This window comes from Amblyraja radiata, chromosome 39 (assembly GCF_010909765.2).
Source record: "Amblyraja radiata isolate CabotCenter1 chromosome 39, sAmbRad1.1.pri, whole genome shotgun sequence".
NCBI lineage: Eukaryota > Metazoa > Chordata > Chondrichthyes > Rajiformes > Rajidae > Amblyraja > Amblyraja radiata.
Window position 1 is genome coordinate 17,563,461 of NC_045994.1, and position 71,040 is coordinate 17,634,500.

At 43.2% G+C, this 71,040-nt stretch overlaps 4 protein-coding genes across 7 annotated transcripts; 3 read left to right on the top strand and 1 right to left on the bottom strand.

Annotated features, from left to right (window-relative positions):
- The first annotated feature begins 4,264 nt into the window (after nt 1–4,264).
- LOC116967464 (peptidyl-prolyl cis-trans isomerase-like) lies at nt 4,265–12,061 on the top strand. Its single transcript, XM_033014052.1, has 6 exons — nt 4,265–4,443; nt 5,085–5,115; nt 6,321–6,409; nt 10,420–10,516; nt 10,917–10,992; nt 11,657–12,061. The coding sequence occupies exons 1-6, from the start codon at nt 4,369–4,371 to the stop codon at nt 11,787–11,789; spliced, it is 501 nt and encodes a 166-aa protein (XP_032869943.1). The 5' UTR covers nt 4,265–4,368; the 3' UTR covers nt 11,790–12,061.
- A 5,334-nt stretch (nt 12,062–17,395) lies between these two features.
- tmem150a (transmembrane protein 150A) lies at nt 17,396–40,497 on the top strand. 2 transcript variants are annotated; one of them, XM_033014050.1, is made up of 7 exons: nt 17,396–17,590; nt 21,484–21,531; nt 22,677–22,763; nt 24,176–24,243; nt 25,988–26,115; nt 29,819–29,996; nt 36,336–40,497. In XM_033014050.1, the coding sequence occupies exons 1-7, from the start codon at nt 17,526–17,528 to the stop codon at nt 36,572–36,574; spliced, it is 813 nt and encodes a 270-aa protein (XP_032869941.1). In that variant the 5' UTR covers nt 17,396–17,525; the 3' UTR covers nt 36,575–40,497. The 2 variants fall into 2 exon arrangements, with proteins under 2 accessions (XP_032869941.1, XP_032869942.1); XM_033014051.1 differs by lacking the exon at nt 36,336–40,497 and adding an exon at nt 32,431–33,544 and having other exon boundaries at nt 17,412–17,590.
- A 5,311-nt stretch (nt 40,498–45,808) lies between these two features.
- On the top strand, nt 45,809–53,767 carry rnf181 (ring finger protein 181). The gene is made up of 5 exons (XM_033013833.1): nt 45,809–46,012; nt 49,052–49,185; nt 49,668–49,783; nt 50,624–50,698; nt 52,969–53,767. Exons 1-5 carry the CDS (start codon nt 45,927–45,929, stop codon nt 53,026–53,028), a joined length of 471 nt encoding a protein of 156 aa, XP_032869724.1. The 5' UTR covers nt 45,809–45,926; the 3' UTR covers nt 53,029–53,767.
- An 11,996-nt stretch (nt 53,768–65,763) lies between these two features.
- LOC116967393 (vesicle-associated membrane protein 3-like) lies at nt 65,764–70,796 on the bottom strand. 3 transcript variants are annotated; one of them, XM_033013902.1, is made up of 4 exons: nt 70,673–70,796; nt 70,024–70,025; nt 67,822–67,968; nt 65,764–66,174 (listed from the first exon to the last, which is right to left on the bottom strand). In XM_033013902.1, coding segments are annotated over exons 1-4 (357 nt in total). In that variant the 5' UTR covers nt 70,674–70,796; the 3' UTR covers nt 65,764–65,967. The 3 variants fall into 3 exon arrangements, with proteins under 3 accessions (XP_032869793.1, XP_032869795.1, XP_032869796.1); XM_033013904.1 differs by lacking the exon at nt 70,024–70,025 and having other exon boundaries at nt 70,680–70,782; XM_033013905.1 differs by lacking the exon at nt 70,024–70,025 and having other exon boundaries at nt 70,661–70,777.
- Nucleotides 70,797–71,040: the final 244 nt, after the last annotated feature.

Here is a 71,040-nt window from a genome sequence, read left to right on the forward strand (position 1 = left end):
GTTACTCCAGTACTTTGTGTCTTGTTTTGTAAACCAGCATCTGCGGTTCTTTGGGAATAAACCAATATTGCTAGTGTTATACGCAGTAGTACCAACATCTCCTTTTTTCCCTGAACTCATGTTGCCCCCTGGGAGAGTGGACCTTCCCTTGTGCGAGGGGTCACCCTCGGGAGTTGGCCCCTCATCCCCTAAATGTCCCTAAATCCCTCAGCATCGTCTGTCCCGCAGTTCCTCGATGCCCCTCATCACCTCAGCACGCCTCATTCCCTCAGCATCCACCAGACACTCAATGAGCAGCGGTCCCTCACCCCCTCAATGTCCTTCAGTCCCTCAACTTCGGTCAGTGTCCGGTGCTCCCTCAATGACCCTTACGTGGATCTTGGACAACCAGCAATCAAAGAGAAGCAGGGAGAAGAGCTTATTGGCTGAAACCCATGGGAAAGGTGAGTAAGTCACAGGGGAAAAACAGTTTAAAACTGAGGCATTTGTTTTGTAAATTGGTAAATTAGGCAATTATCAGTCAATATAAGCAAGGCTGCTCAGGGAGGGAAGTGCCTTGTGAGTAAAGTGTGAGTCTGGCGAGGAGGCTGAGGAGAGGAGGCTATGCAAAAAGCTGGAGAGGACGGGACGCAGTGAACACATATCAGGACAGATGAGACAGTGCGAGTCTTGCAAAATGTGGGAGCCCAGGGACACGGATGGAGCCTCTGGCTGCTACAACTGTGGCAAGTATGTCCAGCTTTACTTCCTGAAGGACCGTGTTGGGGCACTGGAAAAACAGCTGGATGACTTCAGGGCCATCCGGGAAAATGAGAGTTTACTGGACAGGACCTACAGTGAGGTAGTCACGCCGAGGTTACGGGAAGAACCAAGGTGTGTGACGGAGAGAAAGGGTGGTAACCGTGGAGTGCAGGATACCCAGGTGGCTGTGCCTAATGAAAACAGGTACGCCCCCTTGGGAACTGTCCAGGGAGACTATGTTTCCAGTCTGAGCAGCGGACACATCGGTGGCTCCAATCCTAGGGATGGGACTCGACCGGCGAGACCAACGTCGGGCAGAGCCATAGTGGTGGGTGACTCCATTGTCCGAGGAGCAGACTGGAGATTCTCTGGCGGCAGACGAGACGCGAGGATGTTCTGTTGCCTCCCGGGTGCCAGGGTTCAGGATGTCACGAGCCTGAACAGCCGGCACTGGTTGTGCATGTAGGCACAAACGACATTGGGAAGAAGAAGGAGGTTCTCCAACGTGAGTTCAGAGAGTTAGGAAGAAGACTGAAAGGCAGGACTTCTAAGGTGTTATCTCTGGATTGCTTCCAGTAGGTCGTGCTAGTGAGGACAACGTAGCAAAGATGAGCGGGAAGCAAGAGGATTGGGTAATGTTTAAAGAGCAACAGAAGATAACTAAAAAGACAATACGGGGAGAAAAGATGAGGTACGTAGGTAAGCTAGCCAAGAATATAAAGGATAGTAAAAGCTTCTTTAGGTATGTGAAGAGAAAAAAATTAGTTAAGACCAAAGTTGGACCCTTGAAGACTAAAAAAGGTGAATTTATTATGGGGAACAAGGAAATGGCAGATGAGTTGAACAGGTACTTTGGATCCGTCTTCACTAAGGAGGACACAAACAATCTTCCTGATATAGTAGTGGCCAGAGGATCTGGGGTGATGGAGGAACTGAAGGAAATCCACATTAGGCAGGAAATGGTGTTGGGTAGACTGGTGGGACTGAAGCAAAGATTATAGAGGAGCTGCTCCTCTATAATCTTTGCACCTCCATTTTAAATTCCATTTGGAATAATTTGGAGGACCAAGAAACCAAGACTGAAGGCTGATAAATCCCCAGGGCCTGATGGTCTGCATCCCAGGGTAGAGATGCTGCCTGACTTACTCCAGCACTTGGTGTCCTTTCAGGCTCTATCCTGTCCTGTTTTTTTTCTTATCGGGTCGGAAGGAACTGCAGATGCTGGTTTAGAAACATAGAAAATAGGTGCAGGAGTAGGCCATTCGGCCCTTTGAGCCTGCACCGCCATTCAATATGATCATGGCTGATCATCCAACTCAGTATCCTGTACCTGCCTTCTCTCCATACCCCCTGATCCCTTTAGCCACAAGGACCACATCTAACTCCCTCTTCAATATAGCCAATGAACTGGCCTCAACTACCTTCTGCGGGAGAGAATTCCAGAGATTCACCACTCTCTGTGTGAAAAAAGTTTTCCTCATCTCGGTCCTAAAAGGTTTCCCCCTTATCCTTAAACTGTGACCCCTTGTTCTGGACTTCCCCAACATCGGGAACAATCTTCCTGCATCTAGCCTGTCCAACCCCTCAGTCTGAAGAAGGGTTTCGGCCCGAAATGTCGCCTATTTCCTTCGCTCCATAGATGCTGCTGCACCCGCTGAGTTTCTCCAGCATTTTTGTGTACCTTCGATCTTCCAGCATCTGCAGTTCCTTCTTGAACCCTTAAGAATTTTGTAAGTTTCTATAAGATCCCCCCCTCAATCTTCTAAATTCTAGCGAGTACAAACCGAGTCTATCCAGTCTTTCTTCATATGAAAGTCCTGACATCCCAGGAATCAGTCTGGTGAACCTTCTCTGTACTCCCTCTATGGCAAGAATGTCTTTCCTCAGATTAGGAGACCAAAGCTGTACGCAATACTCCAGGTGTGGTCTCACCAAGACCCTGTACAACTGCAGTAGAACCTCCCTGCTCCTATACTCAAATCCTTTTGCTATGAATGCTAACATACCATTCGCCTTCTTCACTGCCTGCTGCACCTGCATGCCTACTTTTAATGACTGGTGTACCATGACACCCAGGTCTCGTTGCATCTCCCCTTTTCCTAATCAGCCACCATTCAGATAATAGTCTACTTTCCTGTTTTTGCCACCAAAGTGGATAACCTCACATTTATCCACATTATACTGCATCTGCCATGCATTTGCCCACTCACCCAGCCTATCCAAGTCACCTTGCAGCCTCCTAGCAGCTAATACTGCCCCCGCAGATAGACATAAAAAGCTGAAGTAACTCAGCGGGTCAGGCAGTATCTCTGGAGAGAATGAATGGGTTCTTCTTTTGTTCGTGTTTAAAATGATGAGCCTTTGGATCCGTTAGATCCCAAGTTTTACACCCTGAAGCAAGGTTTTGCTGCAACCATCTCAAGTTATTTGCAGCAAAAGTGCCTTGCATTTGTTTTTCCAAAGATAGCTTTAGATGCATCGATTTTTTAGAACAATAGTTCACCGTAGGTTTGTAATCTGGCTTCTTTTTCTTCAGTTCTATCGCGGTGAATCGAATCCGAGGTTCCAAAACGCAATGCATCTTGACGAGAGGGGTTGTGTAGCTCCGTTGTTTAGTTGAACTGGAGAATATCCCTGAGGGAGATGGTGTTTGTAAAACTTGGCGAGGACACAAAGGCCGGCATCGCGGCCATGACGGACCGGGCCGGGCCGGGCCGGGCGGAGAAGCTTCTGGAAGCCGCCAGAGCCGAGCGGCGTCCGCGGTAACGCAATGCCGCACTTTTTCACAGCCCCGCTCCTCGACGGTGACTCCGACAAACTAGCTCTCTTACAAAATAAAATATATATATTTAAAAAAGCCGCATGCATTAAAGTCACTATTCTGCCCTTCCCCCATACACTGTGATGCAAAGATCCGCTATAGGATCTTTGCTGTAAAGTGGATCCTTTTATATAAATACGAAGCATTATTTATTCATTCATCTTTACATCTTTATTCATTCATTCATTTTTAATTTGCAACTTTGGCACACTACATATACATATATATATATAACGTTTATCCATTATATACACATACAAATATATTTAAATTTATTTGCAGGGATTTCCAGCCGATTTTGTGATAAAAATGTAAGGAAATGTCCACTGTACGCAAATTGGTGACGACGTCCCTGTTTTTTTGTTTAAATTTAATTTTCAATTGGGCAAGGAATTGGGATATAGAATAACGGGGGGTTTTAGGCGCGTGAAATGTGCACATTTATGTAATTTTGGTTAAAGAGCAGACACTGGTTACTGCGGGCCTCTAGGACCACCCTCCCCCCCCTCTCTCCCTCCAGCGGGAATGGGGCGTCACGTCGAGCGCTGGCACCGTTATGCCGCCGTGAGCCCGCCCCCGCGTGGTCTACCGCGCATCATTGGTTGACCTGTCTGTCCATCATCAGCTTCTAGCGAGGCGACTGGTTCAGGTGGCCGCCTGTCAGGCCGGGGGGGGCGGGACGTGCACCCGGTATATAAGCGGAGCGGGCGGGCTGGTCTTTCTCGCGGATTTCACCCGGTCCACAACGCGGCAATTGTTGATCGGTCGCCACCAGAGAAATCTCAATTAAGAAGAAAAATATACAGATGGGCAACCCTCGGCCTCGCGTCTTCTTCGACGTCGGGTTTAATAACCAGCCCGCGGGCCGCGTCATTTTCGAGGTAATTGTCCCCGAGATGTGGGTGGTTGCGAATGGCCGGATGGCCGCAGGATGTGGGGTGCGGTCATGCAGTATCGGGCCCTCCCTTTACCCCCCGTTCTCCGGTGATCCAGGCTGTTGTACCCGCGGTCTGGACATCAATGCTAAGTTTGAATGGACCCACATCAATCGGCCGGCGAGCGGGCGGGAGCGGGACTCATGGCGCCCCATCGGCGACGGATCGAGGCCCGCGGCCGGCCACGTGTCGGGCGGCGTTCCCTGCCGCTCCTTTCCCACGCCCTCGGCTTGTTGCACCGGTCTAACCACTTGCGGGGGAAAAAAATCCCGTTAGAAAAAGAAAACGGGCTTTTAAAATAAAAGACGGATGGTGATGGCGTTTGGTGATCGGGCGCCCAGGCTGGTGCCCGCCATTTTACAAATGGGTCTGTCTGTGTGCAAATGGCTCGCCGCCACCATGTCCGCTCGCCCGAAGGCAGGTGCCGCAGCAGCTGTCGAATAAACCAGCGATCAATGCAACCAAATAATTTCTCTACCCGCTTAAAAAAAAAATCCGCAGTACTGTTATTTAACCGACTTTGCAGTTCTTGCAAGGCTGTAAATCTGTGTTACCTTAATAACTTTTCTTTTATTTCCACCCATTAGCTAAGGAGCGATGTAGTTCCAAAGACTGCAGGTGAGGATGATATTTATATATTTCTATTTTTCTTTAAAAGTGTCCCTGAAGTATGTCTTCAATTGCTTCACTGCGGACGAATGATTCGTTTGCCGCAACTTATCCGTGCATGACATCTGCATTTTGCTCGCATGGCTAGGAATTGCTTCTCATTGTGATTGCCCTACATAGGCGGTGAGCTGCTGCTGCTGCATTGAGGGGTTGTAGGAAATTGAGTTTTGCGGATTTTTTAATAAATGTGATTATTATTTTAACGACTTGGAGTAAAAATATAAATTAGCTGTTGAAATTGGGACAATATACAATGCCCTCCAAAATGTTTGGGACATAGACCCATCATTTATTTATTTGCCTCTGCACTGCACAATTTGAGATTTGTAATATAAAAAAATTCACGTGGTTAGTAGAAATTACAGCAGTGTTTATATACATACACACAGTTTTCCCTTCAGCATATAAAAGGCATGCTCAATTGGGTTCAGATTGGGTGATTGACTTGGCCACTCAAGAATTTACTTTTTTTTAAGCTTTGGGGCAATTGCTTTTAAACTATTCTGAATGTAGAGTTTGGGGCAGATTGAATTGAACTAAAGCATGGTAATATGCATTATAGTATTGTCTGAAATTTAAATCTAAAGCTTGAGTCTGGAAGTGGGGTGCAGTGTTGGGATAAGTCATTCAAGGTAGACAAAAATGCTGGAGAAACTCGAAGGTACACAAAAATGCTGGAGAAACTCAGCAGGTGCAGCAGAAACTATTGAGCGAAGGAAATAGGCAACGTTTCAGGCCGAAACCCTTCTTCAGACTGATGGAGGGAGGGGGGGGGGAGAAGAAAGGAAAAAGGAGGAGGAGCCCGAGGGCTGAGGGAGAGCTAGGAAGGGGAGGAGACAGCAAGGGCTACCGGAATTGGGAAAATCAGTCATTCAATTGTGTCTTAAATAATAATAATACATTTTATTTATGGGCGCCTTTCAAAAGTCTCAAGGACACCTTACAGAATTTAACAAGAGTAAAAAAACATATAATCGGAGTAAAATAAATAATAAAGACATCACCAATACATAAATTAAAGACAGAATTCGATCCAAAGACAAAAAACACAATGTGAAGAGAGAGCAGCGGCAGCTAAACCGCGCCAGCGTACACGCTCCCTTCCGTCTTGAGGGTGGAAGCTTGCTCATTCTGTTACTTGTCTATTTAAATAGAGAACTTCCGTGTACTTTGCACCAAGCCAAAGGGTGAAGGGTTTAAGGGATCAGTATTCCACCGAATAATTCCTGATTTTATGTGCCAGGTATGTACAAGCCTTTACTAATTGATAACTTTTTTCTTGTACTGAATTCAAGCATATTTCTAATTCCAGTATGCTGGGATCTTTTATTAAAAAATTGCTGTAATGTCATTCATCGCGTTTTAAACAGTTGGAGCATGTTTATCAAACATCCAGAGATATTTCATAAACTAAAAGCTGGCCTCTTGGGGAGCAGGTGGTGGCAACTTTGTGTAGTTGATGACTTGGACTAGGGTGGCATCTGGGTTAATTAATTCCAATGAAATGAATATCTTAAAAATAGGTGTTGCCCTCTTGTGTTTCAGCCCAACCATCTTAGCATCTACCCTACCATCTTTTCTAGACCATCCAGTATCTCTCATGAGATGATGCTATTGACTCCCAGACCTCTTCTGTACCCATCCATGGCTGCTTCATATGGGGCCAAAAGAGTACATGACATTACGTCAGTAAATGCAGTTATATCAGGTCTTCCCCATTTTCGTACTATTTATCGTATTAAAGACTGGTATTTTACTTTGCCTTTAATTGCATGGTAACTTTGTTCCCTGTGGTAGCCAAGAGCCTTCTTTAAGGAAAAAAACATTATTCTTGGATAACTAAATTGACCAATACTTTTCTGATTTGGTGTGCTGTCCTTGACACCACACCTTCACAAAATCTTGTGTGGTTTGTGTATGTACGATGAATGCATCCATGTTGACTTGGCTCTTTCATCTGCGGTCCCATAACCATCAATTGTGGCTTTATCACTTCCTTAATAAAGCTCTCATTTATTCAACACATTTGGTTTACTGCCATGTGATTTCCTACTATTTCTAGGGGGCCAACATGTGATTTTGATGCTTTTAATATACTCACAAAGACTGCTATCATTTCTTGCTGGTTTCTCTTGCATCTAAAATGTTCCCATTTGTCAATAACATAGCCTTTTTTCACTTTTATAATGCAACAAGTGACCCCATACCATATGACTAACAATCGCCTGTACCGTATTTGCAAAGTCTGAAGAAAGGCTTTGACCCCAAACGTCATCCATTCTTTCTCTAGAGATGCTGTCTGTCCTGCTGTTACTCCAGCATTTTGTGTATTTGCAAATTTGAGATATGGAATAAAAGTTTCTCATGGATTAATTGATGGGTTTATTAGCCCTTCTCACTTTTCACCTCCTGTAGCTCTATCTAACAATGAGCTCATTGATGGTAAGGTTTCCCTTTTGACAGGGATAATAAGACGATTTGTTGAAGATTTTAGATTTATTTTGGATGAGTTGGTTCATTGAGTAAGGTCTGGTCAGTTCTTTAATTGGACTTTACTTTGCACTGTACATTCATCCTATATCTGCATTGTGGATTGTAATCATGTACACTCTTCATTGTGTGCTATTCTGACATGGAAAAAGCTTTGAAAAAGTACAGGTGACAATAAACTAAACTGGAAAGCAGTTAACTTTGTAGGTCGGCGTTGATTACATTGTATTCCAGTTATCAAATAAGATAGTTTCCAGCAGAGTGATCGTGACGTGGTTATGAAGGGTTGAATGGTTGAAGTAGACTTCAGAGATATGTTGGCAAATTGAACTGTAGAGTTTGTTTTTGCAGCAAAAAACACTGACCGACCAGATCTCCCAGGCACGAGAGCGTTGGTGATAGGCCATGGAGCTGCATTCACTTGGAATTATTCCTTGCTGAAAAATGGTGTATCTTTCTGAAGAGTAGAAGGCAGTGATGGCAAGGCTGATGTGTGCTGTATTATCCAGTACAATTGTATTGGGGCTACTACTGGTGCTTGTTTCTGAATAGCTCAAATATCAGAATAGTAAGCAAATATTAATACAGGTGCACAACCTTTTATCCGAAAGCCTTGGGACCAAACACTTCTCGGATTTCGGAATTTTTCGGATTTCCGAATGGAAGATTTTTAGCGTAGATTAGGTAGGTAGCGCGGGCGGCTTGAAAAGTCTGGAGCGGCTGCCTCCTCCCCGGAGAATCATTGTAAATCATTGCTTAAATGTTAGTCAGTTAGTTTGGAGGGATTTTATGTGGTGGGGGGGGTAAAGGGGGAAACTTTAATTCTTAGTCCCCTACCTGGTCGTAGAGGCGGGGAGCGGGCAATGCCTTACCGGGTCGCCGTGCAGTAAGCTCTGGAGCGCTGTGGCTGCTGACTCTCAACATCGCGGAGCTGGGGGCTGCGAGCGGCGCCGGTTGGAGCTCCGACCCCGGCGAACTCTACCCCTGGCTGCGCGGCGCTCCAAATCCAGTGCCGCCCGTGGCCAGAAGCCCGCAGCCCCAGCTCCGCGATGTTGGGAGTTGGCTGCGTCGCAGCGCTGAGATACCAGCGGGGAGCGGGCAATGCCTTACCGGGTCGCCGTGCGGTAAGCTCCGGAGTGCTGTGGCCGCCGACACACAACATCGCGGAGCTGGGGCTGCGGGCCGCGCTGGATTTGGAGCGCAGCCAGGGGTAGAGTTGCCGGGATCGGAGCTACAACCGGCGACGCCCGCAGCCCCAGCTCCGCGATGTTGGGAGTCGGCGGCCACAGCGCTCCGGAGCTTACTGCACGGCGACCCGGTAAGGCATTGCCCGCTCCCCGCCTCTCCGACCAGGTAGGGGACTAAGAATTAAAGTTTCCCCCTTCACCCCCGTCCCCCCCTTCACATAAAAGCCCTCCAAACTAACTGACTAACAGTAGTACAGAGTGTTCAAAAAGGAACTGCAGATGCTGGAATATCGAAGGTACACAAAATTGCTGGGGAAACTCAGCGGGTGCAGCAGCATCTATGGAGCGAAGGAAATAGGCGACGTTTCGGGCCAAAACCCTTCTTCAGACTGACAGTAGTACAGACCTGGGTTGACCGTGGGTCGTTTCGGGTCAAGTTTGTCGCCAAACGCGAGCTTTGGTGTGCAGACGACATCCTGGAAAAAATGTCCGGTTTTCGGAGCTTTTCGGTTTCCGGAACTCCGGATAAAAGGTTGTGCACCTGTACTTCATGTGGAAATAATGGTTTGTGTGTTCAACTATATGTGATAACAAGGTTAACGTTTGAGGCTTTGGTTAAGATGCTAGGAATGTTATGGACAAAGCTAGGATTAGTGAAATTGAATAGGATAACTAGTACTTGGGGAATGGGGCATAAAGTTGTGCGTTGAAGCCATTTTGGGAAGTTGAATGTTGTATAGTTGTCAAACTCCGAATATTGGGTGGTTTAGATGAGTTAGGCCAATTTCTGTGGAGTAAGACTCCATAATGAAGGCAGTTTGAATTATTTAGAATCTTTGTGACTGAAACATACAGCGCGCACACAGGCCGTTTGAGTTAACCTCTCCTTTGCAATCAAGATGCTCACCTAAACTAGCCCCATTTGCCTTTGTTTGACCCATTTTTTTGCACTTGGATCTGCCATTTTGATACTGCTGAATTCCAGTACCATTTTCTTCCAGATTCTAGCATCCATAGATTCTTGTGTATTCTTCATCTTCTGCATTGTTCAGCTTCATGGGATTTTTTCAATAGCAGAGCGACCAAAACTACAGACCACTCATGTGGTCTTGCCGATGTCTTGTACAACTGCAATATAACATCCCAGATTCTATACAGAATGCTCTGAGTGAAGGCCAGCGTGTAAAACCCGACTTTGCATCCTGTCTGCCTGTGGTGGTACTTTCATGGGATTGTGTTCTTGTACTCCAAGGTCTCTTCTACAAAACTTCCCACGGTCCACACAGGAAAACCCAAGTCTGTTTTATGCTATGACTTATCTTTTCATTTGTTTACTATTATGATTTTTTGGGGGAGCTATTTCCCTTCTCTGCAATTGCTAATGTTGATTTGGAATTAAGATTTGCTGTTCAACTCTTCAAGAAGATTGGCACTGGGATTCAGATGAACAAGTAGCTTGAATCCTAGTTTCATCTCAACCTTGGTTCATCTAATGTTACATGGTTTAAAATTAGAAAAATTGTTCCTAATGGCATTTTTGAGTCATTTACAAGTCGGGCTGTCTTGATTTTTACAGGGTGGAGATTTCACAAAAGGCAACGGCACTGGTGGCAAATCAATCTATGGTAACAAATTTCCAGATGAGAACTTCATACTTAAACATGAACATCCAGGTGAGTGGGTAAACTACAATTTTTGGTTTTCATGTAACAGATTTTTTGGGTGGGCATCTACTATTGTAACATTGAGTTGCAATTCATTTAAATTTGCATATAAATTGCCCGATTGGGGCTACATTTTCTAACTCTACTTGGAATACAGTTCAGGAGTAAAAGAATGGATGTAGTCTTATGATTCCCAAATGGGGAGTTGGTTGAAAATAACGGAGGTGGGATATCCAGTGAATACTAATGTCTAATACCAATACCAGGGATCAACCCAAAGGTTGTCGTATCCCGGGGTACTAAATAATGTTTATTTTATTGGGGTGGGGGGGTGTGAAGAAAATAATGTTTTATGTTGTTCATTCTGACCTATGCATTTAAAAAATATTTGATATGCTGTTTTTCCCAGGAACATTGTCAATGGCAAATGCTGGGCCCAATACAAATGGATCACAATTTTTTATCTGTACTTCAAAAACTGCCTGGTAAGTTATTTCTGGTGCTATAGAGGGATTTATGTTGTAGTATTGACTGAGGTGTGAATTGATTGTCCTTTAGTGGTGTGTGCTCCAGGGTGTACGACGTCCAGTTTTGAAATATCAAACGTAGACATGGATAAGTGCAATCATGGAATTACTTAAATGTTTCACCCCCTGTACTTTAGTCCAGTCCTGTGTGTGTTTGTAAGACTTGTACATGAGCCAGGGCTACATCAGTCCAGCAGTTGCAAATACAACTTACACTGAACTCTCATTTTACTTCTCTCGTGCTCATCTAATGGAATTTCTATTTACAATGTGCAAATGGCTACTAAACTGAAGTAAACAATGATAGTTTGCAACAGTGTACTGTATTTCAGCAGGAATGTTAAAATGGAAAGCTACTGATTATCCTGGGGCATAAATCCACTTCTGTTAGTTCGTGTGAAAATAAACATTTGGCTGACATGGTGTTAACTCTTTATGGGGCTAATGCTTTAAATCCCTTTACTTGTAGATTTTTTTTCCTTTCGAATTTTAATTCTGTCTATTTACATCAGTCTTGCCTCCAGGTGAATTTCAGATCATGACCATTCTAGCTAATGTGAGATTTTTAAATATGTGTCTTGCTATATCAACAGAATATTAATCCACCTTTTGTATTTTTCAGGTTGGATGGAAAGCATGTTGTGTTTGGGAACGTCGTAGAAGGCATGGATGTTGTGAAACTAATGGAATCAAAGGGATCTCAGAGTGGAAAGACGAGTGTTGTTGTTAGTATTATGGACTGTGGTGAGGCATGACGGAACCATTACTAGTAGCTGTTCAAGGAAAGTCTCTACCCAATGGTATTGTCATAAAGATGACACAATTCAAATTGTCAAGTTAATTATGTGATTTGTACATTTCCAAACAACCGGAGGCTTTTGACCAGGTTGGTCTAACCCATCAATTTAGTGATCTGTAGTAGTGCTTGGCTTCATTTAACTTTCTGGTGTATAATGGAACTATTCATTAATTTTAGCCTCGTGTTAAAACACTTCATTCAAATAAAAGTATACACTTGCTCACCAAACTTGCTCTTAATTGTTTAAATTGATTCCAACATTATATGAGAGAGAAAACGGGGAATTACTGACCAGTTAGTCTAACATCGGTGGTGGGGAAAATTCTGGAGTCGGTTATTAAAGATGGGATAGCAGCACATTTGGAAAGTGGTGAATTCATTGGACAAAGTCAGCATGGATTTATGAAAGGTAAATCATGTCTGACGAATCTTATAGAATTTTTCGAGGATGTAACTAGTAAAGTGGATAAGGGAGAACCAGTGGATGTGTTGTATGTGGACTTTCAGAAGACTTTCGACAAGGTCCCACATAAGAGATTAGTATACAAACTTAAAGCACACAGTATTGGGGGTTCAGTATTGATGTGGATAGAGAACTGGCTGGCAGACAGGAAGCAAAGAGTAGGCGTAAACGGGTCTTTTCAGAATGGCAGGCAGTGACTAGTGGGGTACCGCAAGGCTCAGTGCTGGGACCCCAGCTATTTACAATATATATTAATGATCTGGATGAGAGAATTGAATGCAACATCTTCAAGTTTGCGGATGACACGAAGCTGGGGGGGCAGTGTTAGCTGCTAGGAGGCTGTAAGGTGTGCAGTTTTGCGTACAGTTTTGGTCTCCCAATCTGAGGAAAGACATTCTTGCCATAGAGGGAGTACAGAGAAGGTTCACCAGACTGATTCCTGGAATGGCAGGACTTTCATATGAAGAAAGACTGGATAGACTCGGCTTGTACACGCTAGAATTCAGAAGATTGAGGGGGGGGGGTCTTATAGAAACTTGCAAAATTCTTAAGGGGTTGGACAGGCTAGATGCAGGAAGATTATTCCCGATGTTGGGGAAGTCCAGAACTAGGGGTCACAGTTTAAGGATAAGAGGGAAGTCTTTTAGGACCGAGATGAGAAAATCATTTTTTACAGAGTGGTGAATCTGGAATTATCTGCCACAGAAGGTAGTTGAGGCCAGTTCATTGGCTATATTTAAGAGTGAGTTAGATGTGGCCCTTGTGGCTAAAGGGATCAGGGGATATGGAGAGAAGGCAGGGATGGGATACTGAGTTGGATGATCAGCCATGATCATATCGAATGGCGGTGCAGGCTCGAAGGGCCGAATGGCCTACTCCACCTATTTTCTATGTTTCTATATACTCTTGTACCAAGACACTGAAAAGCTGTGTGTGCTTTCTAGTTAAATCATACCATGAATACAATTGTGTGAGTAAAAGGGTGGAACAATTGTGATGGATTATAGTAGATCATCTTCTGGGACAGCAGGTGGCACAGCAGTAGAGTTGCCTCCTTACAGTGCCAGAAACCCAGTTTTGATCCAAGCTACAGGTGTTGTTTGCACAGAGTTTGTCATGGGTTCTCCAGGTGATCCGATTTCCTCCTACACTCAACAACTACATTTTGTACATTAATTGGCTTTTGTAAATTGTTCCTAGTGTAGGATATTGCCAGTGTACATGGTGATTGTTGGTTAGCAATCTCAAGTCTAAAGTAAATCTTGCAACTTTCAAGTGAAAATACCAAGTCTGGCACTGGATTGATATAGGGGTCAATGTTGGTTTCTTTCACAAACACCACTGGTAACCCATCAGCTGTGTTCTATGTGGCTGTCAAACTGTCCAACCAAAGCTGTGGGTAAGATCCCACAGGTCTTCCACGACAAAGCTACACAAGATGTAAAAAAACAACTTTTGCTTTCTCTGCCTCCTTTTAATACACTCACCTCCAGTTCAGATGTAACAAATCATTAAAAGATCAAATGCAACATATAATTAGGAAGGCAAATTTATTGTCCAAAATTTCCTGGATTTGGGGATGGTTTCATTGGATTGGAAATGTATCTGGATCTATTATACAGCTATTTGCCTAGTACTGCTTCCCTGGTGACTAACTGTGCCCAAATTCCTGATTTGGAACTATTTCTGCAATGTTCATTATATAAGCAGAGACAGTCAAAATAACATTTAATTCTTCAAGTCGCCTAGTACAATGCACACTTTGGTTCTTTTATTTATACATGTATAGGAAAAACTAGCTGATTTTATATTTCTGGTTTGTTTCATCTCATGATCTGCTATTTGCATTACATTCTGTGTTCATATTCTGTCCAAACTTCTGACCAACTAACCATCCTCTTTATTTTTGATTTAATCGTACACACTTTCATTTAACAATGAAATGCTACTACCATCTTACACCACCGCCTCAGGCAGTGATTTTGGATAGTTCTCTCGCTTTCAATTTACACTCAGTTCATCTGTTTTGTTTCTGTGTACATTCTGCCAGAGCATTCTTTCAGCCTCATCTACAAAATGATTCCTGGATATGTATCCTACATCCTATCCTTTCAAAGTCCATGATTTCCCACATTAATAGCTTTTTCTCCACAGTGATATACCACATCTTTGCAACTTATGACATTGTTATTTAAAATTGACAAATTCACATTTCCTCAGTACTGGTCCCAATGCCCAACCAATCAGCCTACATCAGTCTTTGATTTATGTATTAATATTTCTAATCTTATTTGTCTATATCAATTTACATGTAGCCTAGAAATTAATGGGAGATTATACTTAATTTGGTCCCATCTTCTAATACTAACTGTAGAACCTCTTTCTTTGTCCTGTCTCTGTGGTTGGTACTTGGTTTCAACGATGAGTGAAGCCTCCCCCTTCTGCTGTAAGTTCCTTTCCCACTTAATGCAGATATTCAGAAACATAAAAGGTGCACCATCTGTGATGAACTGAAGAAGTGAAGGGTCTGAAGATGAGGTGTAATCCAAAACATCATCTGTCCTTTTCTCCAAGTTAAAGATGGTATCAGATTGAGTGACAAGGGAAATATCAAGGAGAAATAGAGAAATGGCAAAGATTCTAAATATTGGCTGGAAACATTAAAAACAATGATAATTGAAAATCGAGGATTGTATGGAGAAAGGAACATGAGGCAACATGGCATGGAAGTGGTACTGGTAGATGAAATTTAATCCTGAAACGGGCAGAGTGCTTAATTGTCACATGTATCAACAATGGAACAATGAAATTCTTATGGGGCTGCAATAAAATGCATAATATATCTCAAAAATACAATAAATTAATAACTAATACTAGATAACAGTGATAATGCAAAAACAAAAGTCCATAGAAGATCATAGGTGCTGAGATTAACATTTCGTGCTCAAGAGCCTGATGGCTAACGAGAAGAAGCTGTTCTTAACTTGGTGGTCAGTTTTCAGGCCTTTCCAATGGTAGCTACGAAAGGAGAGCATAGCCAGGATAGTGCAGTGGGTCTTTCATGACAATTGCTTTCTTTTTGAGGCAGCATCTATAGCTCCCTTCAATGGTGGGGAAGTCACTTACCTGTGATGATCAGGCAGTGCCTACCACTCTAGGTACAAAGTGTGGTAGGGCTCCAGGGAGTGTTGAGGAATGGCAGGAACTTCAATGTTCAAATCCTAAGATGCCTGAAGGTGGCAGCACAGTTAGATAAGGTGATGAAAATGGCATTACTATGGTAAGAGATTCAGAGGATATGAAGAAGTGTTTTCATTCATAGGGTGGTTGGAATCTGGAACATAGGTCCTATTATTGCACAGGAAAGTACATGAGGTGAGTGGTTGCCCCGGATGAAAGTTCGGACCAAGTTAGTTTATTGTCATGTGTCCCTGTATAGGACAATGAAATTCTTGCTTTGCTTAAGCACACAGAAAATAGTAGGCATTTACTACAAAACAGATAAATGTGTCCATATACCATGATATAAATATATACACACATGAATAAATAAACTGATAGTGCAAATAACAGAAAGTGGTTGGTAATAATCAGAGTTTTGTCCGAGCCAGGTTTAATAGCCTGATGGCTGAGGGGAAGTAACTATTCCTGAACCTGGTTGTTGCAGTCTTCAGGCTCCTGTACCTTCTACCTGAAGGTAGCAGGGAGATGAGTGTGTGGCCCGGATGGTGTGGGTCTTTCATGATACTGCCAGCCTTTTTGAGGCAGCGACTGCGATAGATCCCCTCGATGGAAGGAAGGTCAGAGCCGATGATGGACTGGGCAGTGTTTACTACTTTTTGTAGTCTTTTCCTTTCCAGGGTGCTCAAATTGCCGAACCAAGCCACGATGCAACCGGTCAGCATGCTCTCGACTGTGCACCTGTAGAAATTAGAGAGAGTCTTCCTTGACAATCCGACTCTCCGTAATCTTCTCAGGAAGTAGAGGCGCTGATGTGCTTTTTTGATGATTGCATTAGTGTTCTCGGACCAGGAAAGATCTTCAGAGACCAGGGACTCGTGATAAGGACTGATCCGAATACTAAAAAGGAATGCAAAGATGTGTCTGATGGTGGAATTACACTCAAGGGTGAGAATTACAAAGGGTGAAGCATAGATTGAGAGATATATGGTATTGGTGTATTTATTATCACGTGTAACAAGATGCAATGCCAAACCTGTTATTTGAATTATAAGGGAGCAGAATGCTAAAGGAGATCCTTCTTCCCTGTGGCTATCAAACTGCAACTCCTGCCCCTTCTGTCGTGGGGTAAACTGACACCCCTACCCCTCCCCAATCCTGGACTGTCCACTCGTCACTTTAATTTCATGTATCTTGTTGTGTTTTATGACTGCTGGCGGACCAATTTTCCTCCTGGGATAAATAAAAGTTCTATCGTGTGGGGGGACGTTTGTGTTGAACTCCATAATGTGTTGTGTCCATTTTTTTAACCTTTTTCTATGGTTTGGATGGAAACTTATTATTTATTTTATGTAAAGCACTTGGTGTCATGTGCGAGTTGACTTGAAACGTGCTATATAACTAAAACTCACTTACTTACTTACACAAGGGGAAGAAACATAGAAAATAGGTGCAGGAGTAGGCCATTCGGCCCTTCGAGCCTGCACCGCCATTCAATATGATCATGGCTGATCATCCAACTCAGTATCCTGTACCTGCCTTCTCTCCATACCCCCTGATCCCTTTAGTCACAAGGGCCGCATCTAACTCCCTCTTAAATACAGCCAATGAACTGTGTGGCCTCAACCAAAGATCTTATAGCTATAGGATCTTTGGCCTCAACTACCTTCTGTGGCAGAGAATTCCACAGATTCACCACACTCTGTGTGTGAGAAAAAATGTTTTTCTCATCTCGGTCCTAAAAGACTTCTTCCCCCTTATCCTGAAACTGTGACCCCTTGTTCTGGACTTCCCCAACATCGGGACCCAGGTGCAGGGTGAATCCCCTGGCCGTCGCTCCCAGTACGTCATGTCGCGGTGTACGCCGGGATCTGTAGTCCTGGTGGCGAGGCGCGTGCGCAGTGCGGGCTGGGCTGGGCCAGGCCGCGGGGGCGGGGCCGTGCAGCAGGTGTGGAGTCCGCCGGGCCGGCTCCCAGTCGGTGAGGCGCGCCGTCCGTCCGTCCGTGTGTATGTAGTAAGCCGTGGCCCACCCAGGCTCTGGGCTACCCGATGACTGCCTGGGTCATCCTCCCCGTCAGCCTGGCCGCCTTCTGCATCGCCGGCATCTGGATCGTGTAAGTAACCCGATCTCCATCCACTCCCCGGGGCTGCAGCCTCCCTGCAGGCCTCTCCCTCCGGCCCCGCGGCCCCAGCCTCACCGACCCCCCACCCCCTCCCCATCCCCGGTGGCCGCTTCACATCGCCCTTCCTCTGGTCTCAGCCACCCCGGGTCGATCTCACGCCGCCTTTCTGGCATTGATTTGCCAGCAGTGGGGAAAGTGCTCGCTGCTGGAAGCGATGCACACACACACACACACAGCGCAAAGAGTTTGCTCTAACCAACCATGCCTGAAGTTGTGTAGACTTTCTGACCCTTCTGTATGAACTGTCGATGCAACGCCCCTTAAGAATAAGAGCTTGGACATTTAGAACTGAGTTGAAGAAAACCTTTTTTCACACAGAGTTGTGGATTCGTGGAATTCTCTGCCTCTGAAGGCAGTGGAGGCCGATTCAGTGGATGCATTCAAAAGAGAGACCGGGCTCTTAGGGCTAGCGGAATCGAGGGATATGGGGAGAAGACAGGAACGGGTGTATACTGATTCTTGGTTTCTTGGTCCTCCAAAATATTCCAAATTGAATTTAAATTGGAGGTGGTGAAGGGAGGGAAGGAAGGAAGGAAGATTGTGGATGATCAGCCATGATCACATTGATTGGCGGTGCTGACTCGAAGGGCCGAATGGCCTACTCCTACACCTATTGTCTATGTATCTATGTATGCGACCATAGCCCTATCTATACACCCTCCCCCCCCCCCCCCTCACACTGCATTCACTATATTCACTTTAAAAAAAACTACACATGCTATAAATCGGAAACAAAATCAAAATGTTTGAAAATCTCAGCAGCCTCTGTGGAATTGGATGTTTGTGACCCTTACCTGTCTCTCCTACCAAATACTGTGTTTTCTGTTATGGTCTCATATTTACTTTATTTTGGGAATAGGGTTAATATAGGAAAATAAAGATGCAACAGGAGATCAGCAATGATCACATTAAACGGTAGAATTAGGTGCGAGAGGCCAAATAGCCAATTCTTCATCTTTCTTCATCTTCTTATGACAAAGCATTGTGTATTTTCAAGCAGGGCAGGTTTTAAGCACTGTCTGCGTCAGCCTGGGAGAGTCGTGAATTGTATAGAGATTCTGCTAGGATTTATCCGGCCATAAGTGATAGGAGCAGAATCAGGCCATTCGGCCCATCAAGTCACCATTCGATTATGGCTGATTTATCTCTCTGTCCTAGTCCCATTCTCCTGCCTTTCTCCCCATAACCCCTGACACCCGTATTTTGGAGAAAACTTTTCCAAAAGATGATTCCACTAGTCCATAACTTGATTTAGTTAAGGAATCTGATAATGTACAGCAACTGATATGGAATTAAATGTTAATAATGGAAGAACATAGCTTGGTGTTCGACACTTGTGGAACCTGGCACAGTTAGAAATATTCCTAGAAAGTGCAGAATGTAAACAAACGAAAGGATGAACTTGGGACATTCTGGAAATGATTGCAAGGTGGCGAGAGATACTGTATACTGTACATGGTGTTTAGGTGGGGTTAGTGGGTCAGGCAAACAGAATTGAATTAGTGAAGAAGAAGTAATGTGGCTAATTATGACCCTGCAGTATTGAGGTAAGCTGCTTTTGGTACCTTTCCCAAGAGGATAATCTTCAAGCATGAAACTGGTTGGCAGCTTATTCAAGTAGCTGAACCTGGTATTCAGTGCAATGCCTGAAAATATTTTTTGTAATATTTTTCCACTCCCTAATCCTGGATTATAATATTCAGTTGTACCCCTGATAAGCGTAGTAACCATAATCCAAGAAGCAGGTCTGAGAGATTCCATATGTACAATGATACAATTTATTTGTTGTCATTTGAACCTCATTGAAATTTGGTTTCTGCAGTCATACAAACAAGTAGAAGAACCAAGACACAACACAATTTCAATCTGCCCTCCGCAAAGACCGCTCCCTCCGCAACTCCCTCGTCAATTCTTCCCTTCCCTCCCGCACCACCCCCTCCCCGGGCACTTTCAGTTGCAACCGCAAGAAATGCAACACCTATCCCTTCACCTCCCCCCTCGACTCCATTCAAGGACCCAAGCAGTCGTTCCAGGTGCGACAAAGGTTCACCTGTATCTCCTCCAACCTCATCTACTGCATCCGCTGCTCTAGATGTCAGCTGATTTACATCGGGGAGACCAAGCGTAGGTTGGGCGATCGTTTCGCCGAACACCTCCGCTCAGTCCGCAATAACCTACCTGAACTCCCGGTGGCTCAGCACTTCAACTCCCCCTCCCATTCCCAATCCGACCTCTCTGTCCTGGGTCTCCTCCATTGCCAGAGTGAGCAACAGCGGAAATTGGAGGAACAGCACCTCATATTCCGTCTGGGGACCTTGCGTCCGTATGGCATTAACATTGAATTCTCCCAATTTTGCTAGCCCTTGCTGTCTCCTCCCCTTCCTTAACCCTCTAGCTGTCTCCTCCCACCCTCCCATCCGCCCGCCCTCGGGCTCCTCCTCCTCCTCCCCTTTTCCTTCTTTCTCCCACCCCCCATCAGTCTGAAGAAGGGTTTCGGCCCGAAACGTTGCCTATTTCCTTCGCTCCATAGATGCTGCTGCACCCGCTGAGTTTCCCCAGCAATTTTGTGTACCTACAATTTCAATCAATATTTATTACATGTCTTTTGAACCTCAGTGAGGCTCAAACGAAACTCCGTTTACACAAACATCCATCACAGCGAATCTCCTCCTCACTGCGATGGAAGGCAAAGTCTTATCTCTCCCCTGCACTCCCCATTCTCCTCCCGATGTCAGAGTCAAAGCCCCCGGCGGGCGATGGTAAGCAAGTCCCGCGGCCATTAAAGCCGCGCCGGGCGATGCAAGGCCACGCTCCGGGTCTTGGTGTTGGAGCCCTTGATTTTCTCTGTCACTCGAGTGGCTGCAACTGCAGTATTGTGTCCAGATTTGGGGTCCATACCATAAAATTAAAACACTCTGGAAAGGGTGCGGAGGACATTTACTTGGTCGATTTCAGAGATGGGGAGAAGCTGGTTTATTTTATTTAAAACCATGAAGATTGAATAGTGATTGAATGTGCCCATTGGTGGAAGTGTCAAGGATTAGTTATATAGAATGAAGGTGATTGGCGAGTGAATCAAACATGACATGAAGGATTTTGGGGGGGGATCCAGAATGTAGAGTTGGATTTGATTTTAGCATTGGAAAGGGTGATGGATAGGTATCTGAAAGGAGAGGGCATGGAAGTGAGACTAGCTGGAGCCCTCTTACATGGAGCTTGCAAGGATTTGACGGGATGAATGGTCATCTTCTGAGCTGCGGCTCCATATTCCTGTGGTATGTCATATTTCTCCACACATATCCGCAATTCCACAACCCAGTGAATTTGGGTAGCAGGGCTGTTTAAAGACCCTACGGTGTCACTGGTTACTTCTAGAGTTTGGAATCATAGAATCACTCAGCACAGAAACAGGCCTTTCAGCCCATCAAGTCTGTGCCGACCAAAGAGCACCTATTTGCGCTGTTCCTACAGTAATGCAATTTTTTTTAAATTTCAATATTCCTGTCAACTCTCCCCTTATTGTCCACACACTAGGGGCAAGTGTTGAAGGCCGAGTGACCCAGCAACCTGCACTTGTTTGGGTTGTGAGAGAAAACCTTTAATGTGATCAAACTGAAACTTAACAGCAAGGTTACAACCTTCTGATATCCAGCAGGGCCACTCAACTCTGCAAGCTAATGTTACCAGGTAATATGGTGCCAAGCGGAGAAAATCCCAATCTCCAGTGATAATGATAAGATTAACATAGATGATCTGATGATGTAAATTCCTTTGTAAGCAAACTGCAAACATGAGCCTTCTGACCACACACTTCTTTCTTACAGATATGCCATGGCAGTTATGAATCACCATGTTTGTCCTGTGGAAAACTGGTACAGTACAGTTTATTTGCTTGCTCTCAGTAATTTCATTTTCTTTCACAGTCAAGCCTTTGCTGAATTAGCTAACATTGCCCACAGTGCTTTGTGATTAGGGAAGGTAAGCGCCAGCCATGAAATGTAATTTTTGCTGGAGGATGGAAAGGAATCATGTGTACTGTGTAAATGTCTTGGTCTGATATAATAGTAATATCATTTGTTTGCAAAATACTTTGGAATAAATCCTTGAAACTCTTACGAACATTATTCTTCCTTTTTGTTGGGAATTCTAGCTTATTACTGACAGCACCCAGACATTTATATCAATCTTTTCATCTAATTATGTTCTCAGCTAGAAGTAACATGTTTAAAGAATAAATCAGCATCAAATAATTCAAGGAACACCTTCACATTTGTGCAGCTGGGTAGCAACAGCAGCAGCTGCCACGATGTGTACACAGTTGAGTGTGAGCATATGGATTGAAGTGTCGTTTCTTTAAGTCAAATTTCTCTACTCCAATTGTAGCCTAGATAGCGTGTTGGTGGGCTACATGGAGGGGCATCACAACAGAGACTATAACAGACTCAACCAGGCGTTGATGCACATCTTACAGCAAGCTTTATCGGATAGTGATCAGGAGGGGTTGTGATCTGTTTCTTCCGGTATTGCTGAGGACAACGACTAATCAGCATAGAAATCAAACCACCTTCATTATTTGACTCGTTTTTTAAGCTATGAAAGTATTTGTGGAGTTTATTGAGCCCAAATTATTTGTATTTTTTGAAGCATGCTTTGCCTGCCCTTTAAAAAAATGTATGCAAGTGATTGAAGAATTACATTTTTGTTTTGTTGCTTCCCCTGATTCTGTTGCTATAACATGTTTATGCAATGTATTATTAATGTGAAATGGTCGGAACAAATGACTGGAATTAATTAATTCCCTGGTCCTGCTTATGTGAATGTGTAGTTTTACACTACATGTGGTTGTGTCCTGGCAGTATGTGATTAGAATTTATTACACCTAGCCTCCTAAATGACCTTATCTCATTGAGAACTTTGCTGATTGGTTTTGTGTTCATTTCAATTCCGTCCTTGAAAATTAAAGCAAATGTCTTTCAAATCTATGCATTTTAAAACTGCTTTTGCTTTTATTCCCAAGGTTGTACAATGAGACTTGCTCTGGGGAAACTTCAAAGCGCGGCTACCCTAAAAGTTGCTGCACTATTCAGGATATTCCACTCGTCAGGTACAGATCATTACTTTCAGTGAAGTTGAATGAATAAAGCAAGACTACTCTTGATGTATAACCTGTAGGGGATGGAGAGAGGGGGAAAGCAAGGGCCATTTGAAGTTAGAGAAGTCAATGTTCATACCGCTGGGGTGTAAGCTGCCCAAGCGAAATATGAGGTGCTGTTCCTCCAGTTTGAACTGGGCCTCACTCTGACAATAGAGGAGGCCCAGGACAGAAAGGTCAGATTGGGAAAGGGAGGGGGAGATGCTGCTTGTCCCGCTGAATTACTCCAGCATTTTGTGTCTACCTTAACTAAAATGCTCATATGTTCATTTGCATCAGATTTCAATAACATAAATTATTGTTCTCTGACTTGCCGTGTTCTGACCTTGAATGCTGTTTTAAAAATGCAAATATGTCTACCTTATTTATGCTTTATTGTCAATTTAAAAAAAAAAGATTGTCTAAGCATAACCGCCCTTTTGGAACTCGCATTAATATTCATGATTTCAGTTTATAGATATTTTCCATTTGTGACTGGATAACGATTTCACAATATTTTCTATATACTTACATTTAGCTAATTGATCTGCAGGTTACTGGGACTTTTGTATATCTAAAATTCATGTTTGCAGTCTGCTGGGTTTCTGGCACCATTCCATAACTGTTTATATAAAAAAACAAACCCCCTGTGGATTTTCCTGACACTTACCATAAATTGCAGACTTTGAAGGCAGATCTACCTGTTATATATTCAATTACTCTTATTATAACTAATCTTTCAAGGCTAAGTTTTATTTCAAAGGCATTGAAGTGTACTGTTAAATTATGTTGTCCGAGAGTCCCTAAAAAGATGTACACTGTTTTGCTTTATAAATTATGCTCTCTTTTATAAAAAATCTTGGCAGTTCTATTCCAATTATTCCCCTGCATTTTACACACACACACACACTCACACACACTCACACTCACACGCACACTCTCACACACACACACGCGCACACACACACACACACACGCGCTCTCACACACACACACACACACACGCGCTCTCACACACACACACACACACACACACACACACACGCGCGCTCTCACACACGCACACACACACACACACTTCATCTGTTCACCTGTCTCCCACGGTGCTCCCACCTTTATGCCTGCTTTGACAATAATGAACAGCGACTGTTAGAAAGTGTGCAAGTGAGGTCTCCTAGCAAGATGGAAGCAGGCTTGACACTTTGATGAACTCTAGATTGACTGTTAATTCTGGTCTGACACATTGTTATCGGTGAGGGATAATATACACTGTAGCTCCTTGGGAAGTTAGCCCAGCAAACAAAATGCCTTCAGAGGTAGACAATATTGGCACCTGTCATCAAATCAAACTAAATATTGCTTATTTTTTAATATTTTCTTGACAGTAAATGTGGTTCATATCCTCCTGAAAGCTGCCTCTTCAGTTTAATTGGCAACGTGGGTGCTTTTATGGGTAAGTCACTGGCTTGTTCATTATCAGGAGCTGCTGTTGCATTGTAGGTTTCTGATATAACTGGGGTAACACTTTGTTGCTACCATTTGGATACTTATTTCCATTAATATTGATTACCTGTTTCTGTGGGAAATCATTTTTTTCTCCAGAGGCTGTTCAAAAACAGCTCAGCTGTGGCTAGAATAGAGGCAGTTGCTCGTGTCTCATTCTGCTTTTGAATATTGCCCAGAGGTCTTGTCGTTTCACAGTTTCTTGTCAAATATTCTGCCTCTGTCTTGGACAGAACGTTTTGGGGCCAATTAATAAGAACACTCTACAACCCTCAGCTCCATATCAGTGAAACATTCGAGATTGAGGAGAAATTAATGTCCAAACAAGCCACAGAGGTTAAGCCTGTGCCTGGGTTGAATCCTATCCATGCTCTGGGACTTACTGTACCTAAATCTCCTCCCACTCATAATTACATCCTCCTATCTTCTCCCCATAAATGTCCATTCTCATCTACCGGTGCACAAGGCTCCACTTCACTGCACTAATATTCTTCAGCCACTCCACACTATACCAAATTTATGCTTGTGTCTTTTGATGAACTTGGGCACAAGTGAAAGTAGTATTGGAGTTCTCGACAATCGGGAGATATTGTTACACAAGTCTTCTAGAAAATTGTGGTCATGAGTGTAGTCATCCAGTGCCCCTAATTGGAAAATATCTTCCTCTTCTTCCAATCCCTACATGACATTCCCTTCCATATCTATAACCTTCTGCAGCTTCCTCAACACTGACATTGGTCTCTTTGTAAACACACTTCACCATGCTCCCTCTAATATTATTTACCTGTTCCACCACTGATAACTATTGCTACATTTATCCCCTCTCTGGTATTTTCTCCCAATATCTCTCTGCCTTGCTAGTTCAATGTCCCATATAATGTGGGTGCAGTGGTAGAGTTGCTGCCTTAGACCAGGGTGTCATCCTGACTATGGGTGCTGTCTATATGGAGTTTGTATGTTTTCTCTGTGACTGCATGAGTTTTCTTCAGGTGCTTCTGTTTCCTCCCACATTCCAAAGACATGCAGGTTTGTAGGTTAATTGTCTTCTGTAAATTGTCCCTTGTGCCTAGGTTAGAACTAGTGTCCGGGGGTCACTATTCACCACGGACTCGGTGGGCGGAAAGGCCTGTTTCCAAGTTGTATCTCTAAAACAAAAACTTATGTGCTTCGCCTTCAACAATGCAGCAATTTATCAAAAATAAAACTCAAATTAGGTTTCTTTAAACATACATGAACAGTTGCTTTCAATGAATGGAAGCAATTGTTCTTATTAATGCCTGTGTTCACTTATAGGCAATAGCTAGGGCAGTTCCTCTACCCAGTGATAGGAGTTCCTCTAACTAACGCTGGTGATCACTGATAAGCACTAGTTTGGTTCTTTCCTTTGTCTAGTAATGGGAAGACTCGTGCCATTGAGTCATGGGAATTCCAATCTTAAGGTCATAAGTGATAGGAGTAGAATTAGGCCATTAGGCCCATCAAGTCTACTCCTCCATTCAATCATGGCTGATCTATCTCTCCACCTCCTAACCTCCTGCCTTCTCCCATTAACCTCTGACACCCATACTAATCACAACTCTACCTATCTCTGCCTTAAAAATATCTACCTTTGACTGAAAGGAGCAAGGCCTGAGCTACAGTTATGGGAATAGCTCTAACTGTTGTGTGTCTGGTGTTTTCTTGCATCCATCTAGTGATCTTGATCTGTGGTCTACGCTATGGTCAGATTTTGGAGAAGTGCCGACCAACGTGGATCAACTCTGGAGCTCTGATCGCTGGTTGCATCAACGCAATTGGTCTTGTGATGGTCGGCAATTTCCAAGTAAGATCCTGTTTTATTTTTCCCGTCTTCCAGGAATATCAAAAAATCCTTTTCAATGACTGTCTCAGCCACAAGGACCATTTCCTGAAAAACAGGAGGGTAATTTTGTGAGTTATGGTGACCTTGTAACTGAAGATGCCACGGTGTAGACTGCAGGATTCAACCGTTGCTACGCTAACTGATACAAATAAATTTCAACCCAAGATTGTGAGATTAATGAAGTGTTGTGGTTAAGTTGCGGAGCTAATGGGGAGAGTTCTGAATCCGATATCTGAGGTAGAATTCTACCATTGCATCTGGGGTATTTAAATTAATGTACTTTTTAAAAATCTAGTCTCAATAACAGTATCCATGAAGTTTCCAGATTTCTGTAAATTTGATACAGGTGACAAGTTCATCTCCCTTGCCCTTTGTGCATGAATAGCCAAGCAAAGGACTATTCTGAAAAATAAATTAACTGATTACCTATTGAAACAGTTATTAATGACCTTTGGGGAAAGGAATCTGCCATTCTAACTTGATTTGGTCTCCTTGTAACACCAGGCCAACCATGGTTATTTGGATTAAATACCTGAGAGCTAATGTTGCTTGAAGGGCAGTACCTGTAATTTTCTGCATTTAATCAAAGTTACCCTAAATACTCCAGCCAAAGGCTGTCAAATTAAGTAGCCCTTTGTAGTGACGTGTTGGGAAGACGGAAAAATTAGATAAGGGATATGAAATGATGTATTACAATGTGTAAAGTTTCTAATATCCGATGTGGCAGTCTTAACCTGTTGACTGTAAATTCTGTGGTTAAGTTAATGATTCTGTAGTGTGTTCAGGCCCACACGTGGACAAACTCAATGGTCCTTTATTGTCACCGAGTGTACCGAGGTACAGTGAAATTTAATTTATCATACAGTCATACAAGACACAAAACTACATAAAGATTAAACATAAACTGCCAGCACAGCAGCGTATGAGAGTCCCCAGGGCACACAGTATAAGCGGAGACCCACAGCCATCAGTTCAATGTCCGGGCCACACTTCACCGCGATGTGACCAGGGTTGTACTGACCGCTGTCACTCTCTCTGCAGTCCCTGTTCACCTAAAAAGTCAGAAAGCCGTCCATACTTGCACCAGACTCCGGGATGTCCTCATGGTGCCATGTCCCCACTTACACCAAGATCACTCCGAGTCCTCACCAGCGCAGCACGTCTATCTTGGTTTTCGGCGACCTCGCATTCACCGCTGTGACATAAAGTTTCTTTCCAAACTCTTTCTGCTCGGGATCTTGCTATTTGAGCTGTTATCTTACCAGGTTGAGACAAACTATTTAATAGCTCTCAAAGTAATTGTTAGCATTCTTAAATCATAGTAAAATCTGCAATAAGACAGCGTTTGGGTTAGTGACAAATTGAACAGTGGGTTCAAAAGCAAAATTTAAAAGCTTGAGTGAGAATCTAATTGAAGCCTTTGACAAGTAAGAGTGTTATTACCTCTCCTCTAAAGGAACTAAAGGTCTGAAAAAGGGTCTCGACCCGGAACATCACCCATTCCTTCTCTCCAGAGATGCTGCCTGCCCCGCTGAGTTACTCCAGCTTTTTGTGTTTGTCTTCCCTCTAAAGGAACTATTCATCTCATCAGCAGTGTGTCAATGTGGGCTGAGATAGTTGGTGTGTAGTGGGGAAGAGCATCAGTTCCATAGCGATGCCAACCTGACGTACATTTTCCAATAGAGCTCTGAATGCTGCAATCTGAGAGTAAAGCTTATTAGGCACTTATGATAGAGACAACTAATATCATTCCATAGATTTGGGGCAATGTTACAATTATGTTTGGATTATTACTGAAGAATATTCAATTTCCTTTCTAAAACAGTTAATTTGCTGAATATGGGAACTGTCACGGAGTGATGTAAGGTGCTCATTTAATATTTCAAACTATCCTGCAGTCTGGCATCTGACCAAGGCATTCCATGAGATCAGGTGTGGGGCATGTTTACAACGGTACACTTCCCAAAATATTATTCCATTACATTCCTTTTGTGTTCCATTCCTGTGGTTTGCAGTTACATAAACTTCACACCTGCTCCCTATGTAATGAAAGGAAAGCTACCCCTATCATTTACTGCAAGGGCTTAAGCGCTGGCACTTGGCAGCAAAGGGCTGCTGGGTTTTTCTTTAGCATAGGCTTCCATTGCAGTATACGGTGCTTCAAGCCATTCGAGCCACTCTGGGTCTCCTCCATTGCCAGAGTGAGCAACAGCGGAAATTGGAGGAACAGCACCTCATATTCCGTCTGGGGTCCTTGCGCCCTTATGGCATCAACATTGAATTCCCCCAATTTGGCTAGCCTGTGCTGTCCCCTCCCCTTCCTTCACCCTCTAGCTGTCTCCTCCCACCCTCCCATCCGCCCGCCCTCGGGCTCCTCCTCCTCCCTTTTTCCTTCTTTCTTTCCCCACCCCCCATCAGTCTGAAGAAGGGTTTCGGCCCGAAACGTCGCCTATTTCCTTCGCTCCATAGATGCTGCTGCACCCGCTGAGTTCCTCCAGCAATTTTGTGTACCAGCAAGAAGAGTTCCTGCTATTCAAATACCAAAATATTGCAAATGTTGAAAATCTGAAATAATGGGAATTGTTGGAAATATTCATCGTCAGGTATTAGCTGCAAAGAAAGAAACAGAGTTATTGTTTCAGATTGACCTTGCAAAATAATGATATTGGAAACAGGCCCTTTGGGCCATTCATCTTGTTATCCCTCCTGTTATGTATCTTTGGGACTCATTACCATCTTGTTATATATCTTCGGGAGGAAGCCCAGCGTACCCAGAGGGTCACGAGGAGAATGCAGAATCCACACAGACAGCACTGTAAGATTGAACCCAGGGTTTCTGGGGCTGTGAGGCAGCAGCTCTAACAGATGTGCTAAGATGTGTGTTCATTTTGTGCTAAGAGGTGTTCAAGCTTGGGATCAGCCACAATGCATCCTTGGGATCAGCCTGATAATATTTCCTTGGCTTGTAATTATCAGATGAATTGTCTGATAATATTTCCTTGGCTTGCAAATGAATTGAGAAAGTTACCCGATCGCTCATTGATGCCTACAACTAAGTGAAGGGCCTGTCCCACTGTACGAGGTAATTCAAGAGTTCTCCCGAGTTTCCCCTGAATCGAACTCGGAGAATTACGGTAATAGCCGCTCGTAGGTACTGGGGGCTCTTGTGGACATTTTGCAACATGTTGAAAAGTCTTCCCGAGTCTTCCCGTGCTTACTGCGTTTCCCGAGTACCTGCCGTTAGCGTTACGAGCCGCTAAGAGATGTCCCGAGCTCTGACGTACATTCTACGTGCTTGCCTCGAGTTTGATTTTTTTTTTTTTAACTCGGGAGAGCTCTTGAATTACCTTGTACACTGGGACAGGCCCTTGATGCTATTGGGGAGAAGGTCATGTAATTTCCCACGTCTAATATTTCATTCTCTAACAGAGGTGACCGCTAGCTGCAATGCCTGCTTCACATACAGTGGGCAGGCTCTGACATGGACCCTATACAGCTATTCTTTATTTGTGTCTTCAAATATCTAAAACTGGTGGTGATCTGAAACTCTCCTTTTCTCTACCCAGGCCCTTCAAATGTTGTTTACCTGATCACTAAGCATTTGTAAGTTTGGTATAAAAGTTTATTTGATTACCTTTAAAAGTCTGCATTCCTCTTTCTGCAGGTTGACCATGTTAAAAGCCTACATTATATCGGTGCTGGGGTGGCCTTTCCAGCAGGCATGGTCTTTGTCTGCCTTCAGTGCATTCTGACGTATAAAGTGGCAGTGTCGCTTCTAGATCACTGGACAGGCCACATCAGGGTTATTCTCACCATACTGGCCTTAATATCTCTCGTTCTCAGTATCCTTCCATGCAGTACTCTTCCCAAACATCTAGCAGAAGAGCAGTGTTACCTGTGAAACAGGAATGAGGATAATGTTTGAGAATGTTGCTCCTGAATAAATGCAGGTGGTGAGTACATTGTTTAACATGTCTCCCTCTAATGTACAAAGTCACGTGAAATGTTTTGGCAATTTTAGAAATATAGAAAGTAGGTGCAGGAGTAGGCCTGTCAGCCTACGAGCCAGCACCACCATTCAATATGAGCATGGCTGATCATCCAGAATCAGTACCCTGTTCCTGCTTTTTCCCCATATCCCTTGATTCTGTTCGCCCTAAGAGCTCTAGCTAACTCTCTTAAAAACATCCAGTGAATTGGCCTTACAACTGAAACACTGGAGTAATGCTCACCTCTATGTTAGCAATGTGAGGTGAGCAGAGGCCAAATAAACAATCCTGTCTCCGGACTGTGGATGTATGACTGGTGAACAGGCCTTTCTCTGGGCTGGGGATAACATGCCACAGGGGAATGGATGGAAACCAGAATGAATTTGTACACCGGGTGTTGGAGTGGAACAAGCAGGGTTGCTTTGTGTAAGCATCAGTGCTGACAGTTTTATTCACTTATTTCTTAATTTAAAAGCTGCCAAGCAAGTAACAACATGAAAGGCAAGCAGAACTTTCCACAAAGTATCAGAGTCTTGGATGAAATTAAATGATTTAATGGAAAACAATTTGTATATTTCCCTTAAACTCACTGGTGATCCCAAGCACTTAAAGGAGCTTTGATGCAGGGCCAAACATATTGAGGTTCACTCCAGCTGTAGAACTTGGGCTTGTTTGCTGTAGGATCGGGCCAGGCCAGGCTTGCTTCATTTCATTTCTCTACAGCTATACAGCTACTCCTAGTTCCAGTCGACAGCTTTCAAATATATATTAATTTGTACCGAGGGACAGAGCAGATGGCAAACAACATTTCCTTCTCAACTGCATTGCAGCCATTAAGCTGAGGTTTGGAACAGTTTGAAGGGCCTGTTGTGCATTTGTACATTTGGTATTCAGCCCGGGAGAGTTGAGGGGCGTCTATGGTGCGACTAATGATGGAATTATTAGTTCTAAGTTGCAGCTTGTATTCTTGTCCCTACTAACTCACACTGTCATTATCTAATTTTGGAATATTTGTGGAAAGCCAACAGTTCTGAGCTGGTACACAAAAATGCTGGAAAACTCAGAAATTCAGTCTGAAGAAGGGTTTCAGCCCGAAACGTTGCCTATCTCCTTTGCTCCATAGATGCTGCTGCACCCGCTGAGTTTCTCCAGCATTTTTGTCTACCTTCGATTTTCCAGCATCTGCAGTTCCTTCTTAAACATTTCTGAGCTGGTGTTCATTTATATTCCACATATTTTATATTGTTCTGAACATTTCCTTATGACATTGAAGGTGGCCATTTCGGCCCATTTATGTTAATGTTGGCTCATGGAGCAATCCCATATCCCCAATAGTTCTCCTTCTCTCCAGAGATACTGCCTGTCCCGCTGAGTTACTCCAGCATTTTGTGTGTATCTTCGGTGTAAATTAGCATCTGCAGTTCCTTCCTACACATCCCCTAATAATTTCCTCTGTTACCCAAGATAGACACAAAAAGCTGGAGTAACTCAGTGGGACAGGCAGCATCTCTGGAGAGAAGGAATGGGTGACATTTCGAGTCAAGACTCTTCTTCAGACTGAAAGTCACGGGAAAGGTTCACAAGAGATATAGACGATGATGTAGAGAGATATAGAACAATGAATGCACAGAGAGGGAGCAGCAAGAGAGGATGTTGCCGAACTCTCGTCAGAGAGAGGAGGAGAACTTCTTCAAAGTAGACATACCATGAGGAGATTTTACAGTGGAGCAGATGAAATGTGTAGGAAGGAACTACAGATACTGGTTTAAACCGGATAGACACAAAAAGCTGGAGTTACCTAATCTCATGACATCCCTATCTGCACTCCCAGATTCTACCATTTACTACCTACAAACTAAGGACATGTTGCAGTGACTAATTAACAGAAGCATCAGTGGGAAACCCATGCGGTCAAAAACAGAGACAGCAGCAGACGTCAGACTTAAACCTGGGCGGCTATAGTTGTGCCGGATCTAGAGTTGTCACTAACTGTGCCACAGTTATTTCTGTAATGCTATTTTTGAAGACATTATTTTTATTGTACGCATTCTTGTAAAACTACCAGGGTTTTCCATTGAAAGACATCTCTAACTGAAATGTCAGTTATAATCTGTACTCATTATTATTGTATGGTTTCACTTTTTTTGGACACTTGAATGAAAATTCCGTTTTTGAAGATGGTGGTGCATTAGTTTGCAGCCATTTTAGCATGCACTATTCCAATTGTATAACACAGCAGTAGACAGCTATTATCACCATTTTCCTTAATCATGACATTTTCCTAAAGCATTCCATCACCTAACAACAGATTTCTTAACGGATAAATATAACTCCTTGCGATCGTTTGGTGATCCTGTCCAGTGCTACCTACAGACAGAACAGTCACTGGGCTGTTTATTTGCAGGGAAGAAAATTTGACATCTAGATAAAGCAGTTAATGCAGTTCTTTGCACAAGAAAATGACTGCAGTGTTGGAGCTGGGAACGGCAGGAGAACGCATGCCTTATAAGGAATTGCAGAGAAGATGGCTGATTACAGAATCTCTGTGCTTGCCAGTTACTTACGGTCACACAGCCCGCTGTTTATATTACCTCGCTTCAAACCCATTATATTAACAGAACAAAGGGAGTGTTTTCATAATGAAGATTAAAATATTTTGTCATCTAGGAATGAAATGATGATATTGATGCAGCTGATCATAAGAAATAATAAATTCTGTCAGAGGAGAAGATTGGTGGGCTTATAGTGGGAGCTAATGTTCAGGATGGATAGTAATGTATTGACACACAAACACAGTCCCCTCATCCCCTCTAGGCTCTGGGGAAATGTATGCTTTTTGTTCGGCTAGCAGAGAGGACATTAATCAATTCTATTGTGTAACAGCGCTTAGTAGTGTTTTAGCAACCAGTAAACGAGAGGGAGACGCACTTATTGGCTTTCTAAGTGGTGCTGGCAAAGCATCTTATTCTCAACCACATATTTCACCCTATTGTTAGCAAGTTCAAATTGTTCATTTTGCACAATACCTGTGGCGACCCCTACACGATTTAATTTCGGGCAACCTCAATCAAGATCAACAGTTTTCCACACCTCGGCCAGGATTGATTAAATTTGTCAAACACTTTTTGTCAAGAATTAAGTTGAATTCATAAACGCAGGGATTATTTGATGGGAAGGAAGTGAGCATACTAGTTAATGCCTATTGAGACAATTTTCTCATTTGAGAATGTTCCACACTCCCCTGTGCCTCTGTTCTAGACCTTGGGTTGTGCATTGAGGTGACGTTAATGCATCTAAAAAAGATAGATACAGTATAAAAACATTTATATGGGCGGAAAAGTGGTGTAGTCGTAGAGTTGCTGCCTTACAGCGCCAGAGATCCAGGTTCGATCCCGACTATGGGTACTGCCTGGACAGAGTTTGTACGTTCTCCCTGTGACCCGTGGGTTTTTACCAGGTGCTCCTGTTTCCTCCCACATTGCAAAAACGTGCAGATTTGTAAGTTAATTGGCATATATTAACTATAACTTTATCCATGTGGTGAAATTAAAAGGAACTTTTTACCATATACATTACTTGTGTAGATGGTGAAAATTCAAGCCTCTGCAAGATGAAGATTTGGGCAGCTGGTGAGTAGTGTAGAGTTTGGCCTATTTATCATGGACTTGTGCCTTTTATTCAGCAGGTTGCAGAAATGTATTATTGTCTCAACTTGTATTTAAGAATACTTATCTCTTTGACCAGGTTTTTGCACATCAGATCACCGTGTTTTGGGTAGGTTTTGTCTGATGCCACCCCTATGTAAAGGGATTGGTAGATTAGCTGTGTTTGTGGGTGCTATATTCATGTGAGTTGTTCTGGTGATGTGCAGTACAGAAGCAGGCTCTTCGGCCCATTCTGTCCATGCCGACCATCAAGTCCCATCTGTACTGAGCCTTTTAACTTGTTCTGTTAAGATCAAGCAGAGAAAAGTATGATCAGGCCGCATTATCTCCTTATCATTTAATGTAACTAGTAGGGTGTGATATTAATAAACCCTGTTGTTAGGCCCATATTACAGCACATTAGTAAAGCTGAAAATGGATGGGATAGAAGTTTATGATTTAGTTTAGTTTAGAGATACAGCGCGGAAACAGGCCCTTCGGCCCACCGAGTCAGCGCAGACCAACGGCCCCTGCATATTAACACTATCCTACACACACTAGGGATAATTTTTACATTTACCAAGCCAATTAACCTACAAACCTGTAAGTCTTTGGAGTGTGGGAGGAAACCGAAGATCTCGGAGAAAACCCACAAAGGTCACAGGGAGAACGTACAAACTCCATACAGACAGCACCCGTGGTCGAAATCTAACCCGGGTCTCTGGCGCTGCATTTACTGTAAGGCAGCAACTCTACCGCTGCGCCAATTGGCTAGGGATTAGTTGGAAGTGTGTGGATTTTCAGCAATGGAGAGGTCAAGAGTGATGAGAAATACTTGAATTGCGAAGCCCGTGTCCATAGAGGACTACTCCGATGTTTTAGTTGAAAGGTTGGAGACGTGATGAATGGTGGTTGGTGTAGGTTTTAAAGCAGCTACGTGGCTGGAGGCACAAATCATTTTCAGCCACCAATCTGCCTTAAGGCAGCCAATAAATTCATTTTCATTCACAAATTAGCCCACTGAGTGAGGCACAAGTAGTCCATTTGTTGTGGCAGCAGCATAATGTGGAGGCAGGTGGCTTCCTCTCGCTTGTTGGTAAATAACATTGCCAGATCTAGCTGTCATTTGAATCGCATCACGACAGGCCTCAAATTGTATTCTGTATTGCCCCAGCTAGAGGCTGCTTTATTTTTGGCTGCCATGTTTGTTTATAATGCTGTTTATCAAATCCTCATCCTTCCTATATTAATAACAAGTGAGATCACGATAATCTCCCAAAGGATATATGCCTTACCGGTCCCCTGCGGGGTAATGCAGTGGCAGGACAGATTACAGGATCTCGCTTTCCTGCCACAAATGCCACTTCCAGTATATGGTGGTCGAAATGTCCTGGGTCCTCGTGTTACACAGGTAGGATGACAAGGGTCACCTGTAGGTTGTGCTGGCTCCTCGTGTTACACAGGTGGGGTCACCTGTAGTACCATCAGTAGCGTAATTCAATTAGACAAAAAATGCTGGAGGAACTCAGTGGGTGAGGCAGCATCTGTGGAGAGAACGAATAGGCGACGTTTCGGGTCGAGACCCTTCTTCAGACTTCAGTAACAGTAGTGTAATTCAAGTGATGTCACATCAATTTCCTATTTTACTCCCAAACAATCTAGTTGAATCTCCACGTCCCGTGTTTGGGCTTTGCAATACACCTACTAGTCTTGTCTCAAAAGCAGTTTCTAAATCTAATAATTTAGGAGGAGACCATTTGGCCCCAGAATTCTGTTCACTCTCAGACCAATCCCATCCCTCCGGTAATTTCCTTGAAATTGCCCCTCTTCTGTGTCTATTAATACTCTCCTGATTCTCTCCCCAATCATAGTCATACAATGCAGAAGCAGGCCCTTCGGCCCAACTTGTCCACGCTAACCAATAAGCCCAATCTAAGCTAGTCCCATTTGCCTTTGTTTGGCCCATTTTCCTCTAAAGCTTTCCTATCCAAGTGGAATGTTGTTATAATATCTGTCACAATTACCCCCTCTGGCAGCTTGCTCCATACACCCCTCACGTTCCACAACCCTGCCAAACTCCATTGGTCACAGACCTCCAACCTGAGTATTTTCCTCCCACCACAACCTTCTCTTCTATCAGTAAGACACGACCAAGACACTGTTAATCCCATGCATTTTAATCTTCTGGATCAGGAGATTAATATATATTTCAGTGATTGTCAAGTCTGGTTTAATCACCAAAGAATCTGGGATGCTTGCACACTACACTACAGACCAGCCTGAGTTGTATATAGTTCTGCACTGTACTGGGTTGAGGTTGGCTGTAAAGCTCTTCATTGTAAAATATCCTAATATTTGCAGTCTGAATGACCAGCCAATTGAGCCAGAGAGAACAGTGTATCCAGTGGCTGTGCAAGAAGTTGCTGTTCCAAGGAGCTGGGGGAGTGTGCAGAGAAAGGCATGAAGGCTTATCCGAGGGTCTGAAACTAATTACTACTTGCTCCCAAATAATTTTCCTCCAAGCAATTTCCTTAACAGCTGCATCCAGGCGGTATATTTTTTATTCACGAGAGTTCCCTGCTCCAACACGCTGCTGCTGTATGTGAGTGGATTTTTACTGTTGATGTCTTGGTTTTCTACGGCACCTTCTCCCTTGAGTTCGGCTCAATCACCAAAGAAACGGTTCTGGCCATTCTGAGTAGTGGACGCAGCAAGACCTCTAAATCCCCGGGCAGCAACGCCTCTGCACACCTGAATAATATCCCAGAGAGCATCGCTATGATTTAACTGCTCTGGTCCTGGGGGTTATGGTGATTGTGAAAGCCAGGGCACACTGGAGGACTGGTTCTACTCTTGTCATCGGTAATCGAGCTGAGACCCTCTGACACTGTTTTTGCAACAATTTTGTATTTTGGTGCAAGTCTGTGATTTTATTTAATACGAGGAGGTGGACAGTGGAACAGCCTCTTCAAATCGGCACTGTCACATTGTTGGACAGCTAACTATTCATCAAGCTAAACTAAACGGGTCACTCATTTCACAAAAACAGCAGCCTTGGAATAATGGCGAGTGTGACGAATGATTGGGACAAGATGAGGAATAGCATCACCAGTCTCGTCACTTATTTTTATGGTGTCTATTCCATTCTAATAGAATAAGGATCCTGCTCCGTTTCATGAGGAAATGGTGGATGAGGTACTGATTTGAAACTAGTCCCAAGTGAGGGGATGCTATGTGCCATTGTAGAGTTGATACACTTGTCACATCATGCTGATGGGTTTGAACTCATCTCTTCTGGATTCAAGCCCAGATGCCTTTTCTGCCTCAAGATTCTCAGTTAATAATTTCAGTAAATAAGTGATCCTTAAAGTTAAGATGAGTACTTTTGGATGTACATTTTATAGATTCACTCAGGCCATTTCAGTTTCTGTGTCTCTGTTTCTTTGTGATGTGACTTCTTTTTATTGCTCTTAACATGGAAAGCAGATAGTATGGTTCAAAGTATGTGAGCCTGTGCAACATAGGATTGGCCTTTATCACTAATGTACCATGTGATTCTTTAAACAAAGTAACTGTGAATGGGGCTTTGTCAAACTTTAAACTTGTAAGCAGGTTCTTGGATGTGAAATGGGTGGAGAAGTCGCCTCAGTGCAAGGCTGGTACTGATCACACCCATACACAATATAGGGCAATACACTCCATCCCAAAACGAAACACGTGGGCAGAGCCTGCGTCAGGCCTCTTCCCTGCAATAGGTTTGTGTATCTATATCGTTCGACTCTCACTCTTCAGGGACACCATGAAGTCAAAGCTTCGGCGAACATTCTGCTCCCTGCCATTCATCAAGGAATGGAACAATGCAGTTTGGAATATGGTCCTCTTTTGCTTCTCTAGGGTTAGTTAATTTTGTAGAAAGGTGAAAGGGAGAGAAATTTGGCTTTGGGCTTGGCATGAAACAGACAAGACAAACTGGGAGCTCGATAGTGGAGAGGTTAACAATGTAATACTAGGTGGACAGTAAACGTTGGCCGGCGAGCGGATCTGGTTAATTTGCTCATGTCTATGTCCCTATTCCAGACAAATTATAACCGATGATACACAAAGGCTCTAAATCAGTCGTCTGGTTGGTGTCTATTCCATTCTAATAGAATAAGGATCCTGCTCCGGTTTACGAGGAAATGGTGGATGAGGTACTGGTTTGAAACTAGTCCCAAGTGAGGGGATGCTATGTGCCATTGTAGAGTTGATACACTTGTCACATCATGCTGATGGGTTTGAACTCATCACTTCTGGATTCAAGCCCAGATGCCTTTCTGCCTAAAGATTCTCAGTCAATAATTTAGCTGGCCTGAATCCTGTTGCTTAGGAATAGTTCCACTGTACAAAATCGCCCTCATGATGACACTAGTAAAACTTCTCTAAAATCCACTTGGAGCCGATGAAATGGGAGCGTGGTTCACGCTGCGTAAGAGATATCACCAGTTGGGGAAGGGCGGTGCGGAGAATACAAATCTCCAGACACAGCAGAACTTGACTTTGTGGCATAGATTTTGGAAAAATGAACGCCCTGGTCACAGTCAAGGTATAAAGCCAGTCCACATCCGACGTGTAGCTCTAATAGCAACAGATTAATGTTGGGCTTTTATCCATGTCAATGAAATATTTGTGTCTGTTTTATTGTTCAGTCAGTTACACGCTGTTCTGCACACTGGGAGGGTTTTCTTGAAGTTTATTTACTGGGTTCACAGTAAACAGAGAATCTCCAGATCTCTAGAAGGCAGATCATGAAATATTTTTAGCTGCTTAATGAAATAAAGCAGGAATTATTCAACCCTCTCACCAAAGGCGCTGTGTGACTTTACAGTGGCTATGTTGTAAACATTGTACACCAGCGTTGACTAATTTCAGCAAACTCCCTTCACCCTTTCAGTGGGTCTTCCGACTAAACAGTAAGGTCATTGACTGCCTGGTGCTGTCTTGCTGGATATTTAATAGAAGATGGATCTGTGTATGAAAAATAAGAAACTCAGGGAAAAAAGACATAATTGAACGGTACATGGATTGAGGAAGGCACAAAGTGCTGGAGTAACTCAGTAGCTCTGAAGAACATTAGATAGGATGTGACTTACACAGTTACTCCAGCACTCTGTGTCATCGTTTGTAAACCAGCATCTGCAGTTCCTTGTATCTGCTGGGATGTGGATTGAGTTTGTCAAGTGAAGTTGGAGCCTTGATAAGCCATTATATTATTTTGCTGACACAGCCATACACTTCCATTATTGCTGAAATATCCATTTTGAAACTTTAACTTTGTTGGAGGTTTGATGTTTCTTATTGTTGTGGCCTCTAACAATTATGTTGCAACAGGAAAGACAGAACCAATGCTTTCCATGAATATGTTTGTTATCTAACAAGAGAATGCTTGCATTCATGCACAACAGAGTATCTCAACAAGGGAGAAATATCTGAAGTATTAATTATTTAATGAAATCCGAACCAAATCCAGCTGTCTGCCCTTTTGTAAATTATTTGTCTGTTGGAGCTAATTGTTCTTCCTCTCATTTCCCCTCCATTTGACAAACACTGTCTTGTTATGATGTGTTTCACCCCAGTGACTTACTCCTCATGCAAGGCTGTATGACGCAAGGAAGCAGGTTTGCGGAGAGGTCTAGGGGACAGTCCAGTCACAAGCCCACTCCATAACAGGAACCAGAGAAGCGGGGCAGTGCCTATAGAGACACAGCCATCTAAGGGTAGAGGACTAGTAATCTAGAGGCCTGGACTAATGATCTGGAGTGCAACAACAAATCCTGCCATGATAGCTAGTGAGTCCTAATAATGTTTACCAGGTAAATATATCAACTTCTGGATTATTGTTAAAAATCTATTTGGTGGTTGGTGACCATCAAGGACCATCTGTTGTACTTAGTTTGGTCTTTATGGAATTCTATATCCATAACAATGGAAGTGATTTATTTTTATTTTTTTAATGGCCCTGCAGTCTTCACAGTTCAAGAGCAATTATGTTAGGACAAACTTTGTCCTTGTTAGTAATGTCTGAATTCCATGAATTTAAAAAAAATCACCAGCTAACATTAACTGAAAACAGAACTGGCATATTCAGTCTCTGTGGTTTCATTTATTTACAAGGATGTTGGGGGCAAAAGTTGTAGTGGACTAATAGGTTTTACGAAGTATATTTTAAATAATGAATATGAAACTCAAATTGGTTCAAGTAGCTGCAAGTTTATTTAGCTGCAGGACAGCAACATAAAATAAAGGAGTGAAGTTACTGACTAGAAATATAAATGTAATCAGTTACTGGATGAATTTGCTTTAAACAGCTGCCTGGCCAATTTTTGTTCAAGAATTATTAAGTAAAATTGATTTAACATAAACATAAGAACTGAAATGTTCTGACTGCTTCAAAGCCTTCTGTGCACCAGTCATCACCAACCTTCGATATGCAAACAGCTAAGAATTATGTGTACCTTGGCTTTTTGTGTTTTCTAATTTATTATAAATGGGGAGATATGTCTCCTGTCAGATTTTTAATGAATATTTTTATGTCTGTGTGTCATTGTGCTTAAAGAAGATTTGTATTTGTATTGCGATTTGCACTACCGGTAATATTCTTGCAAAGAGCCACAAATTTAAATTATGTATCAGGAAGTTTTAATTTTTTTTAAATAAATGTATTTTCAAATGTTGTAGTTCCTTTCTTTGTTTCCAAGCCTTTGGCACACATGAAATCTGCCACCACCTGCAGGCAAGGTATGGCATATCAAGTCTGAAGAAGGGTTTCGGCCCGAAACGTTGCCTATTTCCTTCGCTCCATAGATGCTGCTGCACCCGCTGAGTTTCTCCAGCTTTTTTGTGTACCATGGCATATCCAGATCCAGGCTGGTGGGGAGGGGAGCTGGGTAAGGTCGACTGTCAGGGAGGAAAACAGACCTTTGGCCAACGATAGGTAACACAAAATGGTGGAGTAACTCAGCGGGACAGGCATCATCTCTGGAGAAAATGAATGGGTGACGTTTCCCATTCCTTCTCTTCAGATATGCTGCCTGTCCCACTGAGTTACTCCAGCATTTTGTGTCTACCTTTGCTTTATGAAGATATTTACTTTGCAGAATTACATTTTCTTCTCTTTTCTGACTTAATTTTGCTGAATAAAAATGACAATCAAGTGTTTATATGTTACCTTTAAGCAATCTAAATGAAAACAAGAAATATATTTCTATGGAGCGAAGGAATAGATTATGTTTCGGGTCGAGACCCTTCTTTAGACATGTCTGATTACTAGTACTGCACTTTTGAGGTTAGACCATAAGAGTATAATTAAGCCATTCAGCCCATTGAGTCTACTCTGCTATTTGATCATGGTAGGTCCATTTCCCCCCCTCTACTCAATTCTTCTGCCTTCTTGCAATAACCTTTGATTCCCTTACTTCTCCTTAACGAGTCCACAACCCAAGATTAGAAATTGTGCAGCCGGAGCTGAGCACACATCTCGGCATCTACATACAATGGCGTCTTGTGCTTCTCGTGTGTATTGGTGGAAACGGGTCTGTGACATGAACCCATTCCTTGACCCCATTCCCTTACTAACAAAGAACCTATGAATCTTTGCTTGGCCTCCACAGCCATCCACAGTGACAATGAATTCCACAGATTCGCCACCCTCTGGCTAAAGAAATTCCTCATCTATATTCTAAGGGTACGCCCCATTATTCAGAGGCTGCGTCTGGTCCGAGATGCTCTCATTACTGGAAACATTCCACATCCATTCTCTATTAATTCCATTATTTGGTAGGTTTCCATGGGATTCAACCCCCACCCTCACCTCATCCTTCTAAACTCCAGCGAGTACAGGCCCAGAGCCGTCAAAACACTTCTCAAACATAGTTTAAGTTTTAAATAGAGGTACATTTTGACAGGAGGAATTTAAAAAAAAAATCATTTTAAATAAATCAACACAAAAATGAAAAAAGACATGTTAATAAGAAACACTCAAATAATACGCCTAAACAAAATTTAAAAATAAATAAATATACAGAAACATAAAATAAATAAAAATAATAAAAATTAAAATTATATTTAAAACAAATTATATAATGCAACCCATACCATCAGTCACCCATCCCACCCTGGCTAATTAAGAGTGAAGAGTGCACCTACACATAACAAATCAGCCCTTGTTAAATGTTGTTATGTGTAGGTGCACTCTTCAGGAGGAAATCTTGGGGGTTTGTACATTTCCAGATAATGTAAAGGCAAAGAATGAAAGAAATGGTTGAAACAATTTTTGAGTGACAAATTGAAGTGGGGTGCGAGATGGAAAGTGAAATTGTCATTTCTTTTTGTAACCAGTTACCGAAACACATCACTTTATATCAGCCAAACACAAAATATTGTGCAATGAGCACGGTTCTTCAAGCAGTTTCAAAGGAAATAGCAAAACATAAATGTAACTCGCCATGGGAGATGTGATTATGTGTAAAATGAATTTGTTGAGTATAAATATCACTCCTGAGTGCACCATTCCATGAGGCACCCAAGCATGTGAAACTGAAATGTTCGACCCAAATACCTTCTGCCTTGAGCAAACCACCTACAACACCTCTACGATTCTTTAGACTAATTTGTACGAAAAATGATCGGTTAGGTTGCGACTGAGTGACTAATGCATGTGCCATCACTTAGCTGAGAACAGAATTTGGTCATTTGTATGAGCCCAATGGAGCAGTTAACGTATATTGGATCAAAGGTAGACACAAAATGCTGGAGTAACTCAGCGGGACAGGCAGTTCTTTCCTACACATTATTTTGGATCAATCTCCATTTGGTTGAGGTAGAAGAAAGCTGGATGCTTTGGAGTTAATTGCCGTTAACAGATTGTCACTTTTTTTCAGCAGTTGATGGTTCTGTAAACATTTGAAGAATATTTGATTTGAAAACAAAGCTACAGGCAATAAAGATGACACAAAAGGGACTTAAATCCTCAGGGAAATTTTTCCCTTGTAACTTAATAGTCTCAGATGCGCCATCTCACCGTGAACATTCTACAATGGTTGCACAATGGCGCAGCGGTAGAGCTGTTGCCTTACAGCACCAGGGACACAGGTTCGATTCTGACTACGGATGCTGTCTGGGTGGAGTTTGTACGTTCTCTCTGTGACCTGCATGGGTTTTCACCGGGATCTCTGGTTTCCCCCACACTCACAGGTTTGTAGGTTAATTGGCTTGTTATAAATGTAAATTGTGTGTGTAGGAGATAGTGTTAGCAAAGCAAATTGCTGGTCGGCGCGTACTCAGTGGGCTGGAGGGCCTGTTTCCTAGCTATATCTCGAAAGTAAACTGAACAATGTCAGTGTTGTCTTCTCCTTTTTCTCTTACAACGCGTACAGCTTGGCTCAATAGGAGGCTAGTTTGGTCTAGGTCAAAAGGTTTAGGTGTTTGAGACCTAAACTGAATTAGATAATCTAGCTTAGTACTCAAATGGAGCAGCAAGTTGGTGTGTGTGTGTTTTGGGGAACGTGTTTCAGTGACAATAGAATGCCATAATCACCCATTCCTTCTCTGCAGAGATGCTGCCTGTCCTGCTGAGTTACTCCAGCTTTTTGTGTCTATCTTCGCCAGAATTAACTATTGTGAGCTCTTGACTGGTATGATCAGCAAAGTGCAATGGCGCTGCCTGGAGCAATAACCAAATCAGTGCATAAAATGACATCCTCTGCCTCACTAATGTAACAAACAGATGGTTTAACACAGAAATGTGTCCATGTGATATTACAGAACAGGATCGTATAAGAGACATTGTGGCGCCATCTTGTGGCCGAGCCCTTTATTATTGCAGAAAATGTTGGGAGGGGTCCCTGCATTGCCCAAAGATCATAGAGCGGACAGTTCCATGAATTAGAGGGTTAACATTTTCTTGCTGCTAAATGACTATAAGGCAAACAGTAACTTTTTAGCCCAAAGACTAACGTACACTATCGACTACGCTAATAACTCAATAATTACTGCCTTCCAACTGGAAAATGCTTTATTTATTCTCGCTCTCTGTTTTCTGTACATTAACTCTTAAATAACCTGTCCAATAGCTTTTCACTGTACCTCGGTACACGTGACAATAAACTATACATCCACTTATCACGGATACCCCTCTTTATCCTTATAACCTCCAAAAACTCTTCACAGATTTGTCAAACATGAATTCCCTTTCATAAATCCATGAGGACTCTTTCTCATCCTATTATTATTTTGTAAATGACCTTATACCATGTTCTTAATTTTTCTGGAATCTATGGAAATTTAGAGATTTCAACCAGTGCTCCACTATAGCCAACTTGGTCTGCAGAATATCGGATCATTTATTGCCATTCAGGTTCATTAATTTTGTTTTTCCTAATGCTTATTTCTTTCACATTCTCATTCACAACAAAATCCGTTGCTCTCCACTATTTTCAGGATGTTTGTGTGTCCTCTATTTAATGATCGGCACCAAATAATTTATCTCTCCTTTCCCAAATAATTTATCCTATATTAATCAATAGGGGCTCAATATTAACCTTAACAAATAATTATATTTATCACAGTCTGGCTATATGCTTTTCATTTCTTGATTACTCTAAAAATCCCATTGCTCTTTAGAAATTTCTCAATGTTCCTTTGGTGAATTCTGAAATATCTTCAGTTCTCAAACTAGCTGCTCTTTCTAGAAGCACCAGATGTAATATTATTTTTCACGTTTGTCATATTGGACTGCATTTCCCATGCTAACTATGTTTTAATTCTTTACACGTTTGCCATTGCTTATTTTACACCATATCTTTCAAGTAGTTTTCCAATCTGTTGTAGCGGTGCTTCATATCGTATCATACAACACAGAAACTGGCTATTTGGCGCAAGTCATACGTGCCACCCAAGATGCCCCATCTAGGCTAGTCTAAATTGCCCACTGCTGGCCCATATCACTCTAAACTATTCCTGTCTGTGTACCAGCATCATCAGAGACCCACACCATTTCACTCTTGCCATCGGGAAGAAGGTACAGGAGCCTGAAAACTGACGTCCAGGTTTAAGAACAGTTTCTTCCCTACAGCCATCAGGCTTTTAAACACTAAAGCCTCAAATAAGCTCTGAATTACATAGACTTTGGGCGAATTGGTTTTGTCTTTTTGCACTATTATTGTTTGTTTTTATATGTATACGATACGATAAACTTTTCATCAGACGCAATTAGTCTCAACAGTCACAATAAACAAGGTACACAAACATTTGAAATTAAGTGAAAAAGAAAAGGACGGTGTATGTGGATATATCTATATATAATATATATATGTGTGTGTGTGTGCAAATGTATATATGTGTGTGTATATGTATATATATATATATATATATGTGTGTGTGTGTGTGCATATGTATATATGTGTGTGTATATGTATATATATGTGTGTGTGGGGGGTGTGTGTGTGTGTGGGGTGTGTGGGTGGGTGTGGGTGTGTGTGTGTGTGGGTGTGGGGTATGTGTGTGTGTGTGTGGGGTGTGTGTGTGTGTGGGGTGTGTGTGTGTGGGGTGTGTGTGTGTGTGGGGTGTGTGTGTGTGTGGGGTGTGTGTGTGTGTGTGGGTGTGGGGTGTGTGTCTGTGGGGTGTGTGGGTGTGTGGGGTGTGTGAGTGTGTGTGTGGGTGTGGTGTGTGTGGGTGGTGGGTGTGTGTGGGGTGTGTGGGGGGTGTGTGTGTGAGGTGGGTGTGTGTGGGGGGTGTGTGTGGGGTGTGTGTGTGTGGGGTGTGTGTGTGGGGTTGTGTTGTGTGTGTGTGTGGGTGTGGGGTGTGTGTGTGGGGTGTGTGTGTGTGTGTGTGTGTGTGTGTGGGTGTGGGGTGTGTGTGTGTGGGGTGAGTGTGTGTGTGTGGGGGGTGTGGGTGTGTGTGTGAGGTGTGTGTGTGTCTGTGTGTGGGGTGTGTGTGTGTGTGTGGGGTGTGTGTGTGTGTGTGTGGGGTGTGTGTCTGTGTCTGACTGAGGCAGAGGCAGAGCCCGCCTTCTCCCTGGGCTTTGTGGAGGAGGAGCTGCTGTGTTGTCCACGCCGGGCCTAGCCGGCTCTGTCATCCTGAAGCCTGGGAGCGCCGGTGAAATCAAATGGCTTCGTATTTTGAGGAGCACGACTGCGAGCCGACCAACGCCGAGGAGCAGTACCGACAGAACGCATTGCTGGAGCTGGCCAGGTAGGAGTAAACTTTAAAACAACCTTCATAGCGGGGAGTCAAGCGAATGGAGGGAGGAAATACTCCAGCCAGGCCCCGGGGGGGAACAGGCCTCACAGTGAAATTAAACACTACTGGTTAGGAAAGTCTAGGCTCGGACAGTAGCTGTGGGCCCAGGGCCACTCCTTACACCTGAGGAATTAAACACATTCTTTATATCCCCGTAACAACGTAGAGTGAGCGTGTGTGTGTGTGTGTGTGTGGGTGTGTGTGTGGGTGTCTGTGTGTGTGTGTGTGTGGGGTGTGTGTGTGTGTGGGGTGTGTCTGTGTGTGTGTGTGTGTGTGGGTGTGGGTGTCTGTGTGTGTGTGTGTCTGTCTGTGTGTGTGGGTGTCTGTGTGTGTGTGTCTGTGTGTGTGTGTGTGTGTGGTGTCTGTGTGTGTCTGTCTGTGTGTGTGTGTGTCTGTCTGTGTGTGTGTGGGTGCGTGTGTGTGTGTGTGTGTCTGTATGTGTCTGTGTGTGTCTGTCTGTGTGTGTGTCTGTGTGTGTGTGTGTGTGTGTGTGTGTGTGAGTGAACTGCCCCCCAAACCATAACATGAAATTGAATAATAAATGTCTTGGAGGGGTTAATGTGTGCCTGGACATTGATTAAATGTCATCAGGAGGGGAGTGTGAAGTCACTGCATGCTCTGCTTGTGGCCTTTCACAATTCCATGGGCTCTAGAGGTCTCCACAGGTAACTGTGAGGGAGGGGAAAGAAAGCTGGGGAGGAGGTAAAATGCTATAACTTGTTATAATGGAAATGGTAGCATGGACCTTTGAGAGTTTCTTCTATCCAGAGAGGCTGCCTGTCATAGTCATAGAGTGATACTGTGTGGAAACATGCCCACACTGGCCAGCATGTCCCAGCTACACTAGGCCCACCTGCCTGCATTTGGTCCATATCCCTCTAAACCGGTCCTATCCATATACCTGTCTAACTTTCCTAAACGTTGGATTAGTCCCAGCCTCAACCACCTCCTCTGGCAGCTCGTTCCATACACCCACCACCCTTTGTGTGAAAAAGTTACCCCTAAGATTCCTATTAAACGTTAGATTAGTCCAAGCCTCAACCACCTCCTCTGGCAGCTCGTTCCATACACCCACCATCCTTTGTTAAAAAGTTACCCCAAAGATTCCTATTAAACGTTAGATTAGTCCCAGCCTCAACCACCTCCTCTGGCAGCTCGTTCCATACACCCACCGCCCTTTGTGTGAAAAAGTTACCCCTCAGATTCCTATTAAATCTTTTCCCCTTCACCTTGAACTTATGTTCTCTGGTCATCGATTCCCCTGCTCTGGGCAAGAGATTATGTGCATCTATCTGATTTATTCCTCTCATGATTTTATACACCTCTATAAGGACACCCCTCATCCTCCTACGCTCCAAGAAACAGAGACCCAGCCCACTCCACCTCCCACTATAGTTCACACCCTCTAGTCCTGGCAACATCCTCGTAATTTTTCTCTGAAGCCTTTTAAGCTTGACAATATCTTCATACACCTTTGCCTGTGTGTGAATGTGTGTGAGTGATTGGTAGTGGTCGGAGGGGCCGTAGGCGCAGAATGGCAGCCACGCTTCCGTCAGTCTGCCCCAGGGCAGCTGTGGCTACAGAAGTAGCTTACCACCACCGAGTGTGACTGAGGAGTGAATGAATAATGCGATGTAAAGCGCCTTGAGTATTAGAAAGGCGCTATATAAATCCCATCCATTATTATTATTATTATGGTGCTCAGAACTGAACACAATACTCCAAATGCGGTCTCACCAACATCTTATATAACTGCAACATGAGTTGTCGCATCTTCACTATCTGCCCTGCTGAGTTACTCCAGCATTTTGTGTCTACCTTTGAGAGTAGTTTTAGGATATGGATTATATGCAGGCAGCTACGAGTTGGTCTTGGTATTATGTTTGGTGCAGACAATCTGGGCTGAAGAACCTGTTCTGTACTGTTCCCTGTTTTCTGCAAGCCATCTGAGCCTGAGTCTATAGTTATAATTTGTCCACGACCACTCCTGTTGATTGTAATCTTATTCCAGTTTACAGTTTGCATCTATGTTTGGGATGAAGAAGGTCTCGACCCAAAACGTCACCCATTCCTTCTCTCCAGAGATGCTGCCTGTCCAGCTGAGTTTCTCCAGCATTTTCTGTTTACCTTCTATGTTTGGGATGTTACTTTCCAAAATAAATTCTCCACAGCTAATAAAAGTGGGCACTTTCTGAAATATTATCTCCCTATTTCACCTGCAGTCACAAGTATGGATCAAAATACTGCAAAAATAAAGTCACACAACCTCCTTCCAAAGAGGATGGTCTGAGACTACTGAGCTTGGAATCTTTTTCCTGAATTTATATGCTGGAGTATTTAATTATTTTCCCTTTTTGCTTGATTGCCTCACTGATAAACATGCACGTTCAACCTGCCTGTTCAACCGTGCCAAACATTTCACTAGTTTGTTTCTCCTTTTTATTCAGTTGCATTTGAAGATTTCTCTTTCTTTAACAAAAAGTCCTCCTGGAAATATGAAGCTTTTTTTCTTCACCCACCCACACAATCGGTCTGAAAAATGGTCACAACCCAAAACGTCGCCTATCCATCTTCTCCAGAGAAATTGCTGAACTATTCCAGCACTTTGCCTTTTTTATACTCGCAGGTCATATATAGTCACTAATATTTATCCCAGGAAATTGTCATTTGCTAAAATGTACATTATAAAATAAAGATATTTGTGGGTAGACAGAAGTGCTGGAGAAACTCAGCGGGTGCAGCAGCATCTACGGAGCGAAGGAAATAGGCAACGTTTCGGGCCGAAACCCTTCTTCAGACCGTCTACCTTTTGTCTACCTTCGATTTTCCAGCATCTGCAGTTCCTTTTTAAACAAAAGATATTTGTGGATCAGTACCAGATATTTGATATTTTACTAAACAAAGACTGTAATTCTGTGCATTGGTTAGTTGATTTTTGATTTGTTTCAGAATTGGATTAACAAAATATCATCCTTTGTTTGTTGGTTCAAGGTCTCTTTTGGCCGGGATGGATCTGGACCTTGGACAGGTAGATTTTTCTGACTGGGAACACAGATTGCCGCCTGCTGCTAAAAAGGAGATTGTAAAAAATCTCCCAACTCTTCCCGTGACACCAGCGCAGGCAGGTAAGTCTTTCAGTTCCAGCGCTGTGTTTTTGGGGAATTAGCAGACTTCATACTTCAATCTTGTTAAATAATTAACACAATGTTAGGGTGTGCCTGCTTTTATGAGTACTGTATTTTTGAGCTTTACAGATGAGGAAGTTGTTGATTTGATCCCGGATATTGTAAAGCACGCGCTACTGGAATGATGTGGTAGCACTAGAATAAGTACAGAAGAGATTCTGTGGAGTACTTTCACCACGACAAAATGGTTCACTGCAGCCTTCTCCGGAGCGATGTGTAAATGCAATAAATGGCTCATAGGGAATACATTAAAAACAAAATTGATTAATAATCGGGGACTAAAGAAGTGCTTAGTTTTTTAAATTTCTCCAGTGGTGCTGTCAGACCTGCTCAATAATTCTTGCTTTTATTTTGGTGAGATATGTCATTAGAGTGTCTTACTAAATGATTCTGTGCTGAAAGGATTATGTCCCTTTATTCAGATAGAGGCCTCAAGTGCCCAGTTTGCTTGTTAGAATTTGAGGAAGAAGAGGCTGTGAAGAAAATGCCTTGTGAACATTTCTTCCATTCTGGTTGTATAGTGCCCTGGTTAGGAAAGGTAAGTGTTGCTCACCCGCTCTCTTCTCCCAATATCCCAGAGATATTGCATTTAATTGTACAATTAATTCCACAAACATTTTCCACGCCTACAGTCTCTTATTCTAGTGAGTAACAAATCAGTAACTTCAGCATCCCCTGTTCTTGGAGACCTCCAGATTTGGAAGGGTTCTATTCTTAACCTTTTCATTTATTTATCAGTTACCCATTCACATTTTTTTACAGACATCGTCAGTTTACACAAGTTTGGACGACATCTTCCTGCCACACTCTGATCAAACCTGCTTGTCATGCAGGGTATAACATCACATTCTTGAATTCAGTTTCTGATCCATAGTAAAAGATTTTCCATTTCAAACTTCAGAATGTTATCTAACCATATCTATGTCTAGGCAGGATGACCCGCTCAGTTACTCCAACACTTTGTGTTGTTTTGTGTTCACCAGCATCTGCAGTTCCTTGTTTCTACATTGTGACTATGTCTTACCGTTTTCATATCAGTACCTACTTTTTTTTTTTGTGGAAAGTGGATTAATGATTTTGGGTAAAGGCCATTCATTGGAGTCAGGATGCAAATGCTAATCGATTGGTTTATTTCCAAGGCCCAATTTCCTTTCTTTTTATTTCTAACTTTTTAATCTTTGTTTTGTTTCTTGGCATAACCTATCTCACACCTTTAGGCGCTGTAGGCTCATTGACTTCCTGTTCCTACCTCAACTGTTTGGTTGACTTTGTACATTTGACGGATAAGGAGCTTTTCTCTGCACAACACATTGTTGCATCAATTTGCTTCAGAAGCTCCCGACTTATTGAAAATGTACTTTTGTTTTCTTTCTTGCAGACTAATTCATGTCCTCTATGCCGACTCGAATTGCCCACAGACAATGAAGAGTATGAAGAGTACAAGCAAGAAAAGGTAAGATGAGAAAAATACTGCAGTTATTGAAGACATGGAAACAAATAAACTGCAGGAAATACCATAGATCGGATGTTCACTGCAGGCGGTGATGATTTTACTAGTCAGTTAACTTTCATAAGATAATGCAAAGTTAGAATTCTTATGTAGATAGAGAACTGGAGGCAAGATTAAGAGAGAGAAACAACAAAAGATTTGTGATAGAGTGGAATTCATATGAGGATGAATGATGACAGGGATTAATGGCTCAATATAAAATGGGGCGGCAATGGAACAAATGATTAAACAAGATGGGTCTGAAATAGTTTTACGCGGGGGGGGGGGGAAGCAGAATAACAACTGAAAGATAGGAGACTGTGATCCTAATTTGAAATAGTAGTAAAGGCAAGCAGCGGTAAGTTTTTCACAAAAACAAACATAATTGAGGGATTTGACAAAGTAATCAATGTTTGACTTTCCCAGTGTAGCAGGAATAGTACAATACTGTGAAGATTTTACACTAAATTTAAAGAATTACTCTTTCATCTTGGAGTGTATTAGCGTCATGAATGTGAGAAGGGAGGACATAAAAAAGGCCTGGTGTCCAATCTCCTAGATAGGCACAAAATGCTGGAGTAAAACAACAGAACAGGCAGCATCTCTGGATAGAAGGAATGCTGAGTTACTCCAGTATTTTGTGTCTATCTTTGGTGTAAACCAGCATCTGCAGTTCCTTCCTACACGTACCATCTCCCATGCTGGCATAAACATTGCTGTGGAAAGAGGGGTGTCACTTGGGTAAAGACAGATGCTGGCCTTTAGTAAAGGGCCCACATGAAGTAGGTGTTGGGTCCAAGGCATGAAGTTTGGGGGATAGTATGCCAGTGATGGAGGGAATGAATGTGAACGATGATATTGAACTTTATAGTTTAGTTCATCGCATGCATGATTACTGCCATGTAAAGTGATTTCACTGTGGTACCACATTTGCCCTTTGAGATGTAAGTTATAGATGGGTTGATTAAATGTGGGATCGTTAGTTGACAATCCCACACATTCACCTCTTGGAGCTGAGGATATGATGTGCTTCGTGGATGTATCTGTCCATTGCTTTGAGTAGATTAGGCAATTGGATAGCCTGCCATTTGTTGTCTAAACTTGGGCACAATTACCTATTTTTACACTGAATATGTGGAGTTGTATAGCCGTCCAGTGGGAATCACTGGGGATAGGGAGAATAGGATTACCTGCTTGTTCGTCTGTTGCTCTGATGTGCAAGTATGTGCTCAAGTATGACACTGTATGTCACATTGTCACTTGCGAGTGGAGCACCAAGGCAAATTCCTTGTATGTGAACATACTTGGCCAATAAACCTATTCATTCATTCATTCAATCCACAAACATGGAATTGAATGTTGTGTTATTGAGGTATATGACACAATTGACTTATTTACCTCTATCGTCACGCAGAAGCATTGGTTCTTGCTCTACAAATGCTGCCTGTCATTGTGAATAATTTATAGTTATTTGTATTTCAGATAATCAGCATCTAAAGTATTTTGCTTTTGTTTGGTAGTTTTTATATTATTGGCCCTATCATAGGATGTTGCTAATATTTTAGCCTGTCTGAGTAAGTAAAATTTTTAGCGCTTTTATGTATTTTAGCTCTTAGGGCTAATGGAATCAAGGGATATGGGGAAAAAGCAGGAACAGGGTACTGATTTTGCCATGATCATATTGAATGGCGGTGCTGGTTCGAAGGGCCGAACGGCCTACTCCTGCACCAATTGTCCATGTTTCCATGTTAAGTATCATGGATGCAAGATGCCATCTGAGGTGTATCTTTTCAAGGAAGAAGCATGCCAGAAAAATTAATCATCACCAAAGACAAAACCATCCTAGTTGAAGAGCACCCATTCCTTCTCTCCAGAGATGCTGCCTGTCCCGCTGAGTTACTCCAGCTATTTGTGTCTACCTACTGCAGGTGAAAGATGCCTCAGACAACCTGCATGTAAGCTCATTCTGACTTGCCCATCAGACAGCACATTAGATAAATAGAACTGGAAGCAAAGGCAGCTGATGGATGTCAGGGATCGCAGACAGACCACTCAAGGCAGCTAGGAAAACGGACTCCAACACCAAAGGAGCCATGGAGGCTGCAGTTCCAGACATCTACAGGGGGATTCAATGCAGCTGCAGCAAACGTTCACAAGTATTGTTGACAAATTGGAGCACTGCTAATAATGCAGTGGTGACCGTTCTCAAAGGTGTTTTTTAATTCTACCTCCAGGAGAGAAGAAAACAGAAGGAGCAGCGCTTGGAACACTTGCACGATGCGATGTACACGTGACCACCAGCAGGGGGCCTTTCCCATCTTTGTCTTCCACTCGATGTGGATGTTACAGTGACTATCCCAACTCATAGATGTGGATGTTACAGTGACTATCCCAACTCATACGCCACATACCAATTGGCACTACTCTAGTCTGCCCCCTCTGTTAAACAAATGTTGTACAAGAATCAAGGATAGCTCTAGAAAGTCATAGGACCTCACTTTTACCCCCTTTTGCTTGTGGAGGTGAACAACTGTTTATTGTGACTGCTGGTTGTAAACTTATTCCTTCTCGTTTCAAATTAATTTTAAAAAGTTTTTTTAAGAAGCATCATGCTATGACATTCCTCATGAGAAAAAATGCATACATATATAAAAGGTCCATACCATTGAAGCAGTACGTGTTTGCAGGTGGAACAAGCTTAATTCATTTCTTCTCTTGTCCATGCATTCCTTATCCTCCTCCCTGTTTCTTCTTGCATGGTGAAGGCTATAGTTCTCCACTGGGATGCCACTTCCATTGAGGTCACGAGTCCTTGTGCACAATTGCCCACTATGCTGACAGAACACCTTTACCCTCAAGTCAAGGCTACCTACTAATCTACATTCCAAACCTTCTCAGATCTGTTTAAATAATTTTTTTTTAATCTAAACTAATTGTAAAAGTTAAAAGAACACAAGTGCACATATGCTTAAAGCACTTAAAACATTAAAAGTAATTTATTTGAATCAAATAAATAACTTTGCTTTGTTTCTAGCAATTCTTCTGTTTATGTCTCAAGAGTTGAAGAGATATTTGCATTGTCCTGGTGGACCCTGAGGTGTGTGCCAACAGTTTGCTGGTATTCCACAGCTGGTGCGTAGAGTGAGATAGTGTGGTACAATCCTTGCTTAGCAATAGCCCAGCTGTGGGCATATCATGACAGAAGATGTCTGTTCAATGAAATATTATTTGATGCTCTTTTCCTCTTCATCTTATCTAGGAACTGATTCATCCTGGGGTATGTTTCTGCTAGCAGATACACACAAAATGCTGGAGTAACTCAGCGGGACAGGACTAGAATAGAATCTAGAATCTGGATAGAAGGAATCCAGAGATGCTGCCTGACCTGCTAAGTTACTCCAGCATGTTGTGTCTTATCGTTGGGGTAAACCAGCATCCACAGTATCTTCCTATACAGGTTTCTGCTAGTTCCTTGTGTACATTTGAGGGAAAATGTATAGTGTGCAATTATCAATAGTTTAATTGACATAAGTAGCTGGGATTTATGTTGGGTTATTAATATCCATCTGCCATTCACCCCTCCCAATATAATTGTCCTTACTTATCAGAATGCAGCACCGGCAGTCTTTGTGTTCCTGCTTAGTGTAGCTTAGAGATACAGCGTGGAAACAGGCCCTTCGACCCACCGAGTCCGCGCCGACCAGCGATCCCCGCACACTAACACATTCCACACACTAGGGACAATTTACACTTACACCAAGCCAATTAACATACAAACCTGCACATCTTTGCAGTGTGGGAGGACACCGAAGATCTCGGAGAAAACCCACCCGTTTACGTGGAGAACGTACGAACTCCCTACAGACAGCACCCGTAGTCCTGATCAAATCCTGGACTCAGGCGCTGTAAGGCTGCAACTATATCGTTGCGCCACCATGCCATCTCCACTCACCTGTTCCATCTGCCTCCCTCTTATTAGTTATCTCGCTCTCTTCATTTCACTCCTCTCATTCCCACACTAGGATTCAAACGCCCCTCACCCTTCACCTCGGTCCACAGATCATCTCTCCCTTTTTTGGTCTTGCCCCTCCCCTCCTCTCTTTATGCGAGTTAACTCTCTCTCCAGTCTTGGTCCTGATGCAGGATATTAATGCAACAGTTCCTTAGACAGACACAAAATGCTGGAGTAACTCAGCGGGTCAGGCAGCATCTCTGGAGAGAAGGAATAGATGATGTTTTGCGTCAGAAATCCTTCTTCATACCCAATTCAGTTTAATGAAATGTCTGAAGAAGGGTTCTGACCTGAAACTTTGCCTATTCGCTTTCTCCAGAGATGCTGCCTGACCCGCTGAGTTACTCCAGCACTTTGTGTCTGCCTTCAGTATAAACCAGCATCTGCAGTTCCTTCCGACACAAGCAACCATTCTTTTCCACCCACAACTGCCTGACCCGCTGAGTACGTCCAGCAAATTGCAGATGCTGCACTCTGGACCAACAAGCAGCCTCTTGTAACTCCACATAGCCACACTCTTTGATGTGACTCAGAGTAAGCCAATAGACAATGTCTGCTTTGTTGTCATTATAAAGCCCTTCTCAATGGAAATTCGCTTCATTTAGACAGATGGATTTTGTGGAGGCAGGAAAATAGCATTGATTGTTTCAAGCAGGCATAGCTTTCCCTGAGTATTATCTAAACAATATTAGTAAAGTGGAACATACTGAGGAAATAAGATTAGAATGTATGTATATAAACCGAAGCCAACAAGACACTGGTCCTTGGATGAAAGGAAGACCTTGTGGTTATCTTTAAATCATTTATCTAAATTGTGCCAAACATTATTATCTGTTACCATCCAACTGCTTGCTTCAATGGTCATTGTTTATAGCATTCCAAACGTAATCTCTGTGAAGAACAACCTCGGCTATAATTCCTCATGTACCATTTCTGCAATCTCTTTCACAGTAATTTCATTTTCTTGGCTTCCATTGTCCAAAGTTTACCATGTTGGTTCTTTGATCCCTCATTGCACTACTTTTTATGATGAAGGCAGACACAAAAAGCTGGGGTAACCCAGTGGGTCAGGCAGCATCTCTGGATAGAAGGAGCAGGTGACGTTTTGGGTTGAGACACTTCAGACCGAAATGTCACCCATTCCTTCTCTCCAGAGGTGCTGCCTGTCCCGCTGAGTTACTCCAGCATTTTGTGTCTATCTTCAGTGTAAACCAGCATCTGTAGTTCCTTCCTGCACACTTCTAGATTTCCTTGTTGGAGAGAGACTGTGCAGAAGTCACTTAGTTGGGATTGCAGGCTGTGGCTGTCACTTCTGTAGCTGTGGATTTGAAAATAGAATTGCCGGAAGGCATAATGCTGTCTGCTTGACGACAGGATTTCCAGTGAAGGTTCTATTCATAGCTACTGCTCAGCCTTTCCTCTCTCCAATCCCCTCTCAGGCGCCGTCACCATTTCCACTTTGGAAATGCTTAATGCAAGATGCTGACCTGTAAATTGTGTTTATTCAGAATGATATTGTGTGTGAACTTGTTCCTCATAGTCAACACAAAGGTAACAATCTCAGGATTACTGCCTGTGCCACGCGACAGTGAGAGTAGGAATGGAGCGAGGTGGAGGATAAATGCGTGGATGAGGGACTGGTGCAGTGGGTATGGATTCAAGTTTCTGGATCATTGGGACCTCTTTTGGGGAAGGTGCGACCTGTACAGAAAGGACGGGTTGCACTTGAACTCAAGGGGGACCAATATCCTGGCGGGGAGATTTGCAAAGGCTACTGGGGAGACTTTAAACTAGTATGGTTGGGGGGAGGGACTCAAATTGGGAAAGCTAGCAGTCAGTGTGTGAAGCAGGGGGCAGAGAATGGTAGCACTCTGACCCAAAATGTAGGGGAGAGAGAAGAAAAAGAAAAAAATCAGAGAATAAGAGAGGGTGGGTTTCTTAAATGTGTATATTTTAATGCTAGGAGCATTGTAAGAAAAGTGGATGAACTTAGAGCCTGGATTGACACCTGGAAGTATGATGTTGTGGCGATCAGTGAAACATGGTTGCAGGAGGGCTGTGATTGGAAACTAAATATTCCAGGATTTCGTTGCTTCAGGTGTGATAGAATTGGAGGGGCAAGAGGTGGAGGTGTTGCATTGCTTATCAGGGAAGATATTACAGCAGTGCTTTGGCAGGATAGATTAGAGGGCTCGTCTAGGGAGGCTATTTGGGTGGAACTGAGAAATGGGAAAGGGGTAGCAACACTTATAGGGGTGTATTATAGACCGCCAAATGGGGAGCGAGAATTGGAAGAGCAAATATGTAAGGAGATTGCAGATATTAGTAGTAAGCACAAGGTAGTGATTGTGGGAGATTTCAATTTTCCACACATAGACTGGGAAACACATTCTGTAAATGGGCTGGATGGGTTGGAGTTTGTAAAATGTGTGCAGGATAGTTTTTTGCAACAATACATAGAAGTGCCTACTAGAGAAGGGGCGGTACTGGACCTCCTGTTAGGAAATGAGATGGGTCAGGTGGCAGAGGTATGCGTTGGGGAACAGTTCGGGTCCAGTGATCACAATACCATTAGTTTCAATATAATTATGGAGAGGGACAAAACTGGACCTAGGGTTGAGATTTTTGATTGGAGAAAGGCTAACTTTGAGGAGATGCGAAAGGATTTAAAAGGAGTAAATTGGGACAGTTTGTTTTATGGGAAAGATGTGGAAGAGAAATGGAGTACATTTAAAGGTGAAATTTTAAGAGTACAGAATCTTTATGTCCCTGTTCGGTTGAAAGGAAATCGTAAAAATTGTAAAGAGCCATGGTTTTCAAGGGAAATTGGACACTTGGTTCGGAAAAAGAGGGATATCTACAATAGTTATAGGCAGCATGGAGTAAATGAGGTGCTTGAGGAGTATAAAGAATGTAAAAAGAATCTTAAGAAAGAAATTAGAAAAGCTAAAAGAAGATATGAGGTTGCTTTGGCAAGTAAGGTAAAAGTAAATCCGAAGGGTTTCTACCGCTATATTAATAGCAAAAGGATAACGAGGGATAAAATTGGTCCATTAGAGAGTCAGAGTGGCCAACTATCTGCAGAGCCAAAAGAGATGGGGGAGATATTGAACAGTTTCTTTTCTTCGGTATTCACCAAGGAGAAGGATATTGAATTATGTGAGGTAAGGGAAACAAGTAGAGTAGCTATGGAAACTATGAGGATCAAAGAAGAGGAAGTACTGACACTTTTGAGAAATATAAAAGTGGATAAGTCTCCAGGTCCGGACAGGATATTCCCTAGGACATTGAGGGAAGTTAGTGTAGAAATAGCAGGGGCTATGGCAGAAATATTTCAAATGTCATTAGAAACGGGAATAGTGCCGGAGGATTGGCGTACTGCGCATGTTGTTCCATTGTTTAAAAAGGGGTCTAAGAGTAAACCTAGCAATTATAGACCTATTAGTTTGACGTCAGTGGTGGGCAAATTAATGGAAAGAATACTTAGAGATAATATATATAAGCATCTGGATAAACAGGGTCTGATTAGGAACAGTCAACATGGATTTGTGCCTGGAAGGTCATGTTTAACTAATCTTCTTGAGTTTTTTGAAGATGTTACTCGGGAAATTGATGAGGGTAAAGCAGTGGATGTTGTGTATATGGACTTCAGTAAGGCCTTTGACAAGGTTCCTCATGGAAGGTTGGTTAAGAAGGTTCAATGGTTGGGTATTAATGGTGGAGTAGCAAGATGGATTCAACAGTGGCTGAATGGGAGATGCCAGAGAGTAATGGTGGATGGTTGTTTGTCAGGTTGGAGGCCAGTGACGAGTGGGGTGCCACAGGGATCTGTGTTGGGTCCACTGTTGTTTGTCATGTACATCAATGATCTGGACGATGGTGTGGTAAATTGGATTAGTAAGTATGCAGATGATACTAAGATAGGTGGGGTTGCGGGTAATGAAGAAGAGTTTCAAAGTCTACAGAGAGATTTATGCCAGTTGGAAGAGTGGGCTGAAAGATGGCAGATGGAGTTTAATGCTGATAAGTGTGAGGTGCTACATCTTGGCAGGACAAATCAAAATAGGACGTACATGGTAAATGGTAGGGAATTGAAGAATGTAGGTGAACAGAGGGATCTGGGAATAACTGTGCACAGTTCCATGAAAGTGGAATCTCATGTAGATAGGGTGGTAAAGAAAGCTTTTGGTGTGCTGGCCTTTATAAATCAGAGCATTGAGTATAGAAGTTGGGATGTAATGTTAAAATTGTACAAGGCATTGGTGAGGCCAATTCTGGAGTATGGTGTACAATTTTGGTCGCCTAATTATAGGAAGGATGTCAACAAAATAGAGAGAGTACAGAGGAGATTTACTAGAATGTTGCCTGGGTTTCAGCAACTAAGTTACAGAGAAAGGTTGAACAAGTTAGGGCTTTATTCTTTGGAGCGCAGAAGGTTAAGGGGGGACTTGATAGAGGTTTTTAAAATGATGAGAGGGATAGACAGAGTTGACGTGGAAAAGCTTTTCCCACTGAGAGTAGGGAAGATTCAAACAAGGGGACATGACTTGAGAATTAAGGGACTGAAGTTTAGGGGTAACATGAGGGGGAACTTCTTTACTCAGAGAGTGGTAGCTGTGTGGAATGAGCTTCCAGTGAAGGTGGTGGAGGCAGGTTCGTTTTTATCATTTAAAAATAAATTGGATAGTTATATGGATGGGAAAGGAATGGAGGGTTATGGTCTGAGCGCAGGTATATGGGACTAGGGGAGATTATGTGTTCGGCACGGACTAGAGGGGTCGAGATGGCCTGTTTCCGTGCTGTAATTGTTATATGGTTATATGGTTATATAGTGATAACAGAGTTCCCGGGACTGGCTGCAGGCACTGAAAATTCATTCAGATATTTGGTTTTGGGTCATTTGCAGGATTATGGCATTCTGTGTGTTCTCACGAGTGCAGTTACATTGAGTAATGTTTGGATTCCAGATTAAGATCAAGAGTGAACAAAATGGGTTTATAACAATCTGGTGATTTAGTGACACCATTACCGATGCTGCCTTGCTAGTCCCAATCTACCTAATTAACTGAATGTAAATCCTCTGGCTGCCCCTATTGTGTAATATATCTGATCTAGTTTAGAGACACAGCGCGGAAACAGGCCCTTCGGCCCACCGAGTCCGTACCGACCAGTGATCCCCACACATTAACGCTATCCTACACACACTAGGGACAATTTTACATTTACACCAAACATGTACGTCTCTGGAGTGTGGGAGTAAACCGACAATCTTGGAGAAAACCCACGCAGGTCACGGGGAGAACGTACAAACTCCGTACAGACAGCACCCGTAGTCAGGATGGAACCCGGGTCTCTGGCGCTGTGAGGCAGTAGCTCTACCCGCTGCACCACCGTGCCCCATTACTCTGAAGCATTGGTCCAGCTGTGACAGTAACAGGATACAGAGAACAGCTGCTGTTATCACTTTGTACACTTGCAATCAGTCAAGTGTGGGCGACGGACGATCTCTCAAGCATTTTGTTATGCATCCGCCTCAGTCTTCCTGAAAATGCTTTCTTTATCATAGTCGCACCTGTGTCCTCTGTGACCTGCCTTGGGAAGTAATATAACAATGGTACCCTGACTTAGTGGAGAATGCCATTTAAGAGCTGGTGCCCCAATGTGAGTGATTCAGTTGTGCAAAATGCTAACTGCTGCTCAAAATACATTGCTCTTTTGTCACGACCCAAGTTCCTCAATGCGTCTAGAAGTGGTGTGGAAATACAAGAGAGATTCGTGTATCGCCTTCACTCAGTTTCCTGCTGCACCAATCTACAACAACACACAATGAGGAACAGAAATACACCCAATACTGAATGCTGTATCACTGTGTCATGTTGCACAATAAGATCTGGTACATCTGAAGAAGCATTGTCATATTATATCAGTGATGTTTCCAAAAACTCCAACAAAAGCTTCAAGAACAGGTCTATCAACATTATCTCCTTGGAGTAGGTATGTCCACAGCAGTGATAAAGGTTTCTGTTCTTGCTGTGTCCTGTTAATATCACAGCTGTCCCAATGCAGTGAACTTTGAGGAATGAAGTGGCAGGAATAGACCATGTGGTATTTGATCATAACTGACTTTGTGCCTCAAGCCCACACTACAGCCTATTTCCGACTCCTGACATCTATCGATCTACTTAGCGTTGAACATCCTTTGCAACTGAATCACCCCAGACTCTGAGGTAGAGAATTCCAAACATTCTAGAAAATGTTCTCCTCATCTTAGTCCTAAATGGCAGCTCCCCACCCTTTATCCAGAGACGATGTGCTGTGCAATAGTTCTGCACTCTTCACAAAACTTTCTCTGCATCTGGTACGTTTCAACATCATCATCTCTCATTGTCCCAAACTCCAGTGAGTGAAGAAGGGTCTTGACCCAAAACATCACCCATTCCTTCCCTCCAGAGATGCTGCCTGTCCAACTGAGTTACTCCAGCTTTTTTGTGTCTGTCCCCAGTGAGTGAGTAGTGGATGGCACGGTGGCATAGCGATAGAGCTACTGTGCCAGAGACCTGGGTTCGATCCTGACTACCGGTACTTGTCTAGAGTTTGTACGTTCTCCCCGTGACCTGCGTGGATGTGCTCCGAGATCTTCGGTTTCCTCCCACACCTCCAAAGGCCTACAGGTTTGTAGGTTAATTGGCTTGGCATAAATGTAAACTGTCCCTAGCGTGTGTAGGATAGTGTGCAGGGATCGCTGGTCGGTGCGGACTCGATGGGCCAAAGGGTCTGTTTCTGCACTGTATCTCTAAACTAAGCTAAACTAGAGAGCAAGCTTTCTCAATCCACGTCGCAATGTGGCACAGCTAGTGCGACTTTCCCTTGCAACTCCAGCAACCTGGGTTCAATCCTAACCTGTCTGCTTGGTGTTTGCACGTTCTCTCTGTGACCTCCACGTTTGGATAAGCAGTTAATTGCCTGCTTTAAACTTTGCCTAGTGTAAGTGAGGGGCAGAATATGGGGGAGTTGGGAGAATTAAATGGGGTTGGAGTAAATGTGGGTTTGACGGTCAGACAGTGGCCAAGGGGCTTGTTTCCAGGTTTGCGTAACTAGTTAACAGGTCATCACCTCATCATGGGGATTACCACTGAGGAAATGATTTGTGCAGTGACTGTTCCAAAAACACTCACATCCCCAGATATGCAGACTCGCAGTCATGAAAACAGGATGACTTAAATTTCCTGCACTATTGTTCACTCATTAAGCAGTGTATCACACCTGATTAATGACTTCTAAACTCTCAGCGGCTAATATGCAAGGGGGGAGAAAAGTAAATGAAAGACAGAATAAAGTGTTCAAGCCACCTGAGTAACAAGCTACCTGAATAACAAGCACCTGAGTAACAAATACCCGAGTGACAAGGCACCTGAGTAACAAGCCACCTGAGTAACAGCCTTGGTTCCAGGATACCTCTGCAATTCCCCCCTTGAAAGCCAGCCATCTTCCTTCCAAATAGTTCATCAGGCTGCAACTGAACCACAAGAACCCATCATGTCGTAGAGAGTGGGTGTCCGAGATCCTATTTTCTTTCTATATATCTGTGGCATTCTTTGCCACAGAAAGCTGTGGAGTCAGTGAACTTATTGAAGGCAGAGATAGGTATTGATTAGTACAGGTGTCAGGTTATGGGGAGAAGGCAGGAGAATGGGTTAGGAGGGTGAGATGGATCAGCCATGATTGAATGGCGGAGTAGACTGGATGGGCCGAATGGACTAATTCTACTATCACTTATGACCTTCATGAAGAAGGTGCTCGTGATCTGGCTTGATGGGAACTATGAAGCCAATATGCCCAAACTGTTCAGTTCAAGCTTGCACAAAATGGACATCACATCACTCCATTGAGCAAAGGTCATGTGTGGGAAGGAATTGCAAATGCTGGTTTCCACTGAAGATCGACACAAAATGCTGGAGTAACTCAGCGGGTCAGGCAACATCTCTGGAGAAAAAGAATGGGTGACTGTTTGGAATGGGAAGAGTCTCGACACGAAACGTCACCCATTCCTTCTCTCCAGAGATGCTGTCTGTCCCGCTGAGTTACTCCAGCATTTTGTGTCCATCTTCAGCAAAAGAGTCACTTGTGCAAAAATCTTTCAAGATTCTAAGTGCCTTAATTAATTTCTGGAGTGGTTCAACTCAGATACAAAAATGCAATGTAATGCCAAATAATGTGTCACCATTTTCTTATCTTGGGGCAGAGAAGTGTATTACATATAGTTTCTATTCCTCAGTCATCACCATCTTTCTAATGCTTGTTACTCAGGGTGCAGATAGGGGGTGAGGACAAGTCTGCTTGGATATAATGCCCACCAATTTTCTCTGTACACTTGGACACAAGACTGGAAGTGAACCAGCACATTTAGAAGCATGGCATTTGGCAAACATAGAGTAGGTTGCTCTTTATAAGATAAAAGCAAAATAAGTAACTGTTAATTCTCCGATGAGGAAAACAAGATGTTTTTGAGGTATTGTCATTTTAATCGGTGGAAATGCGTTGAGTCTATATACAATATCCACAAGAAAATAGTTAATTTTGATTACAACAACATCTCTAACAGTCAGATTCAGTATAACACAAGTTATTATTCACTTTGAAAAACAGAATTTTATTTTACAAATGATTTGAATTCTTAGAAGCGCCTACATGTGTCAGGGGTTATGGGGAGAAGGCAGGAGAATGGGGTTAGGAGGGAGAGATGGATCATGATTGAATGGCGGTGTAGACTTGATGGGTCGAATGGCCTATTTCTGCTCCTATCACATGACCTTATGGCTTCCACTTAAAGCACTTTTTATTCAGGAAAGGAATATTCAAGTATATATTTGTCTTTTTCATCATTTTGTGGCAGTTTTTGGTCCATCTCCCTTGATCTCCAGATAGCATCAGTGATCTGTACCATCAGTGGACAGTCTCACCTCACAGGCACATGAGGCAGTGATGGGAATCTTGGTCCACTTGATGGTAAGGTAAACAGGTACAATGGAGATATTTCTGCTTCAACAATCCCAATCGTAAATGTTATCGAATGAGAAGAGATGAATCCCTGGGGAGACTTTTCTGATCTGCATTTTCAATGTTGTTTGTGAGTGAATCCTGTGGCACTTGGTACCTCTGGGTGACATCTGAGAGAGGTGAGGATCGAACATAAATGATTGCATTCTGCTGTCAGGCCAACCTAAACTGCACAATACACGGGGAAATCACTAACACTTTTTCCATTCACTGATTATTCTTGCTGATTGAGTTTATTCTCTACTTTCTGAGGGAGAATTGATTTTTGTTGTTGCACATTACAACAAGCTGGTTGAAGAAATACAACAGTGATATTTAAGAAGCTGTTAGTAGCCATGGATATGCAGGGATGGAGGGAGATAGATCAGGCAGAGGAGATTATCTTGGCATCATGTTCGGCACAGACATTGTGGGCCGAAGGGCCTGTTTCTATTCTGCACTGTTCTATGTTTTAAATGAGCTGGTACCAATATCATCCCTTCTTGCTCTAAATCGCTTCCCCTTCCATCTTCTGACCCTGTGAAGAGGTTTAGATGTTTGCAAGCTGTGCCTGTTACTTAGTTTTGGGCACTTATTTCTTGGGCTCACAAGAATCACAAGTTATAGGAGTAGAATGAGGCCATTCGGCCCATCAAGTCCACTCCGCATGGCTGATCTCCGCCAACTATTCCCATTTTCCTCCCTTCTCCCCATAACCCTTGACACCCGTTCTAATCAAGAACTTGTCCATCTCTGCCTTAAAAATATCCACAGCCCTCTGTGGCAATGAGTTCCATAGATTAGATCAGGCAAGGTGGCTACCGGACTATTCAATTGTAGCTGATGATTTTCAACAAACTTCATCTGTTTTCATTTTCACTTTTCTTAGGACAAACATAGATTTATATGAATTAATTGTCATATAGAAACATAGACAATAGGTGCAGGAGTAGGCCATTCGGCCCTTCGAGCCAACACCGCCTTTCAATATGATCATGGCTGATCATCCCCAATGAATCAGCACCCCGTTCCTGCTTTTTCCCCATATCCCTTGATTCTGTTAGCCCATAGAGCTTCTTCTGTTGTATCTTTTAGACCAACAGCTCCGTTGAGGCGAGCCTGGCCAACGTGCCATCGTCCAGGTCAATCAGACCTCATTCAACATTCGGTGGCCGGTGTTTTGGGCAACTGGTTATTATGCTGACGCTTCCAAGGCCACCTGGGTCAAGGCAAGATGGAGAGGCCAGTGGAAGTCAGCGGAACCATCTAGGCTACCCCATGGACGTCCCTGGCCAGGACCTGCCCCAAAAGCAGTGAACAACCCCAGGAGCTAAATCTAACTCTCTCTTGAAAACATCCAGTGAATCGGCCTCCACTGCCTTCTGTGGCAGAGTATTCCACAGATTCACAACTCTCTGGGTGAAAACGTTTTTCCTCATTCCTATGTAGAGGCAGTAATTCCTGATCTTTGGATTATTTGTTTACCTTAATCATCACACACCAGTTTACAAGTTGAACCGACACACACTCATAAACCGACACACACTCATTTCCGCACTGTTCCAGTATCAGGATGCAGCAATGCTGAAGATTTTTTCATGCCCCATTAGAATAAACATTTATATTCTATTCATTATACAAAACAATATTTGTAATAGATAGATAACAAAAGAATAGACGTCACAATTAACCCGTTAAGAATGTCGATCACTGCTCCTAGGCTGTTTAGGTTTTAAGTATCACAGTTAGAACACAACTTGTATTTGAGGAGCCTCAAAAACAAATAATCCTATTTGAAATTCTGGAAAAAAAAGCATTCAAGTTCACCAATGTTGCTTGAAATGAAACACGACTGATTAAGCATTTACCACAGACACAAAATGCTGGAGTAACTCAGCGGGACAGGCAGCATCTCTGGAGAGAAGGAATGGGTGACGTTTCGGGTCGAGACCCTCTCTCGACCCGTAACATCACCCACCCATGTTCTCCAGAGATGCTGTCTGTCCCGCTGAGTTACTCCAGCACTTTTTGTCTATCTTTGGTGTAAAGCAGCACCTGCAGTTCCCTCCTACACATAAGGGTTGACCATGACTTCCCTGCTGTAGATGCAGCCTGACCTGCTGACAATCTCCAGACTTTTCTGGTTTTATTTCAGACTTCCAGCAGTCTTTGTTTTCTCTTTCGATCACAGTGTTGATAGTTGTTGTTGCGGACTTGCGGAAGGAGCGACTGGGGGCGATGATTTTGACGATGGTACAGTGAAAACGATGATGATGATGATGATAATGATTAGCACAAGAGCAATTGTTGCTCCCACAATCAGCTTCCACTTCCTATTTTTAAACCTTTCTTGCCGAGCCACAGCTTTTGAAGACTTCTGGAAAGTTTTACTCTGTGAAAATCAACACATAATATTAGGGAAGGTTCAGTAAAATACTCACTGATTACACCTACAAGATATTTTAGACAATAGGTGGAGTAGGCCATTCGGCCCTTCGATCTAGCACCACCATTCAATGTGATCATGGCTGATCATCCCCAATCAGTACCCCGTTCCTGCCTTCTCCCCATATCCCCTGACTCTGCTATTTTTAAGAGCCCTATCTAGCTCTCTCTTGAAAGCATCCAGAGAACTCTCCTCCACCGCCCTCTGAGGCAGAGAATTCCACAGACTCACCACTCTCTGTGAGAAAAAGTGTTTCCTCGTCTCCGTTCTAAATGGCTTATTCCTTATTCTTAAACTGTGGCCCCTGGTTCTGGGGCCATTAAAGTCTGAAAATTCAAGGTAATTCAAAACGACTTTACAACAAATTTAACACTTCACATTTTGAATGCCATGTTAGTTAGAAATTGTGTACCTATCATTTGTAAACACATATTTTTGAGAGAATTTTGGCTGATTGGATCAGATGGCTAATTATATAACTCTACAACCAACTTGCATATTCATAACATTTAATGTCCATTTCCTCTGAAAAAAGTTCAAGATTCATAAAGCAGTCTCTTGTTGGATGTAAAAAATAGAATAGGAGGGATGATTCAGTTGAAAATAAACATTTGATGGGCTGTCCACTCCTCCCACAGATGATTCTTGACCCACTGAGTTCCTACATCTGTTTTTGTTTTTACTACAGATTGTCCAGCCGGCTCCAAGGGTCAAACTTGTGCTTTCTTTCTGTGTTGGCTCCACAACAGAATGTGTTCCCTAGGAATGGACAACCTACTGAAGGTGGGTTGTGACCTGTCTCTGTAGAGTCAGATCTGGACCTTAATTCTACTGTTTTTTATCATATTTCCTTATGAAAAAATAAGGAAGACATTTGCCTTGTTAAATCTATGTTGGTTGACAGAATGACCACATCAATCCCATTCTTCAGATTATTTACGGTACCCCATTCTCTTTCACACCCTTAACACTCCCAGATTCTCCTGCCACCACCTACACTATGGCAATTTGACAGCAGCCAATTAACCGACCAACCAGCAGGTCTTTGGGGCAAGGGGGGAAATCTGAATTCTGCCATTGTTACCAGTCTGGGTCTATACGTGACTCACTACACACCAATGTGTTCACACTTAGCTGCAGTGACTCACTACACAACAATGTGTTCACACTTAGCTACATCATCAGATCAGAAATAGGGATGGATGTTAAATATTGCCATGTCCAGTGATGATAATAATAATAATAATAATAATAATACATTTTATTACGGACTCGAGGTTCAGACAAGGGGCAACATTACATTAAAAAAAAATGCATTGCATATTAAAAAAATATCATAAAGTACATATAAAATCTTAGTATATCACTTATAAAAGCATCATAAATTATATTTAATAAAAACACAATACATGAGTTAAAAATCCAGATTGAAAGAATGATAGTCCAATCCCATTAATAAATAGATACAAAGTCAATAATGTTGCATGGAATAAAGATGAACTAATATGTTTTAAGTTGCTTATGATAGACTGATATTAATGAAGATGTTAAAACAGCAAATATTCCAACAGAAAGGCCATGGGAATGACTTACAGCTGCCAACAGCTCTTCCGCCCTTTCATCTAGAACTTCCAGTTTCTCTCCTCGATCCTTCACTTTATCAACATTCATATACATAAGCTCCAATACCTCATCCGCATCTTTATGAATTTTATCCATTTTGTCTGGATTATTTGTGGCCTGAAATAAATGAAGTCACAGTAAGACATTCAGAAAGATGTTGGCAAGTTCATGACGGGATTATAGAATACAAATGATTCACTCTGCCTCAGGGAAACTGCTGTTCCCACTGCCTTTTATCCCAATGTTATTCAACTCAGCTCCATGCAAAGGCCAGACTGGGAAGACACAATTCACAATTATATTGCTGGACATTACTTCTGTTTGGACAAAATACACTGGTTTAATCAGTGATGCACGAATCCTGGCGTTAACCCAACTGAAATGTGACTGGGTTACTGTTCCAACATGTACATGCCCACTTAGTTAAACACTACATGTGTTTACATGTTTTTAACCTAATGCATACCCAATATTAATTCACACTTTCATCTTTATTGCCATGAAGTGAACATTCGCAGTCTTTTTCCCCAGAGTAGATGATTCTAAACTTAGAGAGATTTAAGAGGAACCTGAGGGGCTGTTTTTTTACTCAGTGTCGTCATATCTAGAATGAGCTACAGATGATTCTATGGAAAAGGATACAATTCTGACATAATTAAAGACATCTGTACAGATATCTGGACAGGAAGGTTTAGAGTGATAAGGGCCAAATGTAGGTAAATTGGATAAGCCAAAAATGGTGACGTGTCTATTGTACTGTACCTCAGTGTACGTGCATGGGGCAATACACTCTCTCTTGTTTCCCTTCACTCTCAGTCTGAAGAGTGTCCCGGCCTGAATCGTCACCTATTCTTCTATCCAGCGATCATGCCTGACCCGCTGAATAAATCCAGCATTTTGTGTCTATCTTCAGAATAAACTTGCCTTGTTCCGTTGGTTCTATGCCAATGAGCTCACGGTATCAGGCACCTTATTCGCACGTCAAAGGGCCATCGCACTGATCGGCTGCTACACACACACACACACAGTCAGCTGTTCCTTTTGACCTTCTGCACAACAGGGAGCAGGGTGTGTGTGTGTGGGTGTGTGGGTGTGTGGGGGGGACGTGCTGGCTGTGGATGAATGAGGTACGTGTGAGCGACTTTAGAAGCATAAAGGCACAGTAGGAGACTAATCCTGGCAGGCGCATTGTTCACTCAATCTCACCATAGTGGCTGCTGTATGAATGTAGACACCGGTCACTAGATGGGAGTTAAGTCAAGAGTCAAGTTGGACACAAAGAGCTGGAGTAGCTCAGCGGGTCAACCAGCATCTCTGGAGAAAAGGAACATTATCACAATTCTGGGTCAAGACCTTTCTTCAGACTTCCCTTCAGTCACTAGATAGGGTTTGCTGCTCTTGCCCAACTGCATGGAGTCATTGGACACTTTGCTGCTGGGGTTGGTGATCGAGGCAGATCAGGTAGTGACATTTCAGGGGCATTTAGATATGCAGGGAACGGAGGGATTAGTTTAACTTGGTATCGTGGTCAGCATGGACAATGTGGGCCGAAGGGCCTGTTCCTGTGCCGCACTGTTTGAAGTTCAATGGGGCAGGATCTAGGGACCACCATTGCGTTGATCCACCTGGCCATTTCTACCTGGTGCTGTTCACCTTTGCCCTGGCCGTTGTTTCAGGGCTGGTGATTTAGGGGCTGGTGGTCGTACCCAGGTCTGTCTGTCCGTCTCTCCTTCCACTCAACTCTCCCCAAGATGCACCGTGACTTTCAGCAACAGTTGTACCCGGTCTCCTACAGAACGGGACGTTATTCCTTGCAGTACAGGAGGATGAGGGGTGATCTTATACAGATGTGTAAGATCATGAGAGGAATAGATCGGGTCGATGCACAGAGTCTCTTGCCCAGAGTAGGGGAATCGAGGACCAGAGGACTCGGGTTTAAGGTGAAGGGGAAAATATCTAATAGGAACCTGGGGGGTAACTTCACACAAAGGGTGGTTAGTGTATGGAACAAGCTGCCAGAGGAGGTAGTTGAGGCTGGGACTATCCCAACGTCTAAGAAACAACAGGTACATGGATAGGACAGGTTTGGAGGGATAAGGACCAAGCGCAGGCAGGTGGGACATGTTGGCCGTCTGGGCGAGTTGGGCCGAAGGGCCTGTTTCTATACTGTACCACTCTGACACTAAATGACAATGTTGTGATAATATTCGGGCAGACATCCCTTCAGCTGCTGATGCTGAATCAAAGAGCAATGGGTCGCCTCGAGGCCACCAGCTCCTAATGGACCTTCAGCCGAACTCTGTGCGAGTGCCCTGTGGGCATTGAGGGGGGTGAAGCCACCGTGTCCCCGCCGCCTGCAGCACTCGCTGCCCCCGGTGTAGGCCGAGCCCAGAGCCGCCGACATACAGCCCACCCACTCGCTCCCCTTCCCCGGGCCGGGCCGGTCCAGCAACGGCGTGTCCCGCCCGGTGTTCGCTGCTCCACGTTAGCGGGACCTGGTCCAGAGCTGTCCCGGGAACGGCGCCTCGTCAACCCGCTTACAAACTTTACACCACGGGCTTTCTACTTTCGCTTTCCCACCGCCCCAGCCCGAAGCGACATAGAGTGTAAATAGTGCAGTGTAGTTAGTACAGAGTGGAGTGAGTACAGTGTAGATAGTGCAGTGGGTGCAGCGTAGTTAGTACAGTCTAGTTAGTACAGAGTGGAGTGAGTGCAGTGTAGATAGTGCAGTGGGTACAGTGTAGATAGTGCAGTGGGTACAGCGTAGTTAGTACAGTCTAGTTAGTACAGAGTGTAGTTGGAGCCGTACTCACTCACTCACTCACCACCACCGCCTTGCATCAACCGGGCCGGGGCTGGATCTGCTGCTGAAGTGAAAGCGGCCGGAGTTTCCCCGCCTCCACTTTCTCTTCCGGGAATCTGCACTCACACTCGGTGTGTTTCGAACTCACTCACTCACACCCACCCGCTGGAGGTGTGTGTGTGTGTATGTGAATGAGTGTGAGTGTGTGTATGTGAATGAGTGTGTGTATGTGAATGAGTGTGAGTGTATGTGAATGAGTGTGTGTGAGAATGAGTGTGAGTGAGTGAGTGAGTGTGTGTATGTGAATGAGTGTGTGTGTATGTGAATGAGTGTGTGTGAGAATGAGTGTGAGTGAGTGAGTGTGTGTGTGTGAGCGGCCCCTTGCT

What these genes read in the sequence shown, in the direction of transcription:
- LOC116967393 (XM_033013902.1), bottom strand. An exon ending in CGGAAGAGCTGTTGGCAGCT is followed by an intron (nt 66,175 to 67,821) that starts GTAAGTCATTCC and finishes TGATTTTCACAG; the next exon opens with AGTAAAACTTTCCAGAAGTC.
- rnf181 (XM_033013833.1), top strand. Translation starts at nt 45,927, where the DNA reads ATGGCTTCGTATTTTGAGGAGCACGACTGCGAGCCGACCAACGCCGAG. An exon ending in CGTGACACCAGCGCAGGCAG is followed by an intron (nt 49,186 to 49,667) that starts GTAAGTCTTTCA and finishes CCCTTTATTCAG; the next exon opens with ATAGAGGCCTCAAGTGCCCA. An exon ending in TAGTGCCCTGGTTAGGAAAG is followed by an intron (nt 49,784 to 50,623) that starts GTAAGTGTTGCT and finishes TCTTTCTTGCAG; the next exon opens with ACTAATTCATGTCCTCTATG.
- tmem150a (XM_033014050.1), top strand. Translation starts at nt 17,526, where the DNA reads ATGACTGCCTGGGTCATCCTCCCCGTCAGCCTGGCCGCCTTCTGCATC. An exon ending in GTTTGTCCTGTGGAAAACTG is followed by an intron (nt 21,532 to 22,676) that starts GTACAGTACAGT and finishes TTTATTCCCAAG; the next exon opens with GTTGTACAATGAGACTTGCT. An exon ending in CAGGATATTCCACTCGTCAG is followed by an intron (nt 22,764 to 24,175) that starts GTACAGATCATT and finishes TTTTCTTGACAG; the next exon opens with TAAATGTGGTTCATATCCTC.
- LOC116967464 (XM_033014052.1), top strand. Translation starts at nt 4,369, where the DNA reads ATGGGCAACCCTCGGCCTCGCGTCTTCTTCGACGTCGGGTTTAATAAC. An exon ending in TTCCTGATTTTATGTGCCAG is followed by an intron (nt 6,410 to 10,419) that starts GTATGTACAAGC and finishes TGATTTTTACAG; the next exon opens with GGTGGAGATTTCACAAAAGG. An exon ending in ACTTAAACATGAACATCCAG is followed by an intron (nt 10,517 to 10,916) that starts GTGAGTGGGTAA and finishes TGTTTTTCCCAG; the next exon opens with GAACATTGTCAATGGCAAAT.